We start from the raw sequence: 72,089 nt of genomic DNA, 5'->3' as shown, positions 1-72,089 counted from the left end.
TTTATCATGATATAATTTTTCTTTATTTATATAGTTCCACATTTCATATGTCATTTAGAGATTATTTATTATTTTTTGTTAATTATGAATTTTGATATATAAATGAATATGCACGTCCGTCATAATAAGAATAATTTGCAAGCTTTATAAAAGTTTATAAAAGGAGATTCAAACTCCATTGGGCTAACGATGTTCTAATAACAGGTTATGAACTATGAATATGAGATTAAGAAGAGTTCCTGAAGAAATTATACATATTATATCTTTCAAATTTTACTTTTAAATATTGATGTGATATTATTTAAAAAAAAGAGAGAGAAAGAAAACTCTTAAAGAATCTTTATTTTTCTACCAAATAGATGACATCTCAACCTGAAGTTTGAGCATGACTAAGTTTGCGTGAAAAGTCCTATTATTTGAATTTGCAAAAGCAATTTCATACTTCAATATAAAATGAATTTCATATTTCAATATAAAATTTATACATAAATGACACACTTATTCGTATGAGTGATTACATTCTGTTCCTGAAGAACCAATGGCGATGCAATCAGATGCTTCATATTATCGATTATGATTTCACAATAATATCGATATGATTTAAGAGTGTTTCATCAAATATTCATGAAACGTTTGATGAATTTTAACTATAAATGACCTCATAAATAAGGTACTATGTACAAATCAAATATATATACATAGATAAGGGTTGTAACCTATCTTTTACATGAGGAAATGTGTTTACCAAATATGAGGTTATTATCAAGATATATGTATTTGGCACTTTGAGAAAAACATTGGTAAGAAAGAGATCTATAAATAATTACATTCTATGTGTATTATTCTCATAAGTCAGAAGACAAGAAGATATTTTAACGATTCAAGTGAAGATTTGAAGACTCAAGTTAAATTTTAGAAAATCAGTTATCAATGAAGGTTTTGATGCTACACAGAACAAGTTGCTTGGGTTAGTCTTCAACTTATTGCATTGAAGATCTAAAGTGATGTTAAAAGTAATAATATCATACGTACCTTAGCTTGACTTAGCATGATATATCATATTGTGAATTGATATATTTAACTTGATTGGCAAATTAGAGCTTGGTGCTGATAACGTGTTATAAAATAAATGAAGAGAATAATAGAAGAAAGATATAGAAAGTAATCTCCATTATATTTTCATTAGGCAATGCCTATTATATATACAATTGAATATAGTAACTCTCCAAAGGTAATGAAGAGTCACAATAATAATGCATAAGTTACAAAGGTAAGCAATAAGGTAAAGGGTGTTACAAGGGGTTACTTAGGAAGCAATAATGATAATGGGGTTATAACGGTATGCTTAATGGACATACATAATTATATTTCATAACAAATATCATTTTATTAAGTTTTACGATAGTTTTTATCCAAATTCGGCTATTTGACTTCTACTTTGCCCATTTTCTACATTTCTTATATAATGAACTATTTCTTTATCATAACATGTCAATATAACCTAGTATTAGGTGTTTAATTTTTGAAATCATAGCAATTTAGCATTTTACTAAGTTTTAGAACGGGTTTTATCCAAAATCGGCTATTTGACTTCTACTTTGCCCGTTTTCTACATTTCTTATCTAATGAACTATTTCTTTATCATAACATGTCAATATTAACTAGTATTAGGTGTCTAATGTTTGAAATAATATCAAAAGAGAATTCTACTAAGTTTTAGGACGGCTTTTATCCAAAATCACATGATTATGATTGAATTTGTTTTGTTTTTCAATTTTACCATGATTAGTGAGTAGATTAGTTGCTAGGGAGAAAAGCAAGCATGCTTGATTGATGATTTTTTCTAGTTGATGATCCTTGATTGATTGAATTGTTGCAATTAAATTGGTTGACATAGTTGTACATGTGATTAATTAGACTAGGATTAATCAACCTATAAGATTAATCTAGATTGCATTGCAAATTTCAATGACATGAACCCTTGATTTGAGAATTGCTTTAATTGATTGAATTTGATTGTGATTTTCCTAATTAGCCATTCATAGTGAACCCTAGCTTGGCTTATAGGAGATAGCTCTTAAATTCCTTTGGTTGCAACTATTGTTTTTCCTTTGTAATATTTGAATTGATTGAGTGATCCTTCAATTAGCATAATCATTGAGTTTGCATGTGGAACCTATATCCCTAGTGTTTAGTATATTGAATTTCTCGATTTATCTAGCTTTATCGATACCTTAGTTACCAACCATATCTTTCTACAATCTTCGAAGTAGCTTGACCTAGGCTATAGCTTGCACCTACTCGTTCCTTTAGGTTCGACCCTTGACTTACCATATACTAGTATTAGGTTGGTCAAGTGTTTATAAATTTTGTTATGCTCTAGGAAAGGGTAGAAAGCGACCTACTTTTCCCTACGCCAAGTGTGTGCACCGGGCAACAGCCCTAACAACACAACCGGCTGCTGTCGTGCTGCTGGTTGTGCCGCTGCTGCCGCCGGCGCCTGCTGGTGGTGCGGCGGCCCGCCGGTGGAGTGGTGGCGGTCGGCGGTGGTGATTAAAAAAAGAGGAATGGGAAATAGAAAGAACGAAAAAGAAAATCAGAGAGAAGGGAGAGAAAATTACCTGGGTATTCTCCACTCTAGGCAAAGTTTAATTTGCCCATGTGTTGAATATTTATACCCCCTTTTCTCTAGAAACCCTCCTAGACTTAAATTCCTTTTCCATCCTTACTAATCCCTTTCCCATTCAAACTTGTTTTTGACTTTGACTTTTACAAAATTTCCTTTTATAAAACAATCCGTTTATAAAATATTTCCAAACTTATTAAAATAAATAGTTAAAATGCCACAAATATTTCATTTTGAATTATTTAAATACTTCACAAAATACTTATTTAAATTAAAATATGTATAAAAATACAGGGTATTACAGTCTACCCCCTTAAAAGAAGTTTCGTCCCGAAACTTAGGTAACGAAATTCAAACTTTTTCCTCCCTTTGTATAATATTGCTATACTTTTTGTCATACTTTTACCTTTTGGTGACTCTTTGAGATCAAAATTACTCAAAATGCTCGTTAAAATCGTGCAAAAAGCACAAAAGTAACTAAAAATATAGGGAAAAAACGTGAAATTCTACCGCATTCTATCCCCCCTTAAAGAAAATGAGTTACGTCCCCGTAACTCAACATACTTGAAACAACTCGGGATATTTCTTTTTCATCTCATCTTCATCTTCCCAAGTTGGTTCTTCATACTCTTGGTTAGACCATAGCACCTTAACAATATTAACATTCTTATTGCGTGTACTACGCACTTTACTGTCAAGGATCTTGACAGGTCTTTCCTCATAGGTTAAGCTTTGATCTAACTCAATGGTTTCAGGTTGTAGCACATCAGACTTATTAGGGATATAACTCCTTAACTAAGATACATGAAATACACCGTGTACTTTACTTAGCTCCATAGGTAAGGCCAACCTATAAACTACTTTGCCTATCCTTTGCAGTATTTCATATGGACCAATATACTTTGGACTAAGCTTTCCTTTCCTTCCAAACCTCATTACTCCTTTCATTGGTGACACTTTCAGTAACACTTTGTCACCAACCTCAAATTCCTCTTCTCTACGCTTCAAATCTGCGTAGCTCTTTGAGGATCTTGAGCTGCTTGAATTTTCTTGAATCCCCCTCACTTGTTTTGTTGTATCCTCTTTGAGGCCCTAAGATCATTGTTTCACTTATGTCGTTCTAAAAATTGGACTGCAACACTTTCTTCCATACAAAGCCTCAAATGGAGCCATGCCTATGCTTGCATGGTAACTAATATTATAGGAAAATTCAATCAAGTCCAAGATATCTTCCCATCCCCCTTGGAAGTCTATAACACAAGCTCTCAACATGTCTTCCAAGGTTTGAATGGTTCTCTCAGTTTGTCCATCTGTGGCAGGGTGAAACGTTGTACTCATCTTCAGTGTTGTACCAAAGTTCTCCTGTACACTTTTCCTGAATTTCGAAAGAAACCTAGAATCTCTATCAGACACAATATCTTTTGGAACCCCATGTAATCTCACAACATATTTGATGTAAGATTTTGCAACACTACTAAAAATCGGCTAAATTGCGACCGTTTTTCTACGATCGTCACAAAAACCGTCGCAAATTATGAAATCTGCGACCGTTTTTTTTTGCAGTCGCAATTTTGCAATCGGTGTAAAGGCGATCGCAATTTAATGACCATTTTTTACCAATTAAACTGTCGCAAGGGTATTCGAATAATATTTTTTTAAAAAAAACATGTAGAAAATAATTCAAAAATAAAATAAAATAGTTGCGACCGTCAAAAGCGGTCATATATTTGTTATTTGCGACCGTATTTTATGGTCGTATTTTTTTTTAATAACATCGGGTATAAAAGGGTTACCCTAACCCTAATTTTTCCTAACTCTGCCGCTATCTCTTCTTTTCCTTTATCTCTCTCTTCTCTCGCCACTCTTCCTCCTTCTTCCCTTAAATACTCTCTTTCCTTCTCTTCTTTCTCATGCCTCTCCTCTCTTTGCTTCCACTTTCATTCTCCTCCATCTTTTCCTAATCTCATCTCATTCCTTATCTCCTAATTCTCAAACGTCCAATTTTGAAAAATCAAACAAAGAACAAAGCACAAAGTACTTCGGCAGTTAAAGAATTGGAAGCCGGAAAATCATTGCTCGTTCAAGCAAGCCCAATATCTCCTCAAGCAAGTACACGAAGTTTGGTGTTCATGGTCATATTCAACCATAAAAATTCAGAATTTGGAGTTTTTATGGTCGAATTTGACCATATTACCCAAAAAGGAAGAAATTTGAGGAAATGTATGTTTATTTTTCTTTAGATTTTGTTTGTTTATTTTATTTTCGATTTTGTGGTTTATTACTTTTATTAATTTGAATTTCCATGTTTTATTCATTCAAATTTTGTCTGATATTTTTTTCGATTTTCGTTTGAATTTTTGTTTTGATTTCGTTAATTTTCAATTTGATTTTAAGTTTTTTTTTTTTTATTTTGCTCGAATTTTCGTGGATTTTGTCTTATTTTTGTTCTAATTTTCATGATCATTCACAACTAAAATTCGTGTTTTTGGTTGATTTTTCGTTTCGTTTTTTGGTTGATTATCTTTTGATTTTGGTTGATTTTTGTGGTTTGTATTTGTTTTTTTTTTTTGGGGTTTGATTTTATCTGTGTTTTGGATTGATTTGATTTGATTTTGCTGGTTTGTTTGGTTTTTGTTATTTTTGGGTTTCATTTTCGTTAATTTCAGTTTGGTTAATTTTGTTTGATTTATATGTTTGAATTTTTCGTTAATTTAATCTGTGGTGGTTAGTTGGGGTTTTCATGGTGGCTGGTTGGTGGGTAAAGGTGGTTGGCTAGGAAGGGGCAGTGGGTGGAGTTTGGCTTGGGTGTGAGAAGCGGGGGGGGGGGGGGGGGGGGGGGGGGGCTAGCTGTGAAGAGCAGGGGTGGGTGCGTATTTTCTTTTTTTTTTTTTTTTGTTTTTTTTAACTTTTAGCGATGGCCAAAAGCGATCGCTAATTTCTAAAATTGCGACCACTTCTTTTACCGGTCGCAATTATTAATATTTACAACCATTACCCTTGCGGTCGTTGAAAATAATAAAAACGGTCGCAATAAATCTGCAACTGTCAAACAGTCGTAATAATTTGTTTTTGCGACCAAGTAAATAACGACCACCCCTTTACGACCGTTGACGGTCGCAATTATTTTTAGCGACCGTTTTTGCTATTTTTTTGACCATTAGAGGCTGTCGCAAAAACCTTAATGTTTAGTAGTGCAAGTTGCTCCATCTTCCAAGTCTCCTTCATTGTTATGAACACTGTAGATTTTGTAAGTCTATCCACCACTACCCAAATGGTGTCATTTCCACTCTTTGACTTATGGAGGCAAGTCACAAAGTCCATTGAGATACAATCCCACTTCCATCCAAGAATTTCCAATGATTGCACAGTTCCCTGTGGTCTCTTGTGTTCTATTTTCACCTTTTGACAAGTCAAACACTTTACTACAAATTATGTAACTTCATTCTTCATTCTAGGCCACCAATACACCTTTTCAAATCGTTATATAGCTTGTCCCCTCCTGGGTGCACTGTATATGGTGTATTGTGACCCTTTTCCATTAATTTTCTTTTAACTTCCTCACATTTCTAAGGTACATATATCGACCTTTGTACCTTAAATTCCCATCTTCATGAATTTTGAAATTTGTAGCTTTGCCTTGTTTTATTTTCTCACGAATCCTATCCAACTTCACATCTCCTACCTGGTTTTCCCTTATCTCATCATATATTGTTGGTTGGATGGTTAGGTTCGCAAGTATGCTTGCTGGCTTTCCCCATTCTACAACTTCTAAGTTTATTTTCCTCATTTCTCTACACAACTCATCGGCTTTTACGACTTAGAGCATCCGCAACTACATTTATTTTCCCTTCATGGTATTGTATGTCTAAGTCATAATCCGTCGTATATTCCAACCATTTTCTTTGGCGTGATTTTAAATCCCTTTGAGTAAAAATATATTTTAAACTATTATGGTCTGTATAAATCCTACATTTCACTCCATACAAATAATGCCGCCAAATCTTTAGTGCAAAAATGATTGCATCTAATTCCAAGTCATGAGTTGGGTAATTTACTTCATGAGTCTTTAGCTGCCTTGATGCATACGCAATCACCTTTCCATTTTGCATAAGCACACATCCCAAGCCATTCTTCGATGCGTCACTATATACATCATAGATCCCACTATCGTCTGGCAGTGTAAGTATTGGTGCTGTAATTAACTTCTGTTTCAAGAATTGGAATGCTTGCTCAAACTTGTCATCCCACTTGAACTTTTTGTCCTTCTTCATTAGAGGGGTCATAGGTTAAGCAATCTTTGAAAAATCCTTCACAAAACGCCTATAATACTCTGCTAAACCTAAGAAACTCCGAACATTAGATAGTGTTTTTGGCGTAGGCCAACCCTTCACTGCCTCGATCATTGCTGGATCTACCTCTACTCCATCTTTGGACACAAAGTGACCTAGAAATGCTTCTTTCTCCAACTAAAACTCACACTTAGAGAACTTTGCATAAAGATGGTTTTCTCTTAGTGTTTGTAGAATTTCCCTTAGGTGTTCTACATGTTCTTCCTTGCTCTTCGAATACACCAATATATCATCTATTAATACTACCACAAACTTGTCCATAAATTGATGAAACACCCTGTTCATCAAATCCATAAAGATTGTCGGTGTATTTGTCAATCCAAATGGCATTACTGTAAACTCATAATGTCCATATCTTTTCCTAAATGCAGTCTTAGGAATGTCTTCATCTGCAATCTTCAATTGATGACACCCAGACCTCAAATCAATCTTAGAAAACATTGTTGCACCTCTTAGCTAATCAAACAGTTCATCGGTCCTTGGTAATGGATACTTGTTTTTTATCGGTATTTTATTCAGCTCTCTATAATCGATACACAGTCTCATACTTCCATCTTTCTTCTTAACAAACAAGACTGGCGCTCCCCAAGGTGATGCACTTGGTCTAATGTATCCCTTTTCCAATAAGTCCTGCAATTGCTCCTTTAACTCACTCATTTCTACATGCCATACGATATGGTGCTTTGGAAATTAGTGGTGTCCCTAGGACTAATTCTATTATGAAATCAATTGCCCTCTTAGGTGGGATTCCAGGGATCTCTTATGGAAACACATCCAGGAATTCATTTACCACATCTATATCCTCTAGCTTAGTCGTCTCCTCATGATCCATGTTTCTCACACTACAGAAATACACTGGATGTCCCATCCTAATGTAATTTGCCAACTTTGGCACAGATATCAACCTTGGGCACTTAGTCTCACCATGCATCCAATATGTTACCGGCTCACTTTCACTCGTACTCATTTTTACTTTCTGCAATCGACAACAAATTTATGCACTGTACTTGCTCAACCAATCCATTCCCAGAATGAGATCAAAGTCACTCAATCCAAACTCGATGAGATCAGACAAAAATACTTTCCCTTCAATTTCTAAAGCCACATCCCTAAAGGTTTTGGTACATTTCATTACCCCACCCGTGGGAATGGGGATATAGGAAAGTCTACTACTTCTACTTCTTTCAAACAGTCTTTAAGTTTCAAAACAATAATCTTTGAGTTGCAAGAAAAAGTTGAACCAGAATCAAACAAAACTTTAACAAGAATAGAGTTAATAGAAAAAGTACCAGTGATGACATCTTTTGTGGAATCGACCTCATGCCTACTCATTACATTCAACATTCCTGCAGCTCCACCTTTTTGTTTGTTATTCCCATTGCTATTGTTGTCGCCCTTTGCTCCATTCTGCTACACTCCTTTATTCCCAGAATAGTTGTTGTTCCCTTGAATGTTACTTTGGGACCCTTCTGAATTATTATTATGCTTGTTTTGATTAGGATTTTTGGAGAAACACTCATACTCCCTATACCCCAGCTTATTGCAAGCACGACACGTAACCAGATTGCCATCACAATCTTTCATAGGGTGGTTATTCTGGCACCTCTTGCAAAAATAACGCCTTCCATCCTTGTTATTCCCTTTGTTAAAGTTCCTAGCTCCTCTATTGAAATTTCCTCTTAGCATGGGAATTATCGTTGTTGTGGAAGTTGTTGTTGTTATGGTGGTATTTCTACTTCTTAAAACCGTTCTGGTTACCCTGTTGGTTTCCAGAATTTTGTCCTACCTCTTTTTTCTTCTCCTTCCATTCTATCTCAACTAGTTCTTTCTTCTTCTTTACTTCTAGTGCATAAAGGTGTGCGGCTCTCCCATACACTTCATCCAAGGTTTCAAATACTTGCCCACACAACTTCAGCTGCAAATCAGTAGTCAAGCCACTCTCAAATTTCCTAGCCTTTAACCGACTCCTCAACAAAATGAGATAACTCGATAAACTTTGTATAGTACTCAGTGACTGACATCTCTTCCATTTTAAGGTTTGAAAATTCCTTATCCTTTTGCTTCTGTAAGAAGCTAGGGTAAAACTTATCCCTCACTTTCTCCTGGAACTTAGTCCAATTGAATCCAGGTATTGCCCTAATGGTAGCTTCGTTTTGCTACCACCAAAGGTCAGCTTCACCTCTCAGATAAAAAGTAGCCCCTAATAGTTTCTCGAACTCCCTTAACAATTTTCCAGTATGGTAGGGTCAGTCTCCCCCTGATAGGTTGGTGGCTTGCTTTGTGCCACCTTCTTGAAAAGCTCTCCTTGAGAATTTCCATTGTTCGTTAAATTCCTTGCCAACTGTTGGGCAACAGCTGCCAATTGTCTCACAACTTTGGACTTACGACAAAGTTTGGCGTTGTCCTTACTTTGGACTTACGACAACCCATTTCTAATGGTGAGTAGTGGGGACAAGTAGAGAGGAGCTTTTCAGGTGATGAAGCATATTCATGATCGGCGTGGGTAAAGAGCGAATCATACTTAGTTTCCATAAGACGATGATGTGATTTATTGCTTTATTGATTATATCCATAAGACTAACACAAAGGTTTTTCAGTCTTATTTGGTTTTAATAAGGGCCTACAATGGGTCCAAGTTGTAGGTTGTTTTCATTTGACTTTACTTTCGTTTGGTTGACTTTTAAGTTAACTTATTTTGATTGGTTTTAAAGATAGTCATCCGCTGTGTGTCTCTGATAATTTCCTTAGCCGTTTTCACGGTGGCGGTAATGTCTTAGATTTTCCTATTTTGTGTTTCAAAAAGGGCAAGATAGGTATTTTAAAGGAAAGGAATTTCTAGGTTGTTACAGATATAGTATGTCATAGCTTATAAGAGACACAAAATAGTTATTTAAATTAAACCACAAGGAGGAACATTACCAAAACTCATAAGGTCGTTAAGGATAATCGCCCTTGATGTAGCATTTTGAATTGGGTTGGCGTCGATCACCACTTTGACGTCGATCGTTATCTAATTTTCAACGATCACCACCTCAACGCTGATTGTTGTTGTATGGCGTCGTCACTGTCTTGTCACGATGCCATCGTCCTATCGCCGATGTCACCATCTCGTCGCCGGAACCACGAACAATTCTTTTGCAGTTAAAGTCACTCTACGAGATTGGATACATCTTGATGATGGGAATGTGTTTGAATGTGTTTTGAGAGGTACTTTTGTAGGGTTATGATTTTAATCAAGTTGCATCCCCACAGACGGCGCCAAATTGTTTATGCTAAATTTCGTGCTTAGGATTTGATGTGGGATACGTGCTACGGATCAACTAAATTAAAATAGGAAACGTTGAATGCGTAAAGTAAATGACAGAAAAATAAAGAGAGAGGGGGGAGACACGATATGGTGATGCGAAAAACCCCAATGAAGGTGGGTAAAAATCGCAGGTGGCAATGAGGCCACCAATCCACTATAGTATGGGCATAAAGCCAATAATTACAAGTACAACGTGTATTTAACATTTGATGACATAAAAGAGTGTAAATAAATGTATGTACATTAGGCGTAGGATTAATGTAGTGCGGCAGGGAGATTGATTAGGTGTAGTATTGTGTGTAGAAATATATCTTTGCAAGATTATACAAAATATTAAAATATAGTAGCAAGGTGGGAATATTCATAGTGGAATGTTGATATGGAGAACAAATGAAATTAATGTAGGAGGTTCATGGATATTTTCTAAGGTTATCAGGAGGTGGATCAGAGTAGTTGTTTTTGGTAGTGGCTAATGGATGATGAAAGGTCAATGTGGAATAGGGGGAGTTAGGTGGAGGTCTATCATGCATGGCGGAACGAAGTAGATTTCTGGGAATGAACTATAGTATATGTAAATTGGTGGAATGTCTAAGTGGATGGGATGAAGACGTTAGATAATGAGATGACTTGGGACTAGAGGAGTAGTATTGTACGTGGGTTTATGGATTATCCTCTTAAAGTGGAATGACTGCCTTTTCATAGGCTTGATAGCATGGAGATTTTATGGGTGGTTGTTGCATAGTCATCTCTTGATTCTCTCGGCAACTTCCTTAAGTGTAGGAGTAGTGGGTAACTCTTTTACTAGGTTCTTTGACAAACGTGGACTGCTTTAGGGAGTATATACATTGTAACAACCTTGAAGACTTATTCTTGTTAACCCATTATCTCTCCTTGATTTTAGGGAGCACTCATAACCATCTTGACTCGGTCTTGTGTCGTCGGTCGTTGACTATTACTGTAATCAACCAATGTACAAAATTACCCCATAACAGAAATATTAAACAAAGAAAATTTGATAATGCATTAGAAGAATATGGGTATGTAGTGGTGATTCTTTCGAGACTTTTCCTTAAGGAAGAATAATATTTAACCTCTTCCTTCCAATTATCTTGCTATATTTTTCTTAACTTTGCTGCTTGCTTTAACAATAAATAGTACTTTGAACAAGTAGGTCATATTTGTTAAGTTGTTTTAGATCGATTTTGACTCTTTCAGTGTTATAGCCTTAAGAGCAATGGCGGCGATTGGACAAGGAAGAAGTGATTTGGCTTATTGGACTTGACAGTGGCTTCTAACTTAGACCCTTCAAACCAAGAGATTTCTATTCAATTGGAGAAAACCAAGTCATGTGCCCATAAAAAATCTGGAAAAATTCATCCTCACGGGACTAACTCATTCGAGCTAGGGTTGGGGCTTCCTCTCCCAAAAAAAAATTGTGATGTTAGTATAAAATATTTGTTAATGAGCAACATCAAGAGCTCATGATAGCACCCGGCCCTTAAATATCAGTAACTCCAATTTACTCCCTAAGAAAGTGTTGAGTGAGGATAGGTTTCCTTAAGAAAGGCTAATGATGAAGATATGAAGGTTGGAGAAATCTTAACCTCCTTAGAAACAGTAAAATCATGTGAAGCTCAATTTTTGACTTTTTAACCGAAGAAGGTCATGTTCCATTATCTCAATGTCAAAAAAGGAATTTCAATCACTAAAGCAGGGGAAAACTTCTCTTTGCTTTAATTCAATTCAGCGATCTTTCATGATTGTTTGACTGGCTTCTAAGACAAGGAGCAACTCCAAGGAAGGATGAAACCAAAGTAAGAGTTCAAATATTGACTAAGAGCCTAATAAAATAGGATAATGGCCTATGGCCTAGGGTGGATCCTAATATAATCAGAGGATTGACACTCTTACCTAAGCATAAGAAGGGAAAAATGGCAACAAGTGAAGCTCTAGGAAGCAACATCAATACATACCAACAAAATGTTCCTCTATGAAGAAGGTCAAAGCCTAATAATGATTTCTTGTATTCGAAACGATTTTGAGCAAGATTAAAGATAACTCATGGATCAAAATCAAGGAAGAAGAATCCCATCCACGAGTGACGTGGGGAAAACTAGGTCGTTGGGCTAATTCTCCCTAAGCCAAACAAAATTTATAAACACTCAACAAACCTAAATACAAGTATAGAGGTAAGTCAAGGGTCGAACCCAAAGGAACGGTAATGTCTAAGTGCTTTCAATTATGTGCCTAAGCTAGGTTGAAGACTAAGGGTAAAAGAGGACACTAACAACTACTAAGACAAAGAAACCAAACAAATAAAATGCTAGGGATTAGGATTCACTAATATTAGCAATGAACAAAGCAAATTGGTTTAGGAAGTTGACTAAGTCAAGCAATGTGAGGGAAGATTAATTATGCAACCAAAAGAGCATATCAAGTTATTCTCCTAGAGGTCTAACTAGCGTCAACTACGATAAACTCTAGCTAGGAAACATCACAAGACACCTCAATCGTGTAAATGCAAGCCACAAATCAATGGTCCCTATCAATGTGAACTTACAATGCAATCTAGTGTGAATAACTAGGGTGATCAAGCCTAAATCAAACACACACATGCACATAATCAATTAACCAATTTAATCACACTATCAACTCCATCAAAATCCCCAATCTACATCAATCCATTACATAATACAAGCTTCACCAAATCCCTAACCAAACAACTACTCTAGAAACATCATCAATTCAATCAACAACTAAAGAAATCAACAATCAAAGAATCAACAATCAAAGAATCAACAATCAAAGAGGAACAATAACTCTAATCAAACATCAACCATCAAATCATCAAAATCTAATCAAAATCAAACAATCTAAACATGAATACTAAACAAAACAATAAATGAGATAGAGTTTAGAAATGCTCATTGATAATAGAGTAGATCTCCAATACAATTGTCACCATTGGATCTTCAATCTCTCAATCACCATTGAAATCCTTCACTTTCTCTCTCTAAAATCTACTCCTAAAACTAACCCCTAAAATCTAGAGAGAGAAGCTCTCCACTAAGCTAAGAATATGATCTAATTCTCTTATTAAAACTTCTTACAAAAATTGGGTTCAAATAGGTATAAGAAGAGAGAGAAAATCGTCGAAATCCGATCGGAAAAGACCCACGTTGGTGCGGCCACACAACAGGGGATGTGCGCCCGCACAACCATGGTGTGCGGCTGCACATCCTTCGTGTGCGCCCGCACATTCTGCGCGTGCGGCCGCACGCAGCTGGGTTTCTTCGAATCTTCAACTCTTCAAGCTCAAGGGGTGAACACATGATTTATGATGGTGATGGAGGACAAGGTAGGCAGTAGCTAAGGCTTAATATTGAGGGCACACACTTCCTTTGAAGGGAGCACAAGAGAAGAGCCAAGACTTGGAACTTCCACTTCTTTGCATCTTAAGCTTCCCAAACTCCATGAACTTGATCCTAAAGCTTCTTCCACCATAATGGATTACCAAAATCACGACCCAAACCTCTTCCAATACCTACAACCACGAAAATAGAGCAAATAAAGAAGAAAAGACTAGAAAACCAACGAAAAGCACAAAAGCTACAAAATAAGAGAAGAAAGGTAAAACTAAGCAACAAAGCATAAAACTAAGCACTTATTAAGCATGAAAGCTATGAAAAGAGAATAGAAATGACCTAAATGCTCGTCAAATGTGTGCCATTTATGACACACATCAACGAGCAAAACATCCACCGTGGAAAAAAGTAGCTAAAGAAAGAAGCTCCTCCAATTCTAACTTTGTTTGCACATATCATATTGGAGATAAGAGAAAAGATTCATCCCTTTACTCCTCTGAATGCCTCAACCTTCCAAGGAGAAAAGGATTCCTTATTACTATAGTTTTCCTAATGTTTGTAAGTCTTATTATGTTAATTGTGCTAGTTGTAATTAAACGATGGTCTAATGGAGTCTATAGCCCGTGAAAAAGTTGTAGGCTTAAAAGTAGTGGCTTACTTTGTGCTTGTTTTCACCAATGCCTTATTTTTTGTTTTTTAATAGCATGATAGACTTGATCCGATGTGGTTGGAGAATCCATTTTCCTTTTTTATCTTGCATGAAGTGTGGTTGAGTTGGTGTTTATTTTCCTTTTCTTCTTCCTAAATCTGGAAGCATGGCTGCGACACACTTCAAGCTTGACGAGTCTCTTGATTGATGTCTCCTATTTACAGGGCTCTTTGTCTTTTTGTCGTAAACATTGTAATTATATTTCTCCTTCTCATTCCAACAAACCATTTTGTTTGTCCTCTCATACACTTTTTCACTCTCCTTGAGGGGCCTTGACAAGAGGAAAATGTAGGTCGTTATCTACCTCTCCCTAGAGCCAAACTTAATTTGTAAACACTCGACCAACCTAATACAAGTATATGGTAAGTCAAGGGTCGAACCCAAAGGAATGAGTAGGAACGATGTTATAGCCTATGTCAAGCTAATTCGAAGAATATAAATGGTTGTGGTTGGTAACTAAGATGTCAAAAAACTAGACAAATCGAAGAATTCAATATGCTAAACACTAGGGATATTGGTTCCACATGCAAGCTCAATGATTATGCTAATTTATAGATCACTCAATCGATTCAACATCACAAGGGACAAACAATAGTTGCTATCAAAGGAATCCAAAAGCTATCTCCTATAAGCTAGGGTTCACTATGAATGGCTAACAAGGAAAATCACAATCAAATTCAATCAATTAAAGCAATTCTCAAATCAAGGGTTCATGTCATTGAAATTTGCAATGCAATCTAGATTAATCTTATAGGTTGATCACTCCTAGTTTAATTAATCACATGCACAACTATGTCAACCAATTAATTGCAACATTCAAATCAATTTAGCATCATCAACTAGCAAAAATCATAAATCAAGCATGCTTCCCCTTCTCCTTAGCAACTAATCTACTCACTTATCATGGTTAAATTAAGGAACAAAACAAATTCAATCAAATTCATATTCATTTAAAGATTAATAAAAAGAAAATCAATCAATCAACAAATTCTAGAGCAAGGAATTTAATCTCAATTAAAATTCAAGAAACTAGAAAGAATTGCATTAAAAGTAAATCAAAGGAAAGAAATCTTACAAACTTTCATTGAATTGAAGATGGAATTTCAAGATCAAATTGAAATCTAAGATCAAATTCAAGTACAAACAAGTAAATCTTAAGCTTCTCTCTCTACTATTTCTGGAAAACTATATCTCAAGTACAAAAGTTAAGTCGTCATAAAAAAAAATTCAAAAGCTATAAATAGAAAAATCGAGCGAAGTGGGCTGCGCAGGGCCGTGCGCACGCACAGACAAGCCGCGCGCGTACAGCAGCGTCTGCGCACGCACCCCTGTGCCGCTCGCGCGCACCCCTGTGTGGTACACGAGGCCTTGGCTCCTTTGCTTGCTTGATCAAACTCTGCGCTCCCGAGCATCCCCATCATCAGTGTACTCGAGATGATGCCCGCGAGCAAGGCATTCCCAAAATGAGCAAATTGACTTGATTATTCACCTAAAAAACACAAATAAAACAAAGAGAGAAATCATAACAAAATAAAACTAAAACTAAAGCTATGAATTATCAACTAAAAATATAAAAAACTCGTAAAAACTAATCGAGAACCAAAGTGAATTATAAAAATGGAAAATCAAATAAAACTAAGAGAATTATATGAAAATGATGAAAGAAAATAAAGAAAATGAATCTAAATCTTATTCTTTTGAGCGCCATAAATGACGCTCATCAAATTCCCCCGAGCTAAACTTTTGCTCGTCCTCGAGCAAAACAAAATCAAACCCAAGGGAAAATGATGACACTATTCGAGCAAAGAAAGAAACAAGAAAACTAGAGCAAGTGAGAATATACAGTAACTCACTTTCGTAGGAATCACAGTCAATTTTAGCAACTAAAGACAAGCCATTTAAACCCCTAGATCGCTCTAGAGGACGAGTGATGCTCTCGTAAAGGTTTCCAAAGAGGTTAACCTATAACTCTTTTTATTAAAAGGGAGGCAAAGCATAAGAAAAGAAAAGAGAAAGTTTAAAACCTTGAAAAGAAAAGAAGTGCTTGTATAATGGACTTTTGCACATGATCAAAGCACGAAGGATATCAAACTTTCTAAAACAACAATGGTAAGCACGTTCTAAGATATCGATGGTTGATTGAAACATAGGGCATGCTAAGCGTAGAGAACTAATGAGGCGCAATCCACTTTCATCCCAACCAATCTAACCACGTTCTCCTTAATGGCTTCAAATCTTCCCTTAGTAAGCGTCTCTATGGTTCCTCGAAGGAACCAGAAAAGAATAGAATTTGAGGGTTCTCGACATCTTGACCTTGCATCCCTTTTCCTTAGGTTTTAACTCATAATGCCCTCCCTCGGTATATGACTCAACCACTAGGTCGAAAGGACTTTCCCAAAGGTTGTAACGTAAGGGAAAAAGGTTAGGGGTAGGCTTAAAATTTAGAATTTGGTGGTACACCTAGGTTATGAAGCAAAAATTGGCCACACCTCGACACCAAAACCAAGAAGTCACCAAACAAAAACAAACTAATACCCCCAAGCTTATTCAAAGCTATATCCACAAGCATATATAAAAAAAGCGTAAACGCTTCTCCCCCAAGCTAAAAGGAAGTATTGTCCTCAATGCTTGAAAATGGAAAAGAATCACACCAAACTATTTTTTGAATTTTCTCTTTTTCACTCTTTTTGTTTTGTAACTTTCATTTTAGCAAAGCAATTGTCCTCGCCTCTTTTAACTTTGGACGGCTTTTTTGATTCATTTATTATGTCCTTGCCTTTTTCTAATTTTGGACGGCTTTTTCATTTATTCATTTGCCATTATTCACATTATATACAAAAGACGAGCTTACTTACAAATAAAACCAATATCCAAGCTTTAGACCACAAACTCCAAAAACATGACCATTTGCTTCATAAAAACCGAAAATGGAACAAAAAGAAACAAAAGGCTCAAAGTTCTAAAGATGTGGCTTGAAAAGAAGGGGAAAGGCTCAAATGGTTAGCAAGATGACAAATGTAAACCCAATGAACTAAAAAAGAAAGAAGAAAATCCTAGAAATGAAAAATTACCACCCCGAAAAATTGCCTTTGTCCTTCCTAGTTGGTTCGGTCACGTATTTGAGAATTATGAGTCAAGATTCAAGATTAGGTATGCAAAAGTTAAGGATCCACGCCGCACAATCAAAAATGATGAAGGCTTGAAAAAGAAAAATCCTCACACGGTTGTAGCAAAAACTTACTAAAGTTGTCAAATCCACCAAAGGAAGCAACTCCTTCTTACCACAAACCAAAAGAATCCGGCTTTAAGGCCCCAAAAGGTCTAAACCGCTACCTTAGCATGCCCTATCCTAGAGTCAGCCAAAGATACTCTCAAACCGTGCAAACCATTGTTTTTAGGAAGAAAAATAGCCACTGTGTAAGTTCAAGTGGTACTAAGTCCAAAGTAAAAGAAAAAAAATGAAGAAAGAAAAGCAATGCCTCAAAAACATTTTATTCATATTCACAAAAACAAGTTTTGTTTTATTTTTTTTCTTTTTTTTTTTCTTTTTTTTTTTTTTTTGTTTTTTGTTTTTTGTTTGTTTGTTTTTGTTTTTGTTTTTTTTTTATTTTTTTATTTAGGAAGAAAAGAAAAGGACTAAAAACAAAATAAAGAGAACAAGGGATAAAAAGAAAACAAAAGAATAAGAAAAAGAGAAAAGGAAAACATGAAGGAAGAAGAAAACCAAAAGAAAAAGAAAAAGAAGAAAAGGGAAATGAAATGAAAAATAGAAAAGTAAAGGAGAAGTAGAAAGCAATAAGGAAGTAATGCTAACACACATAAACCCCAATCAACAAACAAGTGAACATTCGGCCACAACGCCAATGTTCCCAAACACACTAGGGTGTTAAAAAGCAAACAACCTCGAACCATTCAACTTCTCCTAGAACTAATTCTAGACTAAGCAACCAAGAAAAGAAAAAGAAGAGAATAAGAAAGATCTCACCGGGCGCCAAAGTTATGGTTCATTAAACAAGGTGAAAGAGCACCTTTATGAATCGTAGAAATCCAAAGCATAAGCGATAGAGCAAGGTGAAAAATAAAAAACTATATACAAAGAAAATTGTTAGTAACTTCAATACAAAAGAAAAGAAGAAAAGAGAAAATAAAATGCATGAAAATAAAAAAAAAAATAAAAAAAAAAAAAAAAAAAAAAAAGCAAGTAATAATAGCAACAAGAATCAGAATCATCAGACTAAAGCAGTATCAAGAGACAAGATATCAGACAGTCATCATCAGAAATCATCATAACAGAGACACAGAGAAACTCAGCGGACAGCGATCAGCTAAACAAGCAACAAAACCAATAACCGGGCAGAGAAATCAGCAAAAATACAGCATCATCATCATAAAACCAAAAGACAAAGAGATCAATACCAGAAGCATAGGAGACCAGGAATGAACTACAAAAACAAGGGGGGAAACGGTGAAGCACGGAAACAAATGACATAAAGCACCCCCAAGCTTAAACTGGACTACCCCCCTAACTCTAAACCTAAAGACATATAGGCAACAGAGAAACATCATATAAAGCACATGAGAAGGGAGTAGCCACGGTAGTATCACTCCGCACTATGGTAAAGGGTAGAATGAGAACTCCCCTCACCGGTCTCCATCATATGACTAGAGCTAGCCATCTCGCTCACGTCCATGGGAGCCTTACCCCTTAACCTACCTTCCCTCCTAGCTCTATCAACCTCAAAATAATGAGACCAATCATCTAATACCGGCTCACTCGACCTACCCCACCTTCCAAAAGTCTCGGGGTCCGAAAAGGGCGAAGGATTACCCGGATCATATGTATAATCACAACCACCGGGCCGCCGATAGTCGTAAGTGGCGGGGGTGGTGCCTATGATAGAATTAGGGTGAACATGAGGGCCCTCCCAATAAGGGTAGCAAGGCCGAGGACCAATGGTAGGATCAAAAGGCTCCCATTGAGGGATAGGTCCTTGTTGGACCGGGAGATACGGGTAATTCACATAGGGCTCGATCTCCCCCCCTCCGAACATGTAAATCGTACAATTGATTTGTATGATAGTCATAACCAAGATTAGGGGTTTGCATAGAAGGCATAGAATATAACACATTAGCAATAGAATCAAGCCTAGCATGAATGGTTGACAAATCAAAAGTAGAAGGAGTAGGAGAGGGGGAAGGAATAGGCAAACCTTCCGGTTCAACCGTGGGAATAGTTTGAACATTCGATGAGAAAGCATTGGTTGAGCGGCCTCTTGTATGATTCGTCCTTCGTCGAATAGAAGGATCAATATCTCGCACCGGAGGCCTCCAAGACAAGGAATCTTTCTCTTTCGGTCGGGTAGTTGCCGCTTTGCATGGGATTAAGAACCATTCTTTAATCCGAGAAACTTTCCAAATGAAGACATCATCCTTTCTAGTACGATCGAGAAACTTTTGGTTCACAAGGGCGGAGATGTTGAGGAAATGAGAAGAAGATTTCTCTCGAGGATCGATAATTGGGGAAAGCTCATTAACAAAGTCTTATAGTCGTCATTGATGCAAAGAGCCAGGATAGAAATCATCCCTCCCAATTGGATGTTCCTTGATAGGCTAACTCCATCACGGATATCCAAGAATCGATTGATAAAGTGCTCCGTGAAATCCACTAGCTCAATCTCAAAGTCGTTTTGGTCGACTATCCACAACCAAAAAAGCTCTTCTTGGGAGATAGCTCCCAAAGAGTCCTTGGAGCAAAGAGCGTAAGTGAGGAGACAGTTGAAATACCGCATAGCTGGATGAATCATGGAAGCGGTCTTGGAATTTTGAGGCTCATACTTTCCTTTCTCCGAGATACTTCTCCACCAACGTTGCTCGTTATATCCATGGTCATTTGCCATTCTACTATGCGTCGGATAGATACAATGACCCGCGTCCTCGGCCCATGGAAAGTTGAAGTACGAACATAGTTGAGAATCCGTCAATGAGTGATCATGTTTGAAAAGTTGGAAAGTCAAAATCCTTGAGGAATCGTCACCCGGTTCTCGGACTACTTTAAGAGAAGAAAGAAATTCATAGGTTACCCTAGCATAAATAGGGGCGCTCAAATCCAAGAACTCTAAAAGATCAAGGCCCTTTGCAAGAAGTCGCACGTCCTCATCTATGCCGAGAAACTTGGTTGTTGCTTGATCGTAGAATCTTGTTGGTCTTAGCTTCTTCTTGGATAGACGCTTGAAACGATCCCAATGTGATTCTTTAGAAAATTCAATGCCGTATGTCTCTTCTACCTCGGGTAAATGTGGAACAACATGCCTAGATTTGCGTGAACTTAATCTTGCCCGCTTCTTTTGACGGATAGGAGCCATCTACAAGAAGGAAAACAAGCCAAGAGAAAAACTTAACATTTATCATATTTCAATAATAAGCATAAGTAATTGCTCAAGGATCAAGCACAAATGCAATTATCTCAAAATAGAAGCAAGATATGGCTACATATGAACAATGTCATTAATATAGAATCATGAATTTGAAGCAAGTAGGCATGGATTAAAGGCAAAATTGAACATAAGAGACCAAATCATGAATCAAATTGAGCAAAATAATCTCAAACATTAAATTATCAAAGCAATAAAACCATCATAAAAAATACCCATGAGAGAGAAAATGACTAACAATGGTGAATCAAGGAATCAAGAAGGGTATACAAATTCATCATGAAAAAGCTTCAATTTAACATCTAATAACATCATTCAACACAAATTACAAGCTAAAAGAACCAACAATGGAGTTCTACCATGAAAGCAGAAACAAGGGTTTCAAGCTTGAACAATGAGGAAAAAGATGACTAGAAAATAAGAAATTATACCTCAATAAAGCCTTGAATTACTTGTAAATTGCCCAAAATGAAGATTAAAGAGCAAATAGAACACCCAAAGACAAGAATCAAGCACCAAAACAAATCCTCAATGATTCGAATTAGCCCTAAAATTTCGAAAATAGAATTGAAAATTTCAGATTTTTTTTGTTTTGTTTTTGAAAGATTTGAGGTGAGATTAATGTAATATGTGATGAATTGAAATGAAAAAGGATGAAATTGCTTGATTTTCAAAGATATTGAAGGGGTTGAAAAGAGAAAAAGGGGTATAGGGATGAAGGAGGATTCGGGGAGAGAGAATGGAGAAATAAGGGTGCGTTTTTGGGGTTAAAAGGAGGCGCTGAACGCACCTAGCTGCTGCGGCTGGTGCGTGCGCGTAGTGTCTGGTGCGTGCGCACCAGCTGGAGCATGCCAAGGGGAGTTTTTGCCTTGAAACCCCTGACCCCTGTGGTGCGTGCGCGCAGGGCCTGGTGCGTGCACACCACATGTAGCTCGGGGAGGGCTATTTTTCTTCGTCCAAATACTAAAATTTGCTGACCACTGTAGTGCGTGCGCGCGGGAGGGGGTGCATGCGCACCATAGGGTGATCAAATTGTGTTTAAAAATCCGGTAAGAATTTAGCAAAAGGCTAGGGAAAATACCCTTAAATATGCTTTCGTGTTTGCATTCTCACCGGTGATATCGAGTGTCATGATTAAGTACTCAAAAATTTCACAAAAAATAATCCAAAATTTACTCGATCGTGAATATAAAAATCAATGAAAATGAAAACACGATAACATATTACCCCAACGAACTCCTTCACCTAAGCTTAACCAAACCTCATGAAATCTTGAAGTAACACCAAAATTGTTGGAAATTTTCTTCGATCCAATCTCATGGTACCTAAACAAGAGAATAAACAAAAACAAAGAGAAATAAGAAAAATTCTCAAGGATGAAAGAAATATAGAAAATCGTAAAATCAAAAGAAAAAGGTTAGAAAACCGGGTTGCCTCCCGGGTAGCGCTTGTTTAACGTCATAGCTCGACGTCCTCCACCAATTAAGGTGGTTGTCGGAAAAGAAATGAGTGAACAAGGCCAACAAAAGCACCGTCGAAATACTTCTTGAGACGATGGCCATTGACCTTAAACGGAGAAGAAGAATCCATCATTGAGACCTCTACAACACCACTTAGAAAAACATTCTTGACCAAATAGGGACCGCTCCATCTTGACATGAGCTTTACGGGAAACAACTTCATTTTTGAATTGTAGAGAAGAACCTTATCGCCAACACAAAAAATTTTCTTCTCAATAAGCTTTTCATGTGTTTCCTTGGAACGAGCTTTGTACACACTAGCACAATCATAAGCATCAAACCGAAGCTCCTCTAGCTCATGAAGATCTAACCACCTTTTCTCCCCGCACTTGCCAAGTCAAAATTTATCTTCTTGATTTCCCACAAAGCACGGTGTTCAATTTCAACCGGGAGATGGCATGACTTGCCATAAACTAGGCGGTATGGAGTGGTACTTACGGGGGTCTTGAAAGCCGTTCGATAAGCCCAAAGAGCATCATCCAAGTTTTCTGACCAATCCTTTCGATTCCTCGAAACCGTCTTTTCAAGGATGAGCTTGATTTGACGATTAGAGACTTCCACTTGACCGCTCGATTGGGGATGGTATGGGAGGCCGAATCTTTGATGGACTCCATGCTTCCTCAACATCTTTTGAAAGGCATGGTGAATAAAATGAGAACCGTTGTCGCTTATCACCGCCTTTGGTACCCCAAATCTTGGAAAGATTATCTTCTTAAACAACTTCATAACTACCTTGTGGTCGTTAGTTGGGGAGGCAATGGCCTCTACCCACTTAGACACGTAATCGACCGCCACAAGGATATATTGATTTCCGAAAGATGAGGGAAATGGCCCAATAAAATCAATACCCCACACATTAAACACCTCCAACTCGAGTATGGGTTGTTGAGGCATTTCATTTCTCTTGGAGATGTTCCCAACTCTTTGACATCGGTCACATGTCTTTACAAAGCCCCATGAGTCCTTAAAGAGATGTGGCCACCATAGACCGCATTGAAGGACCTTAGTGGCGGTCTTAGAGACACCCATATGGCCCCCGCTTGGATCCGAATGGCACATTTTCAAAACACTAGGCACCTCTTCGTTTGGCACACAACGTCTAAGTAAGCCATCGACCCCTCGCTTGTATAAGATGGGATCATCCCACACATAATGCCTTGCCTCTCTCTTGAGCTTCTTTCTTTGGTTCTTAGAAAAGGAAGGAGGAAACTCTCCACATGCAAGAAAGTTCACTAAATCGGCAAACCATGGGAGCTCCTTTGCTTCAATAGCATACAAGAAGTCATCAAACATCCTATCCTCAATTGGAGAACCATCATCATGAGTTTGAGAATCTTCTAAACGAGAAAGATGGTCCACCACAACATTTTCCGCTCCTCTTTTATCCCTAATCTCAATGTCAAAGGTTTGGAGCTCAAGAACCCAATGGATTAACCTTGGCTTGGACTCTTTCTTGGCAAAAAGATACTTGAGAGCCGCATGATCCGTGAAGATAATGGTTTTGGAACCCAATAGATAACAAGGGAACTTCTCAAAAGCATGAACTATAGCCAAGAATTCCTTCTCCGTTGTAGTGTAATTCCGTTGAGCTCCATTTAGAGTCTTGGACATATAATAGATCACATGAAGTTTCTTGTCCACTCTTTGACCTAAGACACCTCCTATTGTCGAATCACTTGCATCACACATCAACTCAAATGGTAAATCCCGCCTTGGAGCTTGAACAATAGGAGTAGAGATTAGAACTTTCTTCAACTTATTGAATGCCTCCAAACACTTATCATCAAATACAAACTCGGCATCTTTTTGAAGAAGACCATTGAGGGGCTTTGCAATGAGCGAGAAATCCTTGATGAATCTTCTATAAAACCCGGCATGCCCTAAGAAAGATCTCACTCCCTTTACATTCACCGGAGGTGGAAGCTTTTCAATGACTTTAATTTTAGCTTTATCCACCTCTATCCCCTTGTGAGAGATCTTGTGGCCAAGGAATATGCCTTCCTCCACCATGAAGTGACATTTCTCCCAATTCAAGACCAAGTTCACCTTCTCACACCTTGCAAGAAATTTTTCAAGGCATGCCTCAAATGAAACACCTCCTACGGAGAAGTCATCCATAAAAACCTCCATCTCCTCTTCCAACATATCTCCAAATATACTCATCATGAATCTTTGAAATGTCGCGGGAGCATTGCAAAGGCCGAACGGAATTCTCCTATAAGCAAATGTACCATATGGACAAGTGAAGGTTGTTTTCTCTTGGTCATCCGAGTGGATAGGGATTTGGAAAAATCCCGAATAACCATCAAGAAAAAAATAAAACTTGTGCCTTGTTAGTCTCTCAATCATTTGATCAATAAAAGGAAGGGGGAAATGATCTTTCTTTGTAGATGTGTTTAGACGTCTATAGTCTATACACATCCTCCATCCCGTGACCATCCTCGTCGGAATGAGCTCACCTTTCTCATTCTCAACGATGGTCATACCTCCCTTCTTTGGGACAACGTGAACGGGAGAGACCCACCTAGAACTAGAAATGGGGAATATGATTCCCGCATCCAAAAGTTTGGTAATCTCCTTCTCCACTACCTCTCCTATTTGGGGGTGTAGCTTTCGTTGTCTCTCAATAGAAGGTAAAGCACCCTCCTGAAGAGTTATGTGATGTGTACATAAAGCGGGGCTTATACCTTTGAGGTAATTAATGGTATAACTTTTGAGCTTGATGCTCACTCAAAGAAGAGCTAACAATCACGGGAAAAGTGGAGTTGGGTCCCAAAAATTCATACCTAAGGTGTGATGGAAGAGGTTTGAGCTCAACCATTGGAACACCTTTACCTTCCTTTGATGTTGCCACTTGCAACGCTTCTTAGCTAGAAATGCTCAAACACATTTGCTCTTCAACATCCTCAAAGCTTCCATTGAGCACATCTTCATACAAAGCCATCTCCTTGCTAGGAGTACCTATCTTTTCCTTATTCAACAAAACATTCTCAAGAGCATCGTTAGAAGTGAGCAATTGCTCATGCATAGAAGACACAACATGATCGAGAGAATCAATCAACATGCAATTTTCTAAAAAAGGATTTGGATACTTCATGCTATCATTCAAGTCAAATTCTATCACCTCATCCCCTACTTTGAGTGAAATTTTAGCACTTTTCACATCTATCAAAGCACCCAAAGTAGCAAGGAATGGTATCCCTAGAATGATAGGAATATTAGCATCTTCGTCCATCTCAAGCACCACAAAATCTACCGGAATAACAAATTTCCCAACCCTCAAAGGAACATCCTCTACCTTACCCATAGGAAACTTAATTGACCTATCGGCCAATTGCAAAGTGATGTTAGTAGGTAAGAGTTCCCCTAGCTCAAGTCTTTGGTACACTGAATATGTCATAAGGCTAACACTAACTCCTAGGTCACACAAGTCATGCTCAATTTGCATTTTATAAATGGCACAAGGGATGGAAAAGTTTCCGGGGTCTTTTACCTTAGGTGGAATCTTGTTCATTGTGATTGCACTACAATTCTCGGTCAAGTTCACCGTCTCTACGCCATCACAAGTCCTCCTACTACTCGAAATGTCTTTGAGGAATTTTTCGTAGTTGGGCATTTGGGTGACAACTTCGGTAAATGGTAGAGAAAGGTGAAGTTGCTTGAGCATGTCAATGAATCTTCCAAATTGTTCATCTAACTTGTGTCTCGTGAATTTTTGTGGATAAGGAAGCTTGGGTTTCACAATTTCTTTCTCCATTCTCACCTCACTAGGCTTCTCAATCTCAGCCTCACTCAAAGATGCACCATCTCTCTCATCTTCAACCAAAACCTCTTTTGTGCCCTCTTTGGTCTCACTCTTCCTAGGAAAACTCTCCTCAAGAACCTTACCACTCCTTGTGACAATAGCATTGACCGATCTCTTGGGATCTAGGCCTTGGGAAGGTAAAGAAGAAGGACTAGCATGGTCTTTCAAAGCATTAGCAAGTTGAGAAATTCGGTTTTCAAGCATCTTATTATGAGTCATCATTTCATTAAATTTCTTATCACTTACGGTCATGTAAGTGTTCAACAACTTTGTTTGATTTTCAATGATTTCTTCCAAATTTGTTCTATGTGAAGAAGAAGAGGATTGAACATAGGAATTATCATTTTGGGCATTTGGAGCAAATCCGGGTGGAGGTCCTCTTTGAGCATTGTTTTGAAAATTGCCTCTACCTTGATTGTTCCAATTACCCCTATTTTGATTTTCACCATAACCTTGATTATGGTCACCACTACCTTGATTATGATTCCCATAACCTTGGTTTTGATTACCATAATTTTGGTTTTGATTTTGGCTACTATAACCTTGATTGTTATAGTTACCTCGAGAACCTTGGTTCCCTTGGTTCCTATAACCACCACCTTGGTTATAGTTATCAAAATTTCCATGATTGTTGTAATTCCTATTCCATTGACCTCTTTGATTCTCAAACCTAGAATCATGATTATTTGACACATAGTTCACATGCTCATTCACATTTCCATCTTGATCATCACAAACATCCATACATGCATGAGGGCAACCAGAAACATCATTATCATACAACCCACAATCATCACAAAACAAGCATCCACTAGGCATGTTATTAGAAGAAGGAGGGGGTTGAGAATTAGAAGACATACTTCTCCCCTTAGATGGGAGGGAAGACTTGAAACTTGGTAGGTAGAACTTTCCAACTTTGCCTTGATAGCGGACATCTCCTTCCCAAGTTTGTCATTTGTGAGGATAGATTGTTGATTGCATTTAGATGATCAACCGAGTAAACTGAAGAGCTACTCTTGCTAGTTGACTCTCTTTCTCCATCTTGACAATCTCTATAATACCTCACAACGTCTTCAATTATGTCCACCACTTCCTCTTCCATTTTGTTCATGATAGGACCTCCGGCTCCTCCATCTAAACATGATTTTCCTTGAGGGCTAAGGCCTACATAGAAGATTTGAATGATTTGATAGGTTGTAATTCCGTGATGAGGACATTCTCTTTGATACTCTTTGTATCTCTCCCATGCTTCATAGAGGCTCTCACTTGGCTTTTGTTTGAAACCTTGAATCAAAGCTCTAGCCTCCGCCGTTTTCTTTTATGGATAGAAACGGGATAGAAATTCCTTGGTAACCTCGTCCCATGTCCTTAGAGAATTCGGCTTAACCTCCTTGTCTAGCCATTCCAAAGCGCGCCCTATGAGAGAAAAGGGAAAGAGCTTGAGGCGGATGAATTCTTGGGAAATTCCGTTCACCTTGATAGTATTGCAATATTTTTCGAACTCCTTGAGATGGTTTAGCGGGCTTCCATGCTTGGCCCCACTAAATTGTCGCCTCTCTATCAAAGTGATCATTGCCGGTCTTATTTCAAAATCATTTGCCGGTGTTGTAGGTGGAGCAATCTCACTCTCAAATCTATATGCACCGGGAATCTCCAATTCTTTCAATGCCACTCTTGGATTTTCTCCCATTCTTGCTTGTTCTTCTTATTGTGGTTCTTCTTCACTTGAAATGCTAGGGCTCAAAGATCGTCTAGCACCCCTCAACCTTGCAATAGTTTTCTCAATTTTCGGATCAAATGGCACTAGTGAATGACCACGTGCTCTATGCATAAAATCTCAAAAGAAATGATTAGTAGCACGGCAACAACTGTAGCCTAAAAGAAAATCTTTTTGTATTTTCAATTAAAGGTGAAATATACGTTTATGACTATAATGTCAAATTAAATTAAGTAAGTTAAGCCAAGCAAGATAAATTATATTGTTAACATAAATGGTGATTATAGTAAAGAACAGCGTATATAGTGTCATGTGAAGTAAGTGATTCACTGATTAATTAATTTGATTAGAAGGATACCTTAAGAATTAGATATAGGGAGAGTCTAATGTTGTTACCTTTAGTTTTCTTTAGTGTAAGATGTCACGTTACTATAGTTTAATGAAATTTCTATGGTCTTTGGTGTTATGTGACGGTGAAGAGCATGCGTTATTGTTGAAAACTTAATCACGTTCCTATAGAAGTAGTGGAGTTTTAGAGGACAATAAACAATATTGACGACTACCAATATTGTTCGATCATGTTTCATCAAGAAGAAGTTGAAGAAGTCAAGTTATGTAGATGTACGTGTGTGTGTGATCCCATGCACCAATTAATAGTTATTCATGAGCAGGACGACCCACCCAAACATGTAGGGTTAGCCAAAAATTTTGAAAATTTTAAATATTTAGATAGGATAGCCGGCCCGATATAAATGGGCGGGAATGGACAAGACAACGTGTACCGTGAGCTAGCCTGCCCGACATGTTTATACAAAAAAGTAATATTTTAATCATATATATTTTTATAAATTATTTATGCATGTATTAGAAAATAAATACAAAGAGAATAAATTTGACTCTAAACTTTTATTGGTTATAATTTTTTATTTTCAGTATATTTTATCACTAAAAATTGAATAAATTATTTCTTTCATATTTTTCACTAACATATGCCACTATTTCAAAGTTTTGATTCCTATTATCATTTATGATCGAGGAAATTTTAAGATAACTTTCATCAGAACAGTTTTTAATATTTATAAATAAAACGATTAATCAGTGTTAGTGAAAAGTAAAACAAAGATTGTAGGCCTATTAGCCAACGGACTAGCCCGACCTGTTTATTAACAAGTTGTTAAGCGCGCATAAAATACAAATTTTTTACCTACACCCTAGTGTAGGTAGAATTCCCTACACCTCCTCCCCACTACATTATCCTACACACTTCCCCACTATATCTCCCTTATCCTTCCCCCTCTCTTTCAAATTATAGCAACTATTAGTGCATTTTTACCTCCAAGTTATACATCAATCTTTACCAACTATAGCAAATTAAAGTCCATTTTCGGCGATCGCCATTCTCTTCTTTCTGTACGACATATTGAGGGACAATACCGACGAAGCTCGATCAAAACTTATTGCAAACTATCATTGAGACATAACAAAATATACCAAATTCAAATAAAAAATACAGTAATATACACAAATTCACATCAACAACAATCATCTAAATAAGCTAGAAAATTCCAAAAACAAAGGATGAGAATGAGCAGAGTTTGCAACCACCGTCTTCGATAATTAATATTAGCTTGATTTTGTTTGCTTTGACATAATTGGATCTTTTTTTATTAAGGGACAAAATTTATGTTGGATAAAATGAGTATAATTTTCAAGTGTCGAAAAATAAACTTGTAGGATAGCACAACATTTGACCCCTTTTATGCTTTTGATTGAAATTAATGTTATTTTTTTGGCTTGTGATTAGTATTTTGCTGAATATTAGTAGTTTTATTAGCAATTATGGCTTCAATTTTTTAGAAAAAAATCACAGAAAGAGGAGGGAGAAAATAACAAAAAAGTGTACGAATGATGGGGAATGGATATTTGGGATGATGAATATTGAGTCAGTAATAAGAGTGATCTGATTGGTGGGAGAAAAGAGCAAATAATACTCCGTAAGATAAGATTTAACTATCGAAATGAATTGTTATCAACATGAAAAAGAACATTTACCAATATGAAAATGAATATTTATCAGTATAAAAATGAACATGTATCAAATTATATTAGTGATTGAATATCGATCAAAATGAAACTAACACATATTGAATTGAAAATAAACATATATGAATACAAAAATAAACATACATTAACATGTTAATGACCATGTATTCATAATGCAATAACAAAAATAAAAATGGATATTTATCAATATGAAAATGAACATTTATAAAATTACAAACAAATGAATTTTAAGATAGTAGCGAATTAGCATTTTAGCCTAGGATACCTTTTTACTTTAGAGTTGTTATGGTTCTACTCTACCCACTTTTATGATGGAGTATAAATATTTTCTTTTTGCAATAGAACTCATCTTTATAAAAGATAATATTTACTTGATACATGTCTTTTCTTAATATGTGCATCATTGTTTTCACCTTTCTTATTTAATTAATCTGTATGTGTAATGGGAGATTCAGTTTTTGCATTGTAAAAAATAATTGGTAGTAAAATCAAACACTATAAACAAAATTAGATAATTAAATGAGTAATTAAAAATACAAATATGAACACAGTACATTTATAAAAATGAACATAGTTCAATATGAGAATGAACTAGTATTGAAATCTAAATGAACATCTTTCAATATGAAAATGAACAAGTATTATATCTCAAATGAACATCTTTCAATACGAGAATGAACAAAAAAAAATCAACGGCTTTTTCACCACATACCCCTGAGTTTTTTGTTTATTCACCATATATCCATAAAAATTTTCAAATTCACTATATACCCCTGAGTTTTTACAAAAATTCACCATATACCCCTAATTACGACAAGATGAGTGGAATTTGATTAATTATGCATCGAAACCACCTTAGATCTCTTCCTCCATCCCCGAAACCACTCATCTCCTTTGTCCAATCCTTGAAACCACTCCAAATTTCCATAATCACATTCGTATGATCGATTTTGATGATGGGAAAAAGAAATTTTGGGTGGTTTTGGGGTGGTAAAAAGAAATGTGGGTGATTTTGGAGATAAAAGGAATGTATTTAGAGTGGTTTCGGGTCATTAATTAACTCTAATGATTGACAAAGTTAACAATCATTAGTCATCAAGAGTATATGGTGTATTTTTGTGAAAACTCGAGGGTATATGATGAATTTTAAAAAATTCATGGGTATATGATGAATAAACAATTAACTCAGGGGTATATGATACGAAAAACCTGAAAAATCAATATTGGTAATGAACAAGCACTAAATATCAAATCAAGCAAACATCTTTTAATGTGATAATTAGAAGTATTAAAATTAATAAACATCTTTAGATAAGAGAATGAACATATTATAAGATTACAAATGAACATATTTCAGTACATACGATGATGAATAAGAATTAAATTTCAAATGAACATCTTTCAATATGAGAATGAACATGTTATTTGACGTAAAAAGAATAATGAACATATAACAAATTTAAGTGAACATATATTTATATGAAATGTGAATGCAATAACATTATAAGGTCATAATTACTAGAGTTATATAAAAAATTTATTTTGTCTTAAATTTTAGTAATTCTAAACTGAATATTTATCCTTCTAAAAATGAACATGAAGCCAAACTAAAATGAACATTTATAATTAATTAAATTAATAGGCAATACTCACCAAATAACATTTTAATCAGCAAATAATAATATTAATTGATAGTTTATGTTTATATTACTTAAAAATTAAATTGATAATTTGTCTATAATTAATTTTGTAATTATTATATAAATGATATTCCTTTTACAAATGAGCATGAATTCTATTTGAAATGTACATTTACGATAACTTAAATTTGCTTGCTAAAATTTACCAAATTTCAGTTTTAATTAATGAAATAAGTAATTTTAATTGATAATTGATGCTTCAATTCCATAATACAAAATGATAATATATCTTCAAAATTAGTAATATAATTTGAACATTAATCCTTTTACAAATGAACATGAAGTTCATCCAAAATGAACAGTTATTGTAGATTAAATTTACTAGCCGAAATTCACCGAATAACAGTTCAATTCACAAATACATAATTTTAAATTGACATATTATTTTTCAATTTCAACTATCCAGTATTCTAACATAATGGACACTTACGTCGTCAGATTCTTTGTTTTCAGTCTTGAAATACTTTTCTCCGAAATACATTTATTCATTCTAGAAAAATAGTACAATTGAGAGTAGACTATATTTATTTTCAGCAGCAATAGGTATAATCATACAAGTAGTCAATTACATTTTAGAACATACAATCACAAAGAAAAACAGAAAAATCCAGGTTCTTTTACACATTTTTTCGTTCCAAAAAGGAACAAAATACTTACTGTTTCGGAGATTATTGTTGTTGCAAATGGACAATTGGAGTATTTTGTACCAATTTTGTATTGTATTAGCTTGAAAATGTTTAAGAATGAAAGTTTTGATAATAGAGAAAATGCTAGGAAAATGATGAAGAGAAAGGTTGAAGAGAGAGAAAATGAATTTTGAATGGTGTTTTTTTTTTTTTTAATAATTATTTTAATGTATATATATCTGGGGGCAGCTATTGCAGTTAGTATGGGTAAATGGAATAGTGAGGGGATGAGGCTAAGTGTAGCGTTTTAATGGGGGTGTAGGTTGCTCTACCTACTCAAGGGTGTAGGTGTTAACTATTGCGCATAAAAAAGGCTAATTTTGCTTCATTAAGCCCATTGGACGAAAATTGAAGTTCGAGCCCGGCTCGTTTCCCGCCCAAGCTCGCAAACGATCAACTCTACTCCATTTAGGAGTATTTTGAGATAATTAATATGTTTTAATTAATAAAGTTTTCTTTGAAAAATAAATCTACTAATAGGATGTTTTTTGTTGAATAAATTTCCTTTCAAAGATATGTTTATATCGTAATTTGTGTCTATGGAGAGGTTATCGTTAACTTTTACTTTCTCTCTCCTTCTCTTACCCACCTTCATCTTCTTCATCCTCCTTCCTCCTCCCCCACCCACCTTCATTTACTTCTTCCTCTTATTTCCACCCAACTTTTTCTTCTTCTTTAAGTCGCTTCAATTTTGCCAACACCAATACCAATACCATCACTACCATTTCCGATAGCTTTGCCGTCGAAATTAAACATAAAACCCTAAGATCAAATGAGGAAATAAAGAGCAAAGGAAAGGTGAGCTTTCCCTTTTCCATTGATTTCAACATTTTCTATTTTGCTTTGTTTAGCCATTAAAATAGAAGGTTGAAGGAGGAGAGAGAAAGGTGAAAATGGTTAAAGGAAGAGAGAGAAAGTAAAATATACGACAAACTAATAACGCCAGTTAAACAAGCTATATTTCAATAACATAGATACTCCTTGATAAACAACGGTATATACATGGATAATCTCATTTACCCCAACCATCTACCCAAAATCTCGTTTACCCCAACCATCTACCCAAAAAGTAGTACTATCCTGGCAGTGTGGAGTAGTAGCATGCAAAAGTGATATCAATAGAATTTTAATCCAAGGGGATCTTTAGAGTGGGGCTTGTTCAAAAAGTTTATATTATCCCATTCTTGTGTCATTGACGATACCTTAGGAGCACCTTACATCTGGGTGTATAATTTTTTTTATTTTACCACAGGTTCTTCAAAGTTACCGATAATAGTACTTAGAAAGCTAGCAATCCTGGTACTGTAAAAGTTATCAGAAAACTTATTATAGATAAAATTTACTATGGCCCATAACCAGCTACGGTTTATCACAGCTCAGCCACAAACATCATCACAAAGACTCTAATCAAGATACAGAAAATGAGACTTTCAATTCAACATTGCAATAGATTCAACACAGTAAAATTTGAATTCAATGGTATGGATACAAAATAAAGACACCATATGAACAACACAAGACGACGCACTTCCAAGCAAAGCCAATGCTCATTTTCCCAACTTTCTATTTTCATCCACAGTTGAAATACCTGCTAAGAATGTAATGGAGCACTAGTGTTCAATTGTTCAAATAATTCTGAAGAAACAATTATACTGCCCCAAAGAAATCTGTCCAACTAACCAATCACTTTCTAATTTCCATCATTAACCTCTCTGGATGACGCCATTCTCATACAAATATTCAACAAATTCATCGATAAGATATGGCCAAGCACCCTCAGCGTCATAATTTGATAATTGTGGATCTACTATCTGCAACACAAGTAAGAAAACCAAATTTATCAAAACTAAGTGTTCAGCAAAGGAAGCACCCAATTGAAAGGTTCTATTCTATGAACATCATGCAGGTCATGTATTGTAAGCAACGCTTATTATAATGTAAATTATACCGAACGTGACTCCTAGTAAGACTGATAAACTGGACATCTGTTAGAGGAATCAGCTTGAACATAAAAGCTAGGTTCTAAAACTACATCAGCTTGATAGACACAGTAAAACAGGAGATGCGGATAGCACAACTTCAAAAATATGAACACCACAACAATTTCCCAGAAAGTTAGATCCGAGAAAATGCAGGGGCACAATCAAAGATAATCTTATCAAAATCAGAGGAAATAATTGCAAAACATAGGTGATTTCTTACTCTTACAAACTCCAGCAGTTGAGCCCAGGTGTCTCTCGAAATTGCCTTATTATGCCGGGCCTAGAATCAAAGACAGCATCAGCCATAATGTACACAATTGGAGTATATTCATCAATTTATGAATAACAAGCACTGTACTTTCTTGGTCAGGAAAAATAGACCAATAATTCAGAAATTAGCTCTACAAGTCAACAACTAATAGAGATTCCCATTCCAAGGTCAATAAAGCCTGACCAGGCAATACAAACTCAGAGACATCAGCCATACAAGTATCGAGATACTTCAGAGTCCAAACATAAATGTTTAGATCCTAAATAGCTTTCCCAGTTTCCTACTTCACAACCTTAGATTCAAAACAGTTCTCAGAAGCTGGAGCGCATACCCATCCCACTAGGCTATCACGAAGCTTTGCTAGTAACTACACTCAGTCCACAAGGTTGACTTCAGAGACAACTCACACAGAAAAGACAGTTACGGGACTACATTGATGTCAGAAATAAAAAGCATTTCACCAGAAAGAACTCTTACCGCATCATTAACATCAACATTCCTCCAATGAGTAAAAACTTAATTTCAATAGACCCTTGATCCAATATACAGCAAGCCAATAAAGATTAGCTACATTACCATACATGTGAAATACAAGAAATCCAATGAGCCTATATAATTTAATGTATCGTAATCCAAAAACCATAAGAATGATGAGTCTTTGACTCGTAAGAAACAGACTATAAACGAGCATAGTTATACAACATACAGACATAATCAGAGAAATGTCAAGAATAGACAATTGAGAGCCTTACATACTAAAAGGATCTTACAACTGAGATCTCAGGAACAGAAACTCTAGGTGATCAATTCTAAACGCTACTGAACCAAATTAACATTGAATGGTAAAATGAACAAATGAGTTTGCATATATCAATCTCATCTTTCCACATACATTACCTGCAAAAACTCACACCAATGATCAATTAAAGGCCAATGTTTCTCAGCAAATAGTAGTTGCCACATCCCAATTGCTGTATCCAACGCCAGAGACTTTTGACCCTGAAATGGCAAAATATATGATGCTCAATTAATTAACATATTCAGAGCAACTTAGAGTATCTATACAATAAGCTAGTGCTGAATTGCTTTATAAGTTCAGCATCATAAGAAAGAAAGAAGAAAAAATAATTAAACCTTGATGCCCTCAATTATCAAAATCAGCCAATAGAAATTCATATCATGGAGAAACTAACACTGAAGGCATTTGTACTAAATTTTATTGATGCATCAGACTCCATAACTGACTAGTAACCATATCAAAAATATGACAAACTTATCACCTTTTCCTTAGCCCACCCAAACGCAAAGATGTATATATCACGAAACTTTTCTGCACAATTGAAAATAAGGATAGATTATCTAAACAGCAGAAAAAGAAATGACTATCTTTGAAAAATGCAGATATAGAAACAATATTAAGTGACATGGAAACAAAACAGGAAAAACAAGCCACGTACGATCATCTTTCAGCTCAGAACGAATGTATGGTATTTTTTCCCTAAACTTCTCCAAAGAGTCAATTCTGCTGCAAAACAAAAGTGAGCTTTGATTAGGTTTGAGAAGATGATAATCAAAACAAAAGAATAACCAATACTTGCCCTAGTGATTGCAATCCACCAATAAACTCCTGCTTTGAATATTCACACATCGTTGCAGCCTTCATATGCCAGGAGATGACCAACTGAAGCAACCGTACAATGAAGATAATGGTCAAAAGTCATTTACAGGATTGTAGCTATACAATAATCTAAAATCAACCAAATGCCCCTATAAATGAAGGTGTTACTCTTTACACTGCATCTAACGAGTACCTATGTTATTTTTTAATTTCAACATTTGAAGTTTCACACTTGCTCATGCACAACTTCTATCATTTATATGTTAAATTATCTTTAGTAAAATTTAAAAAAAGTTTATATTTTGAAAAAAAGAATCGAGCCGAATCTAAATAATTGGTATTAATTACAAATGATAGTTAAATTAGTGTTTGAATAGTTTAAAAATCCAAATGTTATAATTGGTGGAGGTAATGCATAAATTAAAACTATGCCTTTAGCTCATATTCACACATCCGCCTGATATCGGGAAGATACGTAGAAGAGTCATTTAAAAGTATATCTTTTGGGTGGTTATTATAGATATATTTAGTTGTTATTTATTTTGATAGATTTAGTTTAGACATTAGTTTATCTTTTATTTTGATAGATTTAGTTTAGTGATTAGTTTATCTTTTGTTTTTACAATATTCCAGAGTTGATTTTGCCTATACAAAGGGCTTTAGGTTGTAACATTTTAGACTTATAGGTAGAGAATTGAATTAGTTACAACTTGATCTAACTTTTAATTGTTCCATATCATTTTGATTTAGTTCCTCTATCCCAAAATTGTGCAAAGTCTAAACTACAATCCATCTAAGGTTGGGATATTAGTGGAAACCATTAAAAATCCGCATCAAATTGGTGTGGTTGTTGTTTGACAAGGGGGAATTTGACAAAATCATGTAAAAATAAAAAAATAAAAAAAAAAAACTCAGTTTCAAAGGTTAGATTGATCGACTTTGTTCTCCTTTGTTTCTAAGGCTTTAAAAGTGATTCTTTTTTCAAATTGGTTAATTTTTGGTCTAGTTTTCACCTGCAAAATCTTAAAATTTATTGAGTAGTGTAGCTATAAAGCTGGATTCGTTTTTGGCAACTGGTCAAAAATGGAACTAATCTGGCAGTGTTGAGAAAAAATTAAACTGCAACCATTTGGCTGGGAATATTTTGCTGAATTTTTGGTCAAGTCCTGTAGATATATAGGGCTAGCATCATACAAAATTTCAGAACTTTTTGAGGTGTTTTGATTTGGTTTGGTCCTCGCACTTTTGATCTATTTCAGGACTGGTTTTTTATTGTTTTCTCATCCACTTAAACATGGAGAATCAAAGTTTGTTTGCTGCATTTATGGAGAAAATCAAGAAAATGAATGAATGTTTGGATAAAATTGATGAACGTTTTCAATTACATGACGTGAGATATAGTATACAAGATATGTCTTGTGAGAAGGAAAAAGGAGAGCAACCTATTGTTGAGGAAAATATTGAACCTTTAACATATTCTAACCCTGAAGATCAAATCTAGGACAATGGAAAACAGAAATTTGAGACTAGGGTTAATATATTTTATGCACTTGATGATCCTACAATTGTTCCATGCTTTGAATCTAAATTTCTCATAGAGGAACAAATATGGCACGAACTACATGAGCTTGATTTGTTAGCTTCTACACTACTATGGTGTTTTCTTATGTGGTGCTTGATCCAAGTAAGATTCAAGAATAAAAATGACGAAGATGGTGTAGCAAGTTTATTTGTTGATTTTGTTAAAGGATTTGGATGATATCTTGGTTCCATGATTTGCTAAAACTTAGGACAAGTTTTTTTCAAGAGGGGGAGTATGATGCATATCAGAAGATACGTAAAAGAGTCATTTAGAGTATATCTTTTGGGTGGTTATTATAGATATTTTTAGTCGTTATTTATCTTTTATTTTGATAGATTTAGTTTAGAGATTAGTTCATCTTTTGTGTTTACAATATTCCAAAGTTAATTTTGCCTATACAAAAGGCTTTAGGTTGTAACATTTTAGGTAGAGAATTGAATTTGAGTTATAGTTTGATCAGTTCGTATGAAATGTTTTCCACAAGACAATAGCATATGATATTTGCTGAGAAAACTACCAATTATTAAACTTTGGTTAGGAAAAATAACTTCATATCCTAGTTACAATTTGATCTAACTTACATTTAATTGTTCCATATCCTTTTGATTTAGTTCCTCTATCCCAAAATTGTGCAAAGTGTAAACTACAATCCATCTAAGGTCGGAATTTTAGTGGAAACCATTAAAAATCCGCATCACGCCCATACACAATTTCAATGAGAATTTACCAAAATCCGCCATTAAGTGGAGGTTTATTAAAATCACCACATTTTAAGAGGAATCTTTATTTACAAAATCACCCTCTATGTGAAAATTAAAGAAAAGATGAGGCTGTAACATAAGAAATGTATGTGAATTTCATCAAACTTCTTAGTTTGGGGTAAATTACAGCATGTAGGGGTGATTTTCTGTTAATATTTTAATAATAATTGCCAAATACAATATGGAATTTAGAGCTCATACAGTAACCTAATCAAAGTATACCTATGGCAACTACTACTGAGCTCGACATGAATTCTTAAAGTGAGATGAAGAGTCAAAGTAACATAACATAACCCTTGAAATGCAAATTAGCTCTTTCCAAAACATGTTGACTTAGCATAGTACATGTCAAAGTGTTGGGGTCCCTTGGGGATCCAAAAGGCATGACAACAAGAGAAATCAATCTGTTAGCTCAATGTTACCGCGCTTCATTCCCATAACAAATAAATAGTAATGCATAATAATTAAATGCTTGTTTGGTTGCACCAACTCCTTATAAGTACTCAAAATACCTAGGAAATACACTAGAGCTATGTTGTTTGGATAACCCAAAAAGTGCAAAATGGAGGAAATTGTAATTTCTTTAGTATTAACCAAACAAACTAAAGCAATTTCCTAGGAATTAGATTAGGGAAATAATTTCCCAGAAATTGTGAATTACCATGGAAAGTTGATTCTCATAGCAAACAAATAAGGCCTAAATGTTGTTTACTTAAACTTTGTAAGAACAGTCTAGTCTTATACAAGTGGTTACAGGGTTGAATTTTATAATGGATTGCTTGTTTCAGCTAGTTCAAGTCTTATGCTGTTTTTAGATTCAAAATTTAACATAAACACAAACACTTTCACACAGACTGACAACTCTAAGCAACATAGAACAAATTTTTTCAATATAAATAACTCTCTTTTATCCAAAAAACAAAGGTAAAATTGACACAACAGCTTCTTCCCATATATTCAAGAGTGTTTTTGAATGCATTTCCTCAAAGAAAGATAAACACACTGAGTACAGATTTAAGAGGTTACCATGACAATATCTTGAGGATCAACCTGCAACAATAAAAAGTTCAATGAATAATTTGAGTGTAAAACTGGAATTTATTGAGACAGAAAAGAAAAAAAAAGAGACAGCACATATACGCAGACTAAGGCTTACTTGAAAAGCCTCCTTAAGGTGAGAATACAGTCAAGATTATAAGATTTATCAAGCTTCTTGAAGCTATAAATAAAGCAAACACATGGCACTTGGTCAACATTCAAAGGCCAAATTTCCTCTCTAGTTCAATCTGAGCTTTTCTCTCTAGTTCACAGCTTTCTGCCTTTAGGTTAGAGGTTCATCTCTCTACATTATTCAGACTTTCCCCCAAACTGACACAAAAAGAGCTCTTTATTGATCATTGAGTGTAGTTTGATCTCTTGAAGTAATTTTGGACTATTGACTTAAGTTGAAATGAAACTGTGGCCTTGGTCGAGCTATAAACTAATTTAAGACTTTGAATTACCTCTAGTATATTTGGATACAATGATAAATCATGTTTAATGCTTTGGGGAAGTTGCTTTGTTGGAGCTATATTGAGAGTCAAGGGAATGGTTAAGTAGTGCTAAAGTTTGTTTGCACCCCATATGATCCATACTTAATTAGTTTGACCTTGGCCCCCAATTTAAGCCCCTAGTGTTTAATTTCTAAATTTCCATCTGTGTTAGCTTTGGCCTTTTCCTATTAATTTAGTCTAGTTGTCTCAGACATATCAAACAACCTCTACCATAGTATTGAACTTGCAGTGTCATTCTTTTGCAGTCTTTGTGGATATCAACCCTAACTTATTACTATATTCACTATATGAATTATTTAGATTTTTTTATAGAATTAGGAACAACACTAGTTGTCCTCATCAATATTCAAATTTTGATCATAATTGTGCCTCTAATATAGTAAAGGTACTATTCTATCTCTATAACACTATTGACCACATCTATACAATGGATCTATAAAATTTTAAGGGATTAATTCTACAGTTTTCATATTGTTGATGTATCTTAGTTGAATTTCATACTGTTCGGCAATTGTCTATTTCATTGTTCACGTGGTTTTTTTTATGGGCTGAAAGATTCAGACCATCATTTCCAACTTGTCTTTGACAGCAGTTGCTGGCAAATTGAGTGGGGAGTGGGATGTTGTATTGTAGCTAGCTGAGGTTGACTTTGGTGAATGTGACAAATAAAAGTCATGCCCCTAATCTTTCTTTTCCGTTTTCCATTTTTTTCTATTGATTTTGTTGAATAAATTGAGATACTTGTTGAATGTATTCAAAATGTAAATTTGATGTCCCTATAGATGTAACTTGATGTATTTGAGCATGTCACCTAAGCATGTCTCACTGGATCCCAAATTCTAATACACTAACCTTATCACTATCACTCTTACATTATCCACTTCTTTCTTACACCCACTCACTCATCTTTTTCAAATTCTCCTAAAAAAAAGTCAACCAGAGCAAAAGAGAGGGAGTCTACAAAAGTATTTGGTAAAGCATTGTTTTAACCTAGCTTTATGCAAAGGTAATGTGGTATTTGCAAATACTAAAAAAATATATTACTTCTTTAATCCAAAACCACCCACTAATACATTGAGCATTAATACTAAAAAGTTAAAACAACTATTTTAAATGCCAACCTCTAGCAGTTTTGTCAAACATTCACCAGCAAAAATAAAGGTTAACAATTTGTTTTACTGAATAAAGCCAAGTCAATCCACTGAATAGAGAAATAACCCGTTAATTGTAACAGACCTGTAGATCAGTGCAGAGATTTGAGATACCATCAGCCATAATCATGTCATAATTCGGATCTGCAATGCATGTCAGGAAAAGTTACAAGGAAAAACATAACAGGTACATTGTACAAAAAACAGCGGACAGTTAAAAGCAATTCATCGATGAGTTGGCATGTAATGAAGATTGAAAGAGGTGTTTAAGCCACAAAAAAAAAAAAAAAAAAAAAAAAAAAAAAAAAAAAAAAAAAAAAACATAGGAACTGATGACAAGTACAGAAATAGGACATAATATATTTAAAAAGAAATCTATAAACATGGCATGCCTCTGTATCGGTTAAAAAGCTCCTCCAAATGCCTAGAATCAGTAAATGGCTTAATCTGAGGCTGACTGTAGTAAATATCAAGTGCTCCTTCTAGATGCCCGTCACCAGCCTTCAGTGCTTGATGAGCAACTTTCTCACTGCATAACAAAGAATCATATATTATGTCAGTATAGCAACTACCATTTTTATCAAACCTATTGAAGAGAATAGGGAAGGAAACACAACTAAGCATATCACATCACATTATTCAGCAACTACTTCTATATATATAAGACAATATAATTTCTAATGATCTCTTCCGTAGATAACTGAAAACTAGCAGGAGCAGAAAGCATAGGCACCATAATATACTTTGGGTAATAACAATAATAATATAATATAATACAAACATTTTAAGGTGCAATGTAGATATACAAGAACCTTATTTCTAGCTTTTTCCTTATCCCCTCTCTAAGCTCTGTTTACTAAATTGATCAGTATTGATACAATTATAAATTTTGTTTGACTTTTTGTAGGTTTACTCGTCTCTAATAACAAGCAATTACTATGTTCTGTATAAAAATTGTTTTGCGATAGGCTCCTCTACAATAAGACCATTTTGACATTTCCAGACTTCAGTTTTCTGACCCTACGTTCATAGGTTCATTAGATATTAGGGCCACCAGGTCCACCACATGAGTGTTAGATCAATCTTGGTGTATGCAGTACATGGGATCTAGGAACATAGAGGGCACTTTATATGTGGGAAGAAAAATAATTAATAAATAGTAAACTTTTAAAATTAACATTAATAGTATACTTTAGCCTTTAATGAGTCACTTTGACCTATCCATCCCCGTTGTGTCACCCCCCCCCCCCCCCCCCCGGGTATATTTTGTGGCCAATATAAGCCAAAAAATGAACAAAAAAATAAATAAATAAATAAATATATAAGCTAATTTCAACATTTTATACCCTCATGGCCTCATCCCCACAAACGAACATGGATTATGAAGATTTAGTATTACAACTCCCAATCTGGTCAAGCACCTCCCCCCCCCCCCCCCCCCCCTCTCTCCCTCTCTCTCTCTCTCCCTCTCCCTCTTTCACTTCTCCAATAGTTCAAGTTTTGAACCACATGAAACAAGACAAGACTGCTGCTAATTCTTCAGATTTTTTCGATACCCCTATGAACATGTACCGGACTGATTCCTCACTTTCCCTTTTAGAATTGGAAAGCCAAAAGGAGCCAAAAATGACAACACTCGATGACCCAGCCACATATACTTCCACCCCCTCAATTCAATTTAAAAAATAGGGGACAATTCGAAGAGCCAACTGGATAGGGAAGGAAGTTAATGAAGCAGAGAATAATTAAAGGGTAACTGGGTAAGCCAGACATTTTTTCTTGAAACATGGACTCAGAAAGTTAGAATTGCGTGATCATTCATATTAATATCCTAAGCTTGATATTCTTGGGACCCTTAAAAAAAATGATTTTCAAACAACTAGGAGCACATAACTACATGAGAGTATACTTGCAAGCTACAAATGTGCAATGTGAGAACATTCAAAATACATCCTACTAAGACCCGCCCCCCCCCCCCCCCCCCCAAAGCCCCAAAAGACCTTGATAAGAAAAGACATTAAAACTTCATTCTACTGCGCTCTTTCGTGTTCTAGGATATCTCAGTCAATTCCACAATCTAGTAAGGTAAAGCAAAGTCTCTTTCCTTTGTCTCTTCAAATAAGTTCAAGATTCAGATGGATATTTTAAGATACCTATCTCCTACAAATGAATTGAATGTTTACCATACTTCTAGAATGATGCATTCAACTATTGCTTTAATGAAGGATATAAAAACTGCTACAGAAGAGCCCCCCCCCCCCCCCCCCCCCCCAAAATAAAAATAAAATGGAAAAAAGGAATATGATACTAAGTTTTGGATAAAGGACTCTTGTTAGATAAAGGTGAGCAATAAGCATCATAAACTATTTGTCCTCCTAAGTCAAAGCTTTAATTGCTACTCATTCTAGTATCACAGACGCTGATGATCTCTGCACACCACACTTCACAAAAAATTAAAATTAAAATTAAAATTAAATTAAAATGAACTCAATTGCCTAGCTCCAGATTTTGCCAGCATATTTCCAACTATTCATATCGTCTCCACGCAAGATGAAAGATCATCGCAGTAATCCATATTTATTAGAAATTTACATATTACACATCCATTTTCAGAAGATACTAATGGTGTGAGCTCTCCTTAATGCAAACTATAATTCACATCTAATTTGTAGCAAACTAGACAGGATAAAGGAATTCCCAAAATAATGTAAGCACCCATTTTATCAAGGATTTATTTCAGAATTATTCTAATCAAAATTGCAAGCTTGAGAGTAAAGGTATTGTCATATCTAAACTAAACTAGCTAATAGAGCCTTTTGTGCAAATGTGCAAGTAGCCTGCTTACATGGAATTGTACATTTGACCCCCCCCCCCCCCCCCCTCCTCCTTTCAAAAAAAAAAAATCCTACCTTGAGTGAGAGCTTTGTTAAAAGCATTGGCAGAGTAATTACTTACAGTTTCAATGAGAATTACAAGATCAACAATTATTCTTGCTTATACATTTGAAAATTATAACTAAACAGACATAAAAACATCAATTCTCTCCTACAACATGTATTTGGAAAGGCGAATTTACATTAACCTATTACAAGGCATTACAAGTTAACCCAAAAAACGGGCACGAGATCACACCCCCTCCTCCTCCCCAACCCCCCCCCCCCCCTCCGGAGATCAAAAAACCCAGCTCGGCTTCATAATAATATTGTAAGTTCGCCTCATACAAGGTTTTGCCATCTCATAAACCCTAATATATTCACTAACTAATAAATCATCTGTAAAAGCACATACGAAAAGCATACTGATGCTAACACTTAATCATTACCTAACACCGGTGATTGCCATAAACTGCTGGAGTTTCTCACGATGTCCTCTTCCTAGTTTGTTCTGCCAACCACAAAATTCCATGCAATTTGTATCAGATGAAAAAATAATTCAATTAAAAAAATAAAAAATAAAAAAAAAATAAAAAAAAAAACACATTCATAAAATCAGTTAGCATAATCTAATAATAATACCCAACTAAAGAAAATATAATAATCCCCTAATATTGAAGCTACCCATTTCAAATGGGAATCCTACACAAAAAACATAAGTAATACCCATTTAACACAACACAAACCTAATTCATAATCTAATTTACTTAGCTAAAAAATTTACGAAAAATTAAAAAATAAAAAAAATAGGAAAAAATCGAAACTTTAGTCTTGTTTTGCAACTTAGATCATCAATTAATAATGGAATTTTTAAACTGGAAAAGATCTAGTTTAAGAAGAAGCACTGACCATGTTTGAGATGAATGAAAAAGCCCTAATTCTGGAAGATGAGTGCTATCTCAAGCAGGGAGAAGAGAAGTGGCAGAGTGAGAGGAGACGAAAGTGGGAGCTTGAAAAGCTATCTTACGTCTCTCAAACGCTCTTCTCTCTGCTATGCTTGCTTGATTTTTATGTTTGGAACATTAGAGTATACACTATGACACATTGACACACTTCTAATAACAAGCCTTTTATGAGTAAGGTCATTTATTCCGGCTAAACGCGAGTAGTAAGTATTACCCATTACCAGGTATGGGTAATACTACCCAATACCAAAATATATTTTTTATTTTTTTTTTCCCTTGTTTTTTTCCCTTTCCTCTTCATCTTCTTCCTCCCTTAAACCCTTTCCCCACCTCTATGGATACCTCCCATTGTCGGCCAAACCTCCGCCCACCACACCTTCACCTCCAACAGCAAGAAACCCACCCCTACTACCTTGGTCGAAAATCCAAAAACATGCAACTATCTCAATTAAAAATTACCGGAAACCACCCAAAAAAAACATAACCCATAAACGAGAGACACAAACTTATGGCTCTAGTCATTAAAATCGGTGAGTTCTATGCTAGAAATCGTTGAGTTCGGTCGAAATTGACGACGGTACTTGTTTGTCGGTGCTCAGTTATTATTAATTTCTATACTGTTATTATTGGTTTGTGTACTGTTATTCTTGGTTTGTATACTGTTATTCTTAATTTGTATACTGTTATTAAGAGGAGAGAGACTACATTTTACAACATGGGTAAATAATTCATGAAATTACATTTTTACCCCTGGTATGGGCCCAACGAGCCCATACCTGGTAGTGGTCTATCACTACTAAACGCGAGCCATACTCAAAAACCTGTTATTCAATCTCGTCCACTTGCTTTGTAGGGAAATGCGAGCGATACTCAAGACCTATTTACATCATTTTGTTTTCTTACTTGCTTTGCAACAAATCCTAATTGGATTAATGTAAAATGTTTTCATTGAAAATGAGTCTCTTTTTTTATTTATTATTTTCTTTTATTTGGTTTGTGAAGGGGTGAAAAATAATTTTTCTAATGGTGGAAATCTACACCCTTAATGGTGGAAAATATTTACCCTTACAAAACAAAAGAAACCACTTTTCCTCGAGGCCTTTCAAACGGCTATTAGATGTATTGGCACATGCATATTCAGGGCAAACTCTTTCGTGCTCAATTTTGGCAAAGAAAAAAAAGCAAAAACAAAATCAACAAGAGTTAGGTGGATTGTCTGTTTTGAGACTACACTGTCCCATTAAGCTTTTAGAGTTTATTTATGATGCTTTTTCCTTTTTTTTTTTTTTTTTTTGAAATATTGTACTTTGAAAGTGTTCCTTTTTTATTGTTTTTTTTTCAAACATACTTGTGAAGTTTGTGTTTCTTGGTTCCATTGTTTTTTTTTTTTCTCTTTTCTTCATTACCGATTTGAAGTAGAAGAAGGTTCCAGGCTTGTTTGAGTTGTGATCAAGAACGGTCGAACTTTGAGGATAGTTTATGAGCTTCTTTTAAGTCTATAGGGTACCTTGATTGGGGGGTTTTACGAGTGAAATTGGAAATCTTTGTCTTCTTGTTTACAGTAATAGTAAATTTGGATTGAAATATTTAATTGCTTGGGAATTTTAGGATGCAGGTGTGTTCGTTATAGTAATTTCTGTATTTTATGGTATGTGATGAAAATACTGATTGTTTCTTCTTAGAATGTTGAGTTCTTGTTGATTAGGTGTAGATCTGATGTATATGTGTACTATTGTTGTTGTGTGGGAATTGGTTAAGGGGGAAGTTTATTAGTAGCCCTTAAATTGAGGAATTTTGTTCGAATTAATTCGTTAAACCTAGATAAAAATGAATTGTAATTAATAAAATTCCATTTAAATTTAAATTTTAAAAGTGTTTTCTATTAACTTGATGGTTTACGATTGGAAGCAGACGTGTAGTAAAGTCTTTAAAGTAGATTATTTTATAATAAATCTTATAAAATAAATGGAGTATACATTAATTTAATCGAATTCATGTGTAGTTATCTAGTATGTTATGTTATAATTAATATTATAAAATTAATGGAATGGTAAATCAAAAGCATGTAATGGCATATACTAATGTTGAATTATTTATATGGTGGAAAAAAATTGTGTAGAATGGACTTACCGTGAGTCCAGACTTGAGATGCTCATCCAAATGTTGTCGTTTCTTCATCCTTAGCCTTTGGGCTGATTTGCGGTTTGAAAGCATAAATTTTCGATGCTTCTTCATATATATATCCAATTGATTTTGTTTCATTTCAATCGATTTTACTGCAAAATCTGCATAATCGATGATTTCTTAATTTAAAAAATATACATGGTTAATCTGCAATTAATCATTCAATGAATTTGATTCTGCTGGCTTTTCACTTCAATTGAAACAATTTTTACCAAAATTAGCGATTCTAGGGTTTGTTCTAACGAATGGTAAATTGAAATTGATATAGGTATTGGAGTTGGCTGGAAAAGCAGCAAGAGACAACAGGTAATCTTAAATAGTATCGCGCGTCACATTCAACTAGCAGTGAGAAACGATGAAGAGTTGAGAAAGCAAGCAATTGCAGAGTTGAATGAGAGAGAAAATGGAAGTAAAGAGAGATGAATGGAGAAAAAGTAATCAAAGGAGAGAGGAATTGAAGAGAGCTGTGGAAATGAATAAGCCCCTAGAAATGTTAATGTCAGATATTAGATTATTAATGTTAGATATTAGATTATTAATGTCAGATATTAATTACTAATGTCAAATATTAGAGTTGGTTTTACATTACATAATAAGCACAATACAAGTGTTATTTATCTCAACCAGATCCACATTCCCATTCCACTAGCTCTGAACATCAATCAATAACTATATACTAAAAGACACACCAGCAATGACACGTGTCATCTCCTGGTGTGACTTAGGGCCTGTTCTCATTGACTGAAATGAGCTGAACTGAACTTATTAATTAGTAATTTTTAACTACGGATTAATGATCTTTGATTATTTATATATATGTGTATATACAAATATACATATTAAAATATTTAAGAAAAATATACTATATAATTAAAATATTTATGAAAAATATATTAAAAAATAGAACCCCAAAACATTTTAAAAATATATACTATATAATTAAAAAATAAATTATTAAAATGACAAAAGAACAAAAAACACTTTTTAAAATATTCTCAAAATGAAAAAAAAATAAAAAAGTTGTCCGGTCTTATTTAAAAACTAACTTGATCCTATTTTTACTCCTGGCTCGTCAAATAATGAAACATGGTATAATAGTCATTAAGTGAAATATGGTATAACCATATAATAGTCATTATTATTATTATTATTGTTGTTGTTGTTGTTGTTGTTGTTGTTGTTGTTGTTGTTGTTGTTGTTGTTGTTGTTGTTGTTGTTGTTGTTGTAATATAAGCTTAAAAGTATGAAATTTAGCTTTATATCATTAGCAATATCATTAGACATAAACTGAACTGAACTATTAAAATTAGAGTTGAACTGAACTGAACTGAATTTATCTGATAAGAACAGGCCCTTAAGTTATTTTTTTTTTAATAAAATTCTATAAAAGAAACAAATCTTACATACAAATATAATTCTCCAATCTTATACAATATAATTACTTAAAATAAAGAAGATTTGACATATCTCTTACAGGAATATTTATATAGTTATAAAAAACATTCTTAACATAATTTGATCATTTTCAACATCATTTTATATCTAACATATCTTTTGTAATCTTTCATTTTATAGTTTAATAATATTATTGAAATTACTGTGCATGGCACGAGAGCTAACCTAGTAAGCAATTATATCTGACCCAACAACATGCCAAATTTTCTAAAAAATAAAGTCTGCATATCATCAAGGCCTGGAGCTTTATGTGGGTGCATGAATTTGGAACAACACTTGCTCGTTGGTTCTCTATCCAAGATTAAATTCATCTCTATTGTTACCAAAGTGTCGAGGCCTTCCATTGCATCCTAGAACCCATTTGGCAAGCTCATGGAAAAAGGCTTGGCAAAATATGCGTCTATCAGTTTTTCGATGTCGACCTTTTTATTCATCCACACCCCATTGTCATCAAAGAGCCCAACAATCCGATTTCAAGCTTTGCGTTGGCTTTCCTTGTGATGAAAATATTTTGTATTTTTGTCACCATCATGCAACTCATTTGCCCGAGCACGCTTTGTGACGGGCTAAAGTCGTATCACCTTATCAAAAGTAATTACCTAAATCCTCTAACTAAGTAGATATGGAAGTAGGGTTGAACCACAGGGAAATAAGTCAATTTATTCCTAATTAATTAAAATAATCTAAATTATTAAGTAACCAATTTATTTTCGTAAAAGAATTAAACTAAGGAGATTAAAGTATAGGGACAAATCAAATAATAATAGCATAGGATATAGGTTCACCAATAAATAATATTTCAGGGTAAAACACAATAATCAATCATCAATGTATCAATTAATCAGATCATAAAGGGCTTTTGCACGTATTACAATCACAGAATTAATTTACAGGTATTAAATCGCATCTCTCGAATCTTGACTTAACCATTTATAAATTAACCTGCCTATTGAAACTAAGCCTAAACATCAATTCTCATCTTTCGAATCTCAAATCAATATTGCATAACTCATACAATTAAACCAGGCCTAATATAATTGCATAGCATTAAATCAATCAATAGGAAATTAATCAAGCATTGACAATCAACAATAATAAATTACCCCTTCACATTATTTATGGATCCCCACAACCCTAGAAAATAATCTACTCACACATAACTAAATCTAAACTAATCAAAGCAATTAAGAAAAACAGATGAACAAAAGCAAATAAACTACTGAAATTAAAAAGGAAGAAATCGTTGCCAAAGTTAACAGAAATAATGAATTGAATTAAAACTAAAAGTTGTAGAGAGAGAAACAAGAGAGAAGTCTAAGCCTAAGAGAGAATTTAGCTAATGAAAGAGAGGTAATTGTATCAAAACTATATAAAACGTATTTATACAAAACATAAAAATCCTAATTAAAAACTAAGTAAAAGAACGTCGGAAATCGCTTCTCCAAACACATGCCTGGTAGGACAGAGCTTCGCCCGGCCGGGCCCGCCTTTCTCTTCGTAGTGCATCTCTCGCGCCCGGTCAGGCGCGAGCGCTTCTTCTTTGTTCTTCCGCCCCGCCCGGTCGAGCGCGCCTTAGGGCGAGGGCTGCCCGATTGGGCGGTGATTCTTCGGCATGGTTTGACTTCCGACTGGGGCTACTTCTTGGCCCAAGTCCAAATTTCCTATTCGGGGCTTGATTACTTAGCCCAATGCCTCAATTCTTCTAAGTTGAGCCCTTAATCACCGGTTTGATGACTCTAACCGGCCTTGGGCTATGAAACACGGTCAATATCTTCTAGTGCTCGTAGTGGCTCTAAATAAAACCGGGAAAAATGCTCCAAATCTACAATTTCCTACAAAACACTACCAAAACTACGAAAACACTAGAAAATACATATTAGTAATAAAAGTGGCTCTAAAGAGCTAAAAATACTCCTAATTATGACCAAGGGATGGGGGTAAATTATTATATAAAATAGACATATCAAACTCCCCTAAGCCAAACCTTTGCTTGTGTAGGGAATATTTCAAGCATCCCACACTTGAGCCCCATTGTGATCACACACTTAAGTATGGTGGCGTCTAAAGGGAAGGACACTAGAGTAAAAGAGTCGCCAACAAGTTTTAGGAACTTGTAAACCGTTCACAGGGTGAAGGTTACTGATGAGTGTCATTTATGGCACTCATTTAGCTTCTTTTAGGATGATTTTACATGATTTTTGTGTCTCTTTTACTTCCCTTTCTCTAGTTTTGCTTATATTTTCCTTATTTTGCATTTTCCTAGATGTTTTCCAATTTTCTTGCTTTTCTAGTCTATTTTGCATTTTCTTCTTTACTTGTTTGCTTTTCTTTGATTATAGGAAGTTGGCGATGTTCGAGAGCCTCAAGTACATTCTTCTCGGAGTTTTCAAGCCAAAGAGATGTTTCGGTTTCTCCATTTGAAGCCCAAAAGCAAAGGAGTCCAAGAGCATGTTCTTCAAGGTTGCGCCGTCATACCGTGTGCGCATGAAAGAGTGGTTTCGAACCCACCAAAAGAGCTCTTAGTTACTGCCTATTTCATCGGGGCTCATCCGGAGCTCATAGGCTCAATCTTGGCCGCACAAGGAAGGCTCCCCTGCTCCCATGGTGCGGGCGCGCGCAAGCCTTGAGCGGCTGCGCCTCCCTCTTCTCCCTGTTCTGTACCCATTTTGTAGCGGCCGCGCATATGAGTGAGAGGCCGCGCCTTCTGAGGTTTCTTTTGGACGTCTAACTAACTTTCCCTTAGTTAGTTTTATTATATATAGATTTCCTTCATTTCTAGAGGGAGGATGATCAAGAAGTTTTAGACATAATTTTAGCTTAGTTGAGAGTTTCTCTCTCTAGCTTTAGAGTTAGTTTAGGAATAGATTTAGAGAGAGAAAGGGAGAGATTTCAATGGTGATGTGAGAGATTGATGATTCAAGGGTGACAATGTGTTGAAGATCTTCTCTATTATCAATGAGCATTTCTTACTCTATCTCATCTTATTGCTTTTGTTAATTTCATGTTTGTTTGGTTTGATTTTGATGTTTGATCTTTGATTAGTGTAATTGTTCTTGATATTTTGTTGATTCTTGATTTCTTTAGTAGCTTGTTGATTGATAATGATTCTTGAGTAGTTGTTTGGCTAGGAATTGGGTGAAACTTGTATAATTGATTGATTGTGCTTAATTTAGGGATTGTGTTGATTGATTGTTGAGATTAAAGTGATTAATGGAAATTGTGCATGTGTGTAATTCGATTAGGCCTTGAGAATTATGCTAGATTGCATTGTGATTTCTAATGATACGAACCATTGATTTAGGAATTGCAATTATCGATTGGTTTGGATTGTGATTCTTCAAGTTTGTTATTCGTAGAGACCACTAGTCTAACGATTAAGAGATAGCTCTTTGTTTCCAATTGATTGCTCTTATCATTAATCTTCGCAACCATTGATTGGCATGCTTTTCCCAAGTTGTTACAATTGTCATGATTACTTGTTGATCCCCATTCCTAGTGTTTATTTCATTTGGTTCTTTGCTTTAGTAGTTGCTAGTGTTACCTTCTTTACTATTGACTTCGACTTAGCTTAAGCGCACATTGAAAGCACTTGAACATAACCGTTCCTAGTGGTTCGACCCTTGACTTACCTCTATACTTGTATTTAGGTTTGTTAAATGATTGTAAATTTTGTTTGGCTTAGGGAGGATTAGTCAATGACCTAGTTTTCCCCTCGTCAAAATTGCGCCGTTGCCGGGGAACGGTGTCTATGTTTGAGTGTTTTTGATTGCTTGAGTCTAGGTCTTTGTATATACTTTTGTTTTATTTGATTTTTGTTTGTTTTGTAAAAAAAAAAATGGCAAGTACCTCGTTTCTTCAATTAGAGAATGAGCCATTTTGGGTTTACTTTAATAGATTAGAGAACTTCATTAGTTACCATGATTGTGATCTTTGGGAGACTTGCGAGATTTGTTATCATGATTTAAATGAGCAAACTAGAGACATTATTGAATGCATGTTTAATGGTATATTTCAAGCATTGTCAATCGATGATGCATGGGACTTTTATGTATGGTTTCCTAGAGATACTTATGATCATGGTCATGGTTATTCAAATGCTTTCACTGATGATAACTATGGTTCATGTTCCATGAATGATGAATCTTGCAAGCCTTCTTGTGCCCCCATTCCCCATTTTGAAGATGCCACTCATATCTCTAATGTTGATCCTTGCATGCTTGCACATAATTCTTTTCCCCATGATGCTCCTCAATGCTCTTCATCTTTCCAATCTTTAGGGTCTAGCTTTGAGTCTCCTCATAATCAAATTGGTGGTTCAATGAGAGAATTAGAGATGAATTCTAATTTAGAGCCAAACGAGATGAGATATTTGGAGATGATGAGAAGCCAAAATGGAAATGTTGAAAAAGATGGAAGAGAGAAATGAGGACGTTCTTAGAAGAAATAAGGAGATGAGAAATGAATTGTCATCAATGTTGAATGTAAATGAAGTTTCTACCACATTGGTAGTCATAGTAGATATGGATGATGATGATGATTGTTTTGAGAGGTTTAAAGTATGTGAGGAGGATGTTAGAGAGCCTATGAGTGAGGAAAAGGGTGCAGAGATGGATGTTCCTAAAGAGAGTTTGCATTTTGAACCTCCTTCCCAATTTGAATTTCATTCCATTGAGCCTTTAGATGGAGTTGAAGAGAAACTAAAATTTTTGGCTTCACTTAATGTTGAGGAAATGGTAATTCAAGTTATGATGGATGGGACATTGCAATTTTTGAAGCGTGGAGAAGTTGTGAGGAAAGAGAGAGATGATGAGGAGGATGAAGTAGTTTCCATGGGAGATTGGATGTTTGAGAGTGATGAGGACCAAGAGGTTTTGAGTGTTGAAAAACCAATTGGAGAGTCAATTCCCCCACCCACCTCCCTTGATGGTGATTTCATTCCCCCATTATCTTATTTTGAAAACCAATCTTTTTCCACCCCATCTCCTTTGCTTGATAACCATGGTTGCTTTAAGGGTGAGGCCTTGAGCTTAAATGATTTAGGTGTAGATGAGGATCAATATGAGAGGGTTGAGGAGGTAGAGCTTATTTTTTATGATTATGAAGATGAGAGTGAAATGTTTGGTGAGGTTGAGTCTCCAACCATTGCCTTCCTCTTTCACCTTTGATGACCCCTTCTCTTCTACATTTTCCACCATTGAGAATGATGAGGCCTTTTTAGAGGGAGATTGTACTTCTTATGTTTATCTTGAGCTACCTCCCAAGTTCGACCCTCAACCCTTTGATGAGCTTTCTTTGAACCTTGATGATGATTTGAAGCTAGTGAGAGCTCATTTAGGGTGTGAAGTTTATGAGGAAAATGCGATTGAGAATGAGTTTAATTTGAATGATGATGGGTTGGAGGAGAGCCCTTTGGATGTGAGTTCATTGGATGAGAGAGCTTGTGTTTCAATGGATAGTGGTGTAAGTGAGCAATCAATTCCTATTCCTTCACCTTACACCTCATTTTTAAGAAAGCTTGATCTTGTTCCCTTCTATCCCATGTCATTACCTTCTTTTCTCATATCCCCTCCTCTTGAAGAGCCTTTAGTCCCCCAAGTGCCTCATTTGATGACTTTTGTGGATAATGGTGGGATTTCCAACCAAAAATACTTTGTTGAGAAGAGAATGCCTTCTTCTTTTTCTTTTATTTCTCTTCCTTTTTCTTACATTCTTGTTTTTCCCTTCTCTCCTTCCCCTTCTTGGCATACCTCTCCTCAACTCCATAGGTGTGCACTAAGCTTGTTGCATGCCTTCATTTTGTCATGTGCATACCTACTATCTTATGAAATTTGTAGTAGTGCATTTGACAAGCTCTTGCGTTCGTTGCAGTATTATTTTCTAGAGTGGTCAAGCTTGGACCTTAAGCAAGCCTTTCTCGGGAAGTAACCCGTGTTTTATTGCTTTCATTTTCTTTTCTTTTTAGAATAGATTTTCTCTCATGGAAATGTTTATGTGCCTTTTGCTAGGTACATGACTTGATATACTTTGGTGCATTGATTTGACTCAAGAATCAAGGAAGATTGACTCCTATTTTGTTAGCATATGGAAAGCAAGATTCAATTCTAGATGAACTTGGCTTTGAAAGGTTAAATTGGGTCATTTACGGGTATTTACACCCACCAACATTCGGTAATATCTTTCCTTGCTCTTTCTCTAATGGTTGATGACTTGTTGGACATGTGTTGGTTTGTTGGATTGATTTCTTTCTTTTCCCCTCCCATGGATTCTTTGATTTATGTTTGAGCATGTTGTCTCATTCAAGCTTGGGGGAGGGTATTCTATCATGTTTGGTGGGATTTTGATTCATATATGCCATGCACATTTGTATATGCATTTCCATGTTCTTTTATTTTGAAAAACTCCAAAAAGATTTTTGTTTCTATCAAGGTAAATTTGCAATGTGTTTTGTTTTGTTCTTGCTTTGGACATAATATTTTTGGACTTGTATAGTTGAATGCTTTTCTTCTTAAATGGTATCGGTGTGCACAGTTTAAGAGTATCTTTGGTTAATTCTAGGATAGAGTATGCTAAGGTAGTGTCTTTATAACTTTTGGGACCTTGAAGCCGGATTCTAATTGTTTTTGAAAATTTGCAATTGCTCCCTTTTGGTGAATTTGAAACTGATAGTGAGTTATTGCTACAACCATGTGAGGTTTCATTCTTTTCAAGCCTTCTACATATCTTGCTTGAGCGACACATGGATCCTTGACTATTATATGCTTTATCTAGAATTTGACTTTCATCTCCCGAGATCGCGACCGAGCCATTTAGGAAGGACAAAGGCATCTTTTCGGGGTGGTAATTTTCTTTTTCTAGGATAGTTTTCTATTTCTTTATTTTGGGTTTACATTTGCCTTCTTGCTAACCATTTGAGCTATAAACCTTCACTTTAAGCCATATCTTTAGATTTTTAGCCTTTTGTTTCATCTTGTTCCCATTATTTGTTTTTGTGAAGTATTTGGTCTCTATTGTTGGAGTTTTGGTGGATGAGAATGATTGTTTGGTTCTTATAATGTAAGCAAGTTTGTATTGTAAATATTTAGTGAATAAAAAGCAAATGCAAAGTTGAAAAAGTCGTCTATAGTTAAAAGAGGCAATGACAATGAAATAATGCGAATAATAAAAAAAATAATGAGAAAAAAAATGAGAAAAAGCAAAGCAAATTCAAAAAGCTTTGGCAAAAGTGATAAAAAAATGAAAAAATGAAAAAGTTTAAAAATAATTTGATGTAAGTGTCTTTCTCCCTATTTTAAGCATTGAGGACAATGCTTTGTTCAAGCTTGGGGGAAGCGTTCTTATGCTTTTTGTATATATGTATGTGATTTTGGCTTTGAATAAGCTTGGGGGTGTTGGTGTTTTTGTTTGTTGATTACTTGGTTTTGGTGTTGAGATTTGGGCAATCTTTGCTTCACGATTTAGGTATACCACCAAACAAATTTTAGCCTACCTTCACCCTTTTCGCCCTTACATTACAACCCTTCTCAAGACCTTTTGACCTTTGTGGTTGAGTCACAAGTCAGTGGAGGGAGATGTGAGTTAAGCTTATAGAGTGGTGTGCATTAGTCGAGATGTCGAGTAGCCTAAATCTCTTTCTTTTTCCGGTTCCTTCGAGGAACCATTGAGATGCTCACTAAAGGTAGATTTGAAGCTAACTGGGAGAATGTATTACAAATGTTTTGAGATGAAAGTGAATTGCGTTTCATTAGTTCTCTATGCTTAGCATATCCTATGTTTCAATCAACCTTAGATATCTTAGAACGTGCACTCCCTTACTTGTTTAGAAAGAATTGCATCCATTTGTGCTTGTTCATTTGCAAAAAGTCCATTCATGAACATTTGTTTCCTTTCCTTTTCTTTTGGATTCTTTTTCGTGCTTTGCCTTGTTTGTTTGGTTTGTGAGTGTTATGGGTTAATCTCTTAGGAAACCCTTACGAGAGCATTACTCGTCCTCTAGGGCGATCTAGGGGTTTAAATGGCTTGTCTTTAGTTGCTAAAATTGACCGTGATTCCTATGAAAGTGAGTATTAGTGTATATTCTTGTCTCTTTCTTTCTTTTTCTTTGTTTGAATAAAGTCTTTCATCCTATTTCTTCTTGCTTTGTTTTGCTCGAGGACGAGCAAAAGTTTAGCTTGGGGGAGTTTGATGAGTGTCATTTATGGCACTCATTTAGCATCTTTTAGGATGATTTTACATGATTTTTGTGTCTCTTTTACTTCCCTTTCTCTAGTTTTGCTTATATTTTCCTTACTTTGCATTTTCCTAGATGTTTTCCTATTTTCTTACTTTTCTAGTCTATTTTGAATTTTCTTCTTTACTTGTTTGTTTTTCTTTGATTATAGGAAGTTGGCGATGTTCGAGAGCCTCAAGTGCATTCTTCTCGGAGTTTTCAAGCCAAAGAGATGTCCCAGTTTCTCCATTTGAAGCCTAAAAGCAAAGGGGTCCAAGAGCATGTTCTTCAAGGTTGCGACCTCATACTATGTGGGCATGAAAGAGTGGTTTCGAACCCACCAAAATAGCTCTTAGTTACTGCCTATTTCATCGGGGCTCATCCGGAGCTCACGGGCTCAATCTCGGCCGCACAAGGAAGGCTCCCCTGCTCCTATGGTGCAGGCGCGCACGAGAGTGGAGCGGCCGCGCCAGGCACCTGCGCGGGCGAGAGAGGAGCGGCTGCGCCAGGCACCTGCGCGGGCGCGCGCGAGCCTGGAGCGGCCGAGCCACCCTCTTCTCCCTGTTTCGTACCCATTTTATAGCGGCCGCGTATATGAGTGAGAAGCCGCGCCTTCCGAGGTTTCTTTTGGACGTCTAACTAACTTCCCCTTAGTTAGTTTTACTATATATAGATTTCCTTCATTTCTATAGCTTAGTTGAGAGTTTTCTCTCTCTAACTTTAGGGTTAGTTTAGGAGTAGATTTAGAGAGAGAAAGGGAGAGATTTCAATGGTGATGTGAGAGATTGATGATACAAGGGTGACAATTGTGTTGAAGATCTTCTCTATTATTAATGAGCATTTCTCACTCTATCTCATCTTATTGCTGTTGTTAATTTCATGTTTGTTTGGTTTGATTTTGATGTTAGATCTTTGATTAGTGTAATTGTTCTTGATATTTTGTTGATTCTTGATTTCTTTAGTAGCTTGTTGATTGATAATGATTCTTGAGTAGTTGTTTGGCTAGGAATTGGGTGAAACTTGTATAATTGATTGATTGTGCTTAATTTGGGGATTGTGTTGATTGATTGTTGAGATTAAAGTGATTAAGGGAAATTGTGCATGTGTGTAATTCGATTAGGCCTTGAGAATTATGCTAGATTGCATTGTGATTTCTAATGATACGAACCATTGATTTAGGAATTGCAATTATCGATTGGTTTGGATTGTGATTCTTCTAGTTTGTTATTCGTAGAGAGCACTAGTCTAACGATTAGGAGATAGCTCTTTGTTTCCAATTGATTGCTCTTATCATTAATCTTCGCAACCATTGATTGGCATGCTTTTCCCAAGTTGTTACAATTGTCATGATTACTTGTTGATCCCCATTCCTAGTGATTATTTCATTTGGTTCTTTGCTTTAGTAGTTGCTAGTGTTACCTTCTTTACTATTGACTTCGACTTAGCTTAAGCGCATATTGAAAGCACTTGAACATAACCGTTCCTAGTGGTTCGACCCTTGACTTACCTCTATACTTGTATTTAGGTTTGTTAAGTGATTGTAAATTTTGTTTGGCTTAGGGAGGATTAGTCAACGACCTAGTTTTCCCATCGTCAAAATTGCACCCCTTCACGATCCATGAGATTGCTAACTCCATAATGGTCTGGAACCATGACTGGATATTCGAGGATGAAAGTATAAATCCAACCTAAAAGAGATTGAACCTGCCCTAAAAATAGGCCTCTACTTTATTCTTCTCATATTCATGTGCGCTTTCTGACTAACATACAATCAATAGGTCAACCCTAAACCTGTTTAATCTATGTTGGTTGAATATTAATGCACAAATAAATCTATTATTGGCGATCACTTGAATTATAATCACATTAGCCTAAACAAGATTATTAATTATCTTATTAAGCATGATCACAAGTACAAATTCCCTTTAATCCTGCAAGAGAGGGCGTGATCAAGCAATAGCAATAATATATCAAGCAACATAATAACAACAAATCATCATAACAATAATAATCTCAATCTCATCAAAGCATAATAATATTAGCAAGATCCTAGGCATGATTCTAACAAGATTAATAACAAATCTTAGCATGTCACTAAACAATAAAAATCACAGCTTTAGCCCTATCATGATACTAATATGATAGAAGAAAATAGGAAGCAACCTAAGCATGATACTAGAAAGTAATAAATAACACCCTAACATGATACTAGGAATTAAAATAATCTAAAGAACATGAGTTCTAAAGATATAGAGCGATTAAAACAACTTACTTTGTTGCCTCATATCTCTTTCTATCAAAACAATACACACGTTAGTAACTTCAAGGAAAATATTAAATCAAACAATTAATTTAAATAATTGAAACAGGGATTTGGGACCAAACCCCCAGAAATTATCAACCTTTCACGTCTAGGGCAAAGGAAACTTCGAGCTTGGCTAGGTGTGTATAAAACTCGTGAATGCGGAATTTTATTTGAAAAGGGAAGGCTAGAAAAAGGGAGAAAAAAAGTTATTATCTTGAGAGAGAGGAGAGTAGAATATTGTTGATGATTGTTGAATGAATAAAAACGGGGAAATACGACCCTATTTATAGAGAAAATAGTCCGGAAACGATAAGAAAAAGACCGAATCCCATTAGGAATAAAATTGCCCCTGTCGCAGAACGACAGGGTCCAGCGCGACGCAACAGCCTTGTCGCTGTTCTATTGGCTTGTCGTTGCGCCCTGACTTTGTCGTTTCGCGCTGATTCACGCATTTTCTAAAAACCTGTACGGAGTCCTTAATCTAATTAAATTCGATTAATAACACCCGTACTTATCTTTAAAAATCAGATTTAATCTCTTTTAAAACACTTGTTTTAATCCAAATTGAATTCATTATTTTCATAAAATTAATCCTATTAGAACTCGAAACAACCTTCCAGATTATTCTAGAAAATTATAATCAATCCTAATAACTTTAGGAATATTAATTAATGGGCCCTCCACTAGATCATTGGGCCATAAAATCATTTCAAGCCCAATTTAGTAGTTTGGCCATAACTTTCTCATTATTCATCGGAATTGGACTTATAATATATCGTTGGAAAGCTCTTTTGAAGCCCAATCCAACTACACCATTATTGGACCGTTATCATGGACCAAGCTAAATTGGGCTGGACATTTTCATAAATAGAGTACATTTTCGAAAACTGAAAGAAGAGATATTTTATTAAAACAACCGCATCACAAGACTTTTCACACTTTCACTTCGTTTGATGATCAAATGACGTGAAAGGTACTCATCACTGGGTTTGGTTTTGGGGAGACACAATTAGGTGTCTATGGAAACCCCCACTTTGACTGAGTTTGGAGAAACGCATGTTTCGAAAACAAAAGTCACAGTATCGATAGGGACGGAGAATGATTCAGAACGTTTTGTGATCCTAAACCATTCTTGTAACGACAATACCTACAAACTAGCGTTAGTTAAACAAATAAAAGAGTTAAGAAGCGCACATCTTGCACCGTCGAGCACACATCTCTGGGGTAACCGTTTTTATTACTGCATTTTGTTGTGACGACCTCCACAAGCTAGGGGACATCGCCAGATGACCGCTCTGCTTGTAGCTGCCTTCAATTTTCGCTGTGACAATCTTCCACATCTTAGGGAACACCATCAAAGATTGCTCTGCTTGTAGCACTCTTCTGCCATTTTGTGACCATCTTCCGTAAGCCAGGGAACATAGTCGAAGATAACTCTACTTGTAGTCATCCTTAGATTTTTGACAATTTCTCACATCTTAGGAAAAAACTGTTGAAGATATCTCTACTTGTAACCATCTTCAGCTTTTATGACGATTTTCCACATCTTAGGGATTATCTTCGAAGATCGCTCTGCTTGTAGCAATCCCTTATTTGGCGTGATAACCTTCCTTGGAAAGTTATCGAAAATCACTGCTTGTTGATCCTCAATCTGCTGGTGCTTTGTTGGAATGCTTGCTGTGCTGGTGCTTTGCGTTTGCTTTATGAACTAATACTTAGGCACTTTAAGCTAAGTGAGACGATCATCATCAGGTCAATCACTTATCGTGATTGTAATCGAGCCGACTACTAATCATGTTAAATTGCTTACAGGGGCAAACTGGAGTACCAAGGAACCCAAAATTGCTGCATGAGGTCTGCATAAATCAATATGGGGGCCAAAAATTGTGTCGCTGAGGAAAAGAAGCCAGCGCGCGCTGCTCGCTTTGTCGCAGCGCGACATTCCTATCGTTTTAAACCCCTTCTCCTTTATTTTGCTGTTCGTGCTTTATTTCTTGCTAGTTTTGCTCGAAAACTTGCTCCTGCTCGTTCTCCTTCGTTCCTCAACGAAATTTACTCAAATTTTTTACAAATCAAAGCTCTTGATCTCGGTTTTCCGATCTATGTAAGTTTTGCTCAAACTCACTCTATTTTGTGTGAATTTTGTGCTTGTTTGTTCGCGGTGTTCTCGAAAATTCGAAACTTATATTGCTTAATTTGCTTTTTTTGTTGAATTTTATGCATGAAATTGTTTGTTTATGTTTGTATATCACCTTTGGAGTGTTTTGAGACTTGTTTGACTCAATTTGGTGAAGAAATGAGCGATTTGCCATTATTGAACTCCTTGACTTCGTGAGAACAATGTGACTTGTTCTTCATATTTTTGCTAGCTATTCTTGCTCAATTTGTCACAATATTTGTCCTAGTATTGCAAGAAATTGTTTGATTGCTACTTTTGTTAGAATCAAAATCATGCTTTGTTTTAGTACTACGTACTCTATTTTTTTACAAACATAGTATCATGCGGCTAGGCGAACCTTAGATACTATAGAACCTTTGATTTATTGTTTGCTTGCATAATTAGCATGACTTGACGACGTGGTTCTGGCTCACGCTCTTGTGGGGCTCACCGAGAGGACGAGCCTGTCGACGCCGGCGAGGGTACTTCCACCAGTCTAGGGAGTTCCCTGAGTGGAATGGGCGTACGCTGTACTTTGTGCCTCTGCTTCACATCTCGGAGCGAGTCCGCCTCAGGATGACCGACGAGCGAGTTCGTTGCCATGGCTCGGGCAACGACACGATCGGGCAGCTGTACGAGTCCTACTTTTGCAATAACGAGGAGTTGCGTAGGTTGTGGGAGTCTTGTGGTCTGACTCCACTGTTACAGGCCACTCATGCTCTCTATTCTTCTTCCTCGAGTCGTTTTCTTATTCGAGCCTTGGTGGAGTTCTTTTGGGACACCACCAACACTTTTCATTTTCCTTGGGGTGAGATGACTATCACTCCTGTCGACTTCACTCTCATCACTAGACTCGAGTTCCGGACTGCTGCGGTTCCATTTGGCAGCGATATCACCGTTTTCTCTCCCGTGGTAGAGGTGACGTGGGGAAAACTAGGTCGTTGGGCTAATCTTCCCTAAGCCAAACAAAATTTATAAACACTCAACAAACCTAAATACAAGTATAGAGGTAAGTCAAGGGTCGAACCCAAATGAACGGTAATGTCTAAGTGCTTCCAATTATGTGCCTAAACTAGGTCGAAGACAAAGGGTAAAAGAGGACACTAACAACTACTAAGACAAAGAAACCAAACAAGTAAAATGCTAGGGATTAGGATTCACTTATAATAGCAATGAACAATGCAATTGGTTTAGGAAGTTGACTAAGTCAAGCAATGTGAGGGAAGATCAATTATGCAACTAAAAGAGCATATCAATCTATTCTCCTAGAGGTCTAACTAGCGTCAACTACGATAAACTCTAGCTAGGAAACATCACAAGACACCTCAATCGTGTAAATGCAAGCCACAAATCAATGGTCCGTATCAATGTGAACTTACAATGCAATCTAGTGTGAATAACTAGGGTGATCAAGCCTAAATCAAACACACATATGCACACAATCAATTAACCAATTTAATCACATCATCAACTCCATCAAAATCCCCAATCTACATCAATCCATTACATAATACAAGCTTCACCAAATCCCTAACCAAACAACTACTCTAGCAACATCATCAATTCAACAAACAACTAAAGTAATCAACAATCAACAATCAAAGAATCTACTATTAAAGAAGAACAATTACTCTAATCAAACATCAATCATCAAATCATCAAAATCTAATCAAAATCAAACAATCTAAACATGAATACTAAACAAAACAATAAATGAGATAGAGTTTAGAAATGCTCATTGATAATAGAGTAGATGTCCAATACAATTGTCACCATTGGATCTTCAATCTCTCAATCACCATTGAAATTCTTCACTTTCTCTCTCTAAAATCTACTCCTAAAACTAACCCCTAAATCTAGAGAGAGAAGCTCTCAACTAAGCTAAGAATATGATCTAATTCTATTATTAAAACTTCTTACAAAAATTGGGTACAAATAGGTATAAGAAGATAGAGAAAATCGTCGAAATCCGATCGGAAAAGACCCACGTTGGTGCGACCACACAGCAGGGGATGTGCGCCCGCACAACCATGATGTGCGGCCGCACATCCTTCGTGTGCGCTCGCACATTCTGCGCGTGCGGCCGCACGCAGCTGGGTTTCTTCGAATCTTCAACTCTTCAAGCTCAAGGGGTGCACACATGATTTATGATGGTGATGGAGGACAGGGTAGGCAGTAGCTAAGGCTTAATATTGAGGGCACACACTTCCTTTGAAGGGAGCACAAGAGAAGAGCCAAGACTTGGAACTTCCACTTCTTTGCATATTGAGCTTCCCAAACTCCATGAACTTGATCCTAAAGCTTCTTCCACCATAGTGGATCACCAAAATCACGACCCGAACCTCTTCCAATACCTACAACCACGAAAATAGAGCAAATAAAGAAGAAAAGACTAGAAAACCAACGAAAAGCACAAAAGCTACAAAATAAGAGAAGAAAGGTAAAACTAAGCAACAAAGCATAAAACTAAGCACTTATTAAGCATGAAAGCTATGAAAAGAGAATAGAAATGACCTAAATGCTCGTCAAATGTGTGCCATTTATGACACACATCAAATACCCCCAAGCTTACCTTTTGCTCGTCCTCGAGCAAAACAAAACCAAGGGAGTGGAAATGACGAGCTTATTCAAACAAACTAAAGAAGAGACGAGATGAGAATATACACTAACTCACTTTCGTAGGAATCACGGTCAATTTTAGCAACTAATGACAAGCCATTTAAACCCCTAGATTGCCCTAGAGGACGAGTGATGCTCTCGTAAGGGTATCCTAAGAGTTTACCCATAACTCCCATAATAATACAAACAAGGCAAAGCATGAAAAAGAAAACAAAATACAAGAAAAGCAAACAAATGTTCATAAAAGGACTTTTGCAAATGTACAAGCACAAGTGGATGCAAATCTTTCTAAACAAGTAAAGGAGTGCACGTTCCAAGATACCCAAGGTTGATTGAAACATAAATATGCTAAGCATAGGAACTAGCTTTCACAATCCACTTTCATCCCAAACGATCTTACCGCGTTCTTCCTAATAGCTTCAAATCGACCTCAAGTGAGCATCCCAATGATTCCACGAAGGAACCGGAAAAAGAGAATTTTTAGGCTACTCGACATCTTGACTTTTGCATTCCCTCTCCCTATTCCTAAAACTCACATTCCTCTTCACCGATGAATGACTCAACCATTTAGGTCAAAAGGTCTTTCCCCAAGGTTGTAACGTTAAGGCAAAAGGGTGAAGGTAGGCTAAAATTTAAAATTTTGGTGGTTTTCCTAAAAGTGAAGCAAAGAACGGCCAATTCTTAGAATCACAATCAAGTAGTCACCAAACAAAAACAAACTAACACCCCCAAGCTTATTCAAAGCTATAAATCACAAACATATACACAAAAAGCGTGAGAACGCTTCCCCCCAAGCTTAAATGGAGCATTGTCCTCAATGCTCAAAAAGGGAGAAAACTCACATCAAAATATTTTTGAATTTTTCATTTTTCACTTTTTTTTTTCTTTTTTTTTATTTTGATAGTGCTTTGTCCTCGCCTTTTGTAACTTTGGACGGCTTTTTCGATTTTGCACTTATTTGTCCATGCCTTTTATAATGTAGGACGGCTTTTACTCATACTCATTTGCCATTATTCACAAGGAAGAAATCACACAATCTTGATATCATTAGAACCAAACATTTCAACTTCTCCACCACAAACTCCATCAAATATGATCAATTGCTTCACAAAACCAAGAAAAGAAAGAAAATGAAACAAAAGGCCAAATATCTAAAGATGTGGCTTGAAAAGAAGGTATAAGGCTCAAATGGTTGCAAGAAGGCAAATGTAAACCCAAAAATAAAGAAAGAAACAAACTATCCTAAAAATAGAAAAATACCACCCCGAAAAAGGTGCCTTTGTCCTTCCTAAATGGTTCGGTCTCGGATTCAAGATCTATGAGTCAAGTTTCAAGATTAGGTTTGCAAGAAGTCAAGGATCCATGCCGCTCATACAAGTATAGGTAGAAGGCTTGAAAAACAAAGAACTCACATGGTTGTAGCAAAAACTCACTATTGGTGTCAAATCGACTATAGGAAGCAACTACCAAACGGGCCACAAACAAGTAGAATCCGGCTTCATGTTCCCACTAGTTCTAACCAACTACCTTAGCATGCTTTACCCTAGAATCAACCAAGCGTAATCTCAAACCGTGCACACCGTTACCATTTAGGAAGAAAAGCATTCAATTATACAAGTCCAAATGTTATTATGTCCAAAGCAAGAACAAAACAAAACACATTGCAAATTTGCCTTGATAGAAACAAAAATCTTTTTGGAGTTTTCAAAATAAGAGAAACATGGAAAAGCATATACAAAGGTGCAAAGCATATATGAATCAAAATCCCACCAAACATGATAGAATACCCTCCCCCAAGCTTGAATGAGACAATACACTCAAACATAAATCATATAATCCATGGGAGGGGAAAACAAAGAGATTGATCCAACAAACCAACATATGTTCAACAAGTCATCATCCACTAGAGAAAGAGCAAAGAAAGATATTACCGGATTTGAGGTGGGTGTAAATACCCGCAAATGACCAAATTAAACCTTTCATAGCTAATTTCTCAAGAATTGAACCTTGTTTCCATGTGCTAGTAAAAATAGGAGTCGACCATCCTTGATTCTTGATCCAAATCGAAGCACCAAAGTATATCAAGTCATGTACCTAGCAAAAGGCACACAAAAATTTCCATGAGAGAAAAATCTATTCTAAAAAGAAAAGGAGAATCTAATCTAAAACACGGGTTACTTCCCGAGAAAGGCTTGCTTAAGGTCCAAGCTTGACCGCTCTAGTAAAATAATAATTCAACGCACGCAAGAGCTTGTCAAATGCACTACTACACATTTCATAAGAAAGTAAGTGTGCACATGACAAAAGTAAGGCATGCAACAAGCATAGTGCACACCTATGAGGAGAGAGATGCCAAGGGAAGGAAGAAGAATCAAAAGAAAACTTAACAAAATAAGAAGAAAAGGAAAAAGAAAAAGAAGAAGAAAAGGAAAAAGAAGGCAAACTCTCCTCAACATATTTTTGGGTGGCAACATCACCCTTTTCCCAAATCGGAGACAAATGAGCCACATTCAAATCATCATAGACAAAAGGGTCCCCAATAGGCTTACCAACAAAGGAAGGGAGAAAAATAGGGCAATAGGGGATGTGGTTAAACTTTTGAGAGAAAGGGGTATGAGAAAAAGGCAAAGGGTTAGCTACTCCCTCAACATAAGGTCTCACATCACCAATGAGGGCATGCAAATCAATCATAGAATCCTCAAAAGAAGAACACTCATGATCACCATCTCCCTCAAACATCCAACTCCCAAGAGGAACCACATAATCTCCTCCACTACCTTCATGAACAATAGCTCCCTCAACTTCCTTAAAGCCTAGAGTCTCAAAACCATGCATGAATGGAGGCAAATTAATTTCAAAATCATCTCTCTCCCATGAAGCATCATCAATGAACTTGCTTAAAAGGCTATGCCTATTCCCTATGCACTCAACAAACACATTTGTCATAACCTCAAACGAGTCCAAATACTCATGGATAGAAGAGTCACATTCATACACTTGAAACTCATCACAATCAACAAAGGAAGAGATGTCTAGACTTAAAATTTCATCAAACTCATCATCACTCTCGACTCTCTCTCCTTCACTCTTATGCTCAACAATAGGATCCTCACACATTCTTGGTTGCTCAAAATTACCATCATCACCCTCAACACACACATTAGATTTGTAACTTTCACGCACAAGCATCAAAGATGACAATTGGCTTTCTAGCTCTTCATTTCTCCTTCTTCCTTCCTCAAAACGCTCCTCACTCTTTTTCATCATCTCCAATTGACTTCTCAAACAATTAAGAGTAGACTCCATTTTAGGCCCAAGATCATCACTAAGCTCAACATGCCTAATTCGAGTTTCCAAGGTAGAAATAAGAGATTCAAAAGGTGTAGGAGATTGAGGTTCAACAAAAGAAGAAGAAGTACAACCAAGATTGGAAGAATCAACATTGAAATCATGAGCATGTACATCACATTGGGGGGTGGGGGCAAAATCAAGAACATGAGATTCATTATCAAGGGAACGAAGCACATCACAAGAAGGCATGGTAAATAATGAAGAATATTGAAACACACCATTAGCATCAACTTGAGCATGTACTCCATTATCATGAACAAAAGGGGAAATAGAGTTGAAATCATGTGTTCTAGGTTCACTAATGGGATCATGTGACAAATCATGGGAAATCATGCTAACATTAGAAGAATCAAGACATTGCACATCAATATTAGGAACATGATTATCCCTATTATAAACACCCCTAGCAAACCAAACATAAAAATCCCAAGCATCGTCAATTGACAATGCTCTAAATTCACCATTGTGCATGCATTCAACTTCATCCCTAGTTTTCCCATTCAAACCAAAATAACAAATCTCACAAGCCTCCCGAAGGCTACTACAATTACAATCAAGAAATCCCTCTAGTCTATTAAAGTATTCACAAAAAGGCTCATTGTCAAATTGAGGAAATAAGAGACATGCCATTTTATACAAAACAAGCAAAAATCAAATAAAAGAAAAGTATACACAAAGACCAATTAGTATGTTTCTCAAGCTATCATGGGTAGAACTTTTTAAGTTGGTCAAGGTTTGTCATATTTGAGAATTCATTACCATCCATATCAGTTTGTTTTGCGGCACCTCCTGATAGGATAGTTTTGAAAATGTATGGTCCAGACCAATTAGTCCTAAATTTACCTCTTAGGTCTAGAACATTTTTCCTTAATGCTTTTAACACTAAGTCTCCCTCTTTAATGTTTCTTGTCTTGACCTTTTTGTTAAAGTGTCTAGCCATGCGAGCTTGATAACATTGAGTATGATGTAGAGCTTCTAGTCGTTTTTCATCAAGTAGAATTAGCTCCTCATACCTTGCTCTAGTCCATTCGGCTTCATCGAGTTTATTTTCCAATGCAATACGTAGAGAAGGTATTTCTAACTCTACAGGTTGTACGACATCCATCCCATAGACTAAGGAGAATGGCGTATATCCTGTGGATGAGCGGATTGACGTGCGATAACCCCAAAGAGCAAAATGGAGTTTGTCAGGCCAATCCTTGTAATTTTCTGTCATTTTCTCGATGATAACCTTTAAGTTCTTATTGGCTGCTTCTACTGCACCATTTGCTTGAGGCCTATATGGGGAAGAATGATGGTGTTGAATACCATATTTTTGATGCAATTCTTCACATTCCGCTTGAAAGTGAGTTCCATTGTCATTTATCATTTCAAGTGAGACTCCATATCGACATATTATGTTTCTTTCGATAAAAAGTGCTACATGTTTTGCGGTGAGTTTCGCATATGATGCTGCTTCAACCCACTTTGTGAAGTAATCAATTTCCACTAAGATGTATTCATGACATCCTGTCCCAGGAGGGGTGATTTTTCCAATAATATCTATACCCCATGTTGAGAATGGCCATGGTGATGTATAGGTGTAAAGGAGTGATGGAGGAACATGTTGCAAGTTGGCGTATATTTGGCATTTAGGGCATCTCTTTACATATTGATGGCAATCCCTATTCATGGTAGTCCAATAGTATCCTTGACGCATTACTTTTTGGGCTAGCTTTTTGCCATTCATATGAGTTCCACATACTGCTTTGTGAATATTCTCATCGCTCTTTGAGCTTCCTTTTTGCCTATACATAAGAGAGCTCTACCTTTAGGTACCCTTTTATGAAGCTCATCGTTTATGAGTACATATTGGGAAGCCAAAAGCCTTAGAACTCGCTTTGCTCTCTTGTCAACATGATGTGGATATTCACCTTTGGTGACATAATTGAGGATGTCAGTATACCAAGGTTCTTCCTCTTCTTCTTGTTCTTGAGTTACCTCATCATCTTCTATAGCTTGGATGTAAGCTGGCTTATGCCTTTTTTCTATTGTTAGAGGCATTTGCTCAATTTCCTTAGGAATTCTAACCATTGAGGCTAGTCTTGCCAAGGCATCAGCAAATTGATTTTCCTCTCTTGGTAGATATGTGTATTCTACCTTTTCGAGTTGATTAGTAAGAGTTTCCAAGTATGTTTGGTAAGGGGCTAAGCTTTCACTCCTTACTTTCTATCTTTTGGAAATCTAATTGATGATTAAAGAGGAGTCTCCGAATATTCGAAGTTTCTTTACTCCTAATGCCAAAGCAGTTTCGAGGCCTACCACACATGCTTCATATTCCGCAGCATTGTTGGTAATGTCGAAGTCTAGCTTTATAGAGATTGGGACGTGTTCTTCTTTAGGTGATACTAATAATACTCCTACCCCACAACCCTTTTGGTTTTAAGCTCCGTTGAAGTATAATGTCCAAGTATCATCTTCTGTAAGCATCAAATCTTCGTCTGGAAAATCATTTTCATGCATTGGCGTCGAATCTTCTATTAGGAAATCTGCTAAGAAGTCCGAGACCACTGATCCTTTGATAGCCTTTTGAGGCATAAACTTTACATCGAATTGGGCAAAGGACTATCCATCTTGATATTCGCCCGTTAAGTGTAGATTTCTCGAAGAGATACTTTAGTGGGTCCATTCAAGATACTACATAGACTGTATGAACGAGCATATAGTGTCTTAACTTGGTTGTGGCCCACACTAGTGCAAGGCACAATTTCACCAGTGGTGTGTAGCGTACTTCATGCTCGAGCATCTTCTTACTTAAGTAGTAGATGGCATTCCCTTTACCTTCTACTTCTTGCGCAAGCATAGCTCCTATTGTCTCTTTAGTGACTGTTAGGTATAATCAAAGAGGAATTCCCGAAAGTGTTGGCGCTAATACAGGAGGATTAGCGAGATAGGCTTTGATCTTCTCTAAGGCTTTTTGGCACTCATCGTCCCATATTACTGCTACATTCTTTTTAAGTTGTTTGAATATTGGTTCGCATATCGTGGCCAGCTTAGATATGAACCTACTTAGGTATTGCAACCGGCCAATGAATCCTCGAATTTGTTTCTCGGTCTTGGGCGGCGGCATTGGCATGATTTCTTTGATCTTAGTTGGGTCTATCTCCATTCCTTTAGAGCTAATGACATAGCCCAAGAGTTTCCCTGAGGTGACTCTAAAAGCGTCCTTAGATGGGTTTAGCCTCATATTGTATTTCCTTAATCTTTCGAAGGATTTCCTTAAGGCTACTGGATGTCCTGGACGATCTTTTGATTTTACAATCATATCATCCACATAGACTTCTACCTCTTTGTGCATCATGTCATGGAGTAAGGAAGTTGCTGCTCTTTGGTAAGTGGCACCCGCGTTTTTCAACCCAAATGGCATTATCGTGTAACAGTAAGTGCCCCATGGTGTTATGAATGTAGTCTTTTCCATGTTTTCTTCTGCCATGAGAATTTGGTTGTACCTTGCGTATCCATCCATAAACGAGAGAAGTGCGTGGTTCACTGTATTATCTACCAAAATATCGATGTGTGGTAAAGGAAAGTCGTCCTTTGGACTTGCCTCATTTAGGTCTCTGTAGTCGACACACATTCTTAACCTTCCGTCTTTCTTGGGGACTGGTACCACATTTGCGACCCATTCGGGGTATTTGGATACCCTTATAAAACCTGTTGTTATTTGTTTTTGAAATTCTTTTATTTTTAGAGCTATGTCGGGTTTCATTCGACGTAACTTTTGTTTTACAAGTTTCATTCCTGGGATTAGTGGTATTGTGTGTTGAGCTATTTCTCTATTTATTCATCTTATATCTTCGTATGACCAAGCGAACACATCTATGAATTCTTTTAGTAGATTTATTAAATCGGTTCTTTCTTCTTTATTAAGAGTTAGACCAATTTTAACTTCTCTTTTAATGGTTGGATCCTTTGAGATATCAACCGTTTCAGTATCCTCAATTACTGGTGTTTTATTCTCAAGTGTTTCCATTGCCTTAATTATTTATTTGTCATTTTCATTGTTAGCTAAGCAATGCTCATCATTTTGAGTAAGGGAATGGCACAAGGAATAAGCGGAAGAGGACATATTATTAAATTCGGAAATCATTACATTAAATAAGGAGATGTCCGTTGGGACTTGACTACTAAATATTCTAGGGGTAAACTTTGAAGTAGAGGGGAGAGAAGGATATACTACTGCAGAAGGTTTAGAAGACTCGACTAAAGAGGTCTTGAATTCAGACTCAGACTCAGACTCGAACTCAGATGACTCAGACTCGTCGAACATTGGTCCTTGTCCTATTGTTATGGAGATCCTTCTTCCACTTGGCGTAGTTACTTTCACAGTCTTTCTCCATCCTTGAACTAATCCCTCTGCCGGAGTAATGAGCTTTGTAGGATCGAAGTCTTCGCTTTGCAAGACTGTTTGAATAAGCGCCGAATTGTCATCGACATGCTTAGACTCGTTTTTCTCATAGCTAAAGAGTAATCCCATGACGTTAAAGTCAAAGCATGAGGGTGCTTTCTCCTTATGGGTAGGAATTGGGATATCATCCAAGAAGTTGCAATCAAAGAAGATCTCGAACCCAGGTTGTCTTATCCCATCTTTGACAAAGGGTTCAAGAAATTCGTAACAAGGGTAGTCCTCACCCTCTCTTATGAATTGACCATTTAGAGTGAGAGGATATTGGTCCATTGGGATTGCTTTCTTTTGAGTACGAGCATTCCTCCGTGTATTAGTCTTTTCCAGGCTTG

General features: G+C 36.1%; 1 protein-coding gene and 1 non-coding gene across 4 annotated transcripts; one reads left to right on the top strand and one right to left on the bottom strand.

Annotated features, from left to right (window-relative positions):
• The first annotated feature begins 27,311 nt into the window (after positions 1-27,311).
• LOC145593400 (small nucleolar RNA R71) lies at positions 27,312-27,417 on the top strand. The gene has a single exon (XR_014102731.1). It is a non-coding gene; the product is annotated as a small nucleolar RNA R71 (small nucleolar RNA).
• A 6,173-nt stretch (positions 27,418-33,590) lies between these two features.
• LOC145591612 (uncharacterized) lies at positions 33,591-45,167 on the bottom strand. 3 transcript variants are annotated; one of them, XM_081648125.1, is made up of 12 exons: positions 44,980-45,167; positions 44,520-44,581; positions 41,590-41,726; positions 41,283-41,341; positions 39,520-39,543; positions 36,131-36,213; positions 35,990-36,057; positions 35,813-35,862; positions 35,430-35,531; positions 34,482-34,541; positions 33,960-34,090; positions 33,591-33,867 (listed from the first exon to the last, which is right to left on the bottom strand). In XM_081648125.1, exons 1-11 carry the CDS (start codon positions 44,980-44,982, stop codon positions 33,983-33,985), a joined length of 756 nt encoding a protein of 251 aa, XP_081504251.1. In that variant the 5' UTR covers positions 44,983-45,167; the 3' UTR covers positions 33,591-33,867; positions 33,960-33,982. The 3 variants fall into 3 exon arrangements, with proteins under 3 accessions (XP_081504251.1, XP_081504250.1, XP_081504252.1); XM_081648124.1 differs by having other exon boundaries at positions 33,591-34,090; positions 44,980-45,166; XM_081648126.1 differs by having other exon boundaries at positions 33,591-34,090; positions 35,990-36,054; positions 44,980-45,165.
• Positions 45,168-72,089: the final 26,922 nt, after the last annotated feature.

The sequence above is a fragment of the Chenopodium album genome, chromosome 18, assembly GCF_948465745.1.
Source record: "Chenopodium album chromosome 18, dcCheAlbu1.1, whole genome shotgun sequence".
Lineage (NCBI taxonomy): Eukaryota > Viridiplantae > Streptophyta > Magnoliopsida > Caryophyllales > Amaranthaceae > Chenopodium > Chenopodium album.
This window is presented reverse-complemented; position numbering and strand designations above follow the sequence as displayed.

Bases quoted from the DNA above. Each gene is read 5' to 3' on its own strand.
- LOC145591612 (XM_081648125.1), bottom strand. The intron at 41,342-41,589 runs GCATGCCATGTT...CATGCATTGCAG, and splicing joins GCTTTTTAACCGATACAGAG to ATCCGAATTATGACATGATT. The intron at 35,532-35,812 runs GTGATAAGTTTG...TTGCCATTTCAG, and splicing joins TTGGGTGGGCTAAGGAAAAG to GGTCAAAAGTCTCTGGCGTT.